The sequence below is a fragment of the Natator depressus genome, chromosome 26, assembly GCF_965152275.1.
Source record: "Natator depressus isolate rNatDep1 chromosome 26, rNatDep2.hap1, whole genome shotgun sequence".
NCBI lineage: Eukaryota > Metazoa > Chordata > Testudines > Cheloniidae > Natator > Natator depressus.
Genome location: NC_134259.1, coordinates 16,055,620 through 16,125,879, shown reverse-complemented (window position 1 = coordinate 16,125,879; position 70,260 = coordinate 16,055,620). Strand labels below are relative to the sequence as shown.

Genomic DNA, 70,260 nt, shown 5'->3' with positions numbered 1-70,260 from the left:
GGATGGTAATGCCAACCATAAAACAACTAGGAGATAGTGTCTGACATTCAGAGCACCCCTCAGCTAGTTTTGTGAACATTGAGCACCTCTACACATCTGGCCCATGATCCATGCTCGGGCTCACTCAGTAGCACAGGCTTCCTATGAACCATGCAAGTGTCCATGGGACTACCCTTCCTTCCTTCATCACATTCAGGTACTTCACCCCCCAGGTCATTTTTAACCCACAGAGTCATCCAGGCCAAGTATCTCTACGTGTCCCTCACCAAGCAGGCAGCTCTTCGTGGAGGCCTTGCATGGAAATGTCTGCTGGCACTGGTGCTACCAGTGGGCAGGGAGCAGCGATCAAGGGAGAAAACCCCCAGTGAGAGTGAAATAGGAATTAACTGAGGAAAAGAAAATCTAAAGGGGAGAGAGAGTGTGGAGCAAAGGCCATGGGAGCCAAGTCAAGAGACTGTGGGTGCTGTTGTTCAGCTGTGACGCCTTCGCCTCCCCCAAGTTTGGTGAAAAAGAAACATGTAGAACCTGCTCGCCCAGTCCTGTCTGTGCCCTAAGCTGCTCTCCCGGCTGAGGTCCCATCGCAGCCACCCTGAGATGTGCTGGGCTCCCGTTGCTTGGAGTAAAGCACTAGCCTGGCAGCTGTCAGTAGGCCACCATGGACTGGAGCACAGGGAGCCCTTGGCTGAATGCCGAAAGTGACACTTTCTGTCTCCAGTCCCTCCCTCTTCCATAAGGGCGTTGCAAGTTCCAGTGGTGGGGCCTGTGCCAATAGGGTGGTGCCCTGCCTCCCGGGGTCGCTGGCTGCAGCAAGTGCATTTGTTGCAGTTTGGTGGCTGGCTGCTGGGTTTGCTCTCCATGAACCTGGGCTCCTGAGGTCCAGCTTTGCCTGCTAGGAGTTAGTGCTGGCTCGCTACTGGGCCCACAGGGAGCAGAAGGGACCCGCGACTAGAACCTTTCTCCAAGAGTTCAGATGGTGGAGGCCTGGGGTTTTTTGGAGCAGAGTGACAATGGTTCTAGCCCAAGTCCCTCTGCCTGGGGGTGGCCTCTATAATAAATGTGCATGGCCAGCAGTTTAGCCCTAATGAGCAACACTGCAATAATATACCATTGGTGGCCGGCTTGCCCAAGGGTCCAGTGCCCACCAAGAACCACAGAGAATCCTACCCCCACTTAGAGACCAACTGGGTGCTGGACCTCTTGGGAATTCTGGCCCGGAATGCGCTGAGCCCTTGTGAGTGCCCCACAGTAACACACCAAGGAAGGAAGTCGGTGGTGGTGTAGGGGTGACTGAAGACAGACATGGGTCCAGTCTGTCTCCACAGTGGGGAGAAGAATGATCTGGCCTGGAAACTGATTTCGACTTCCAACTTGCAAGGGACAACCCATGAATAACAACAGCAGGTGAAAATGAGGCAAAGATTTCAAACACAGGTGTCTAATGACAGCACCCTAGACCCATGGGCTGAGGACCTTCAGCACCACTCTAACCCCATGTACAGCACTTCTATGGACTCCATTTCCAGAGCATCTGAGAGCCTCCATTGCACAGAGGGGAAACTGAGGCATGAGGCGTGACATAATTTACCTGAGAAGTCTACACCTGGAATTGAATCCTGTCTGCCAAGGCCCAGGCTAGTGTGTTATGCAGCTGGAGGTGCGTAAAGCATAGGCCTGGTCTGAGGCCACGAGCCAGTCCAACAGCACTACGACTGGGTTTGCAAAGGAAGGGGACAGTAGCAGCCTGACCTCTTCATGTTTCTGTTGCCAAGTGAGCCCAGAGAAGAAATCAGCAGCTCCTTAAATGCTGGTGGCCAGATTCTGCCCATATGAGCCCGTGGCAACCCCACTTAAATTGCATGACTATAACTGAGGGCAGCTGGGAGTCTGGTGGCCAAAGTCATTGTTGAGCAGACCCTCCTGATACACCTAAGCAGCTGGGACTAGCTGGGCCAAATACAGAGGTGATGAGCCCAGTAATCTACACCTTCTTCCCACAAGGTGCTAGAGTCATGCTCCCTTAGTTTTACACTCTTTTCCCCTTACCCACGTCATGTGAATTTGGTCCCCTGGGGGCCTCATTCTGGTCTCGTACCTGTAGAATTCAGCAGTAACTCCACTGAAGTCGGGTAAAATCCATGTAAGGTTGGAATCAGGCCCTTTGTGTCTAAGGCAGTCTTAAACTGATATAACTAACACACTGAGGGGCTGAAAGTGAACCCAGCTTGAAGTATCAGGCTGAGAACCCATGGGATAAGGCATGAAGCATGTGGATGGGGGCTTGGAGGTAGGAATAAAGGAGATTTTTGAATGGAGTGGGCCATGGAGTGGGCCATGGCCTCTTGAATACGTCCCCATGACCCAGGATGTTGGAACACCACTGGCGTGTTTAGATGCATTGAAATTTCTGTCTCTCCAGCTCTGGGGTGGGGTGAACCAATAGGCACAGTTGTATCTTCCAGAACAAACCTGGGATTTTTCCTTAAGCTCTTGAGGTTTGGGTTTTTTTTTTCACCTCTGGAATCTGAGTCAGACCTTGCATTTGGGGAAGGAGCAGGGGGAAGAGAAACCTGCCCACACACTGTTGTGTCTAATTTAAGCAGCAAGCTGGTTGGGGAAAGGGACCTGCGGTTGCTGATTTATCTTTGAAGCTCCATGCTTGACAGTTTAATCACAGTGTATTATTAGCAATAATTAATCATCCCCATCCAGAGAGGAGCGCAGGGGATGATTTTCCTGCAAACACCTGTATTAATAAGGACACAGGGAGCGGGCACTCAGCAGACATGCTGTGGAAAGGGAACCCTCCTGCCCCAATACAACACAGAGATGCCCAGAGGTTTCTGGACGCTCCCCTAAGGATTTCTGCATCTTGATGAAAAATGAACACTGAGATGTCACATTCCCTCCCAGAATGCTTTACTCCTCTGAGCAGCATCACAGAGTGACTCAGTGATGGCCTGATTTTGGGAGCTGCCGGCCCCCTCCACTCTCACTGGTTGCAATAAATGTGTGCTCAGACCTGGAGCTCTGGGCTCTGAAGTCTAGGCAGGGGGTGGGCTTCAGAGCCAGAGCTCCAGTCAGAGCTGCAACGTCCAAGCGCTGTCTACGCTGCTATTTTTAGAGCACTGCTCTGAGCCCCACTAGCCCAAGTCTGTCAACCCCAGCTGGGAGGCTCGCTCATACCCCCAGGGCATTGGACAGCTGCAGTACACCCCACTGAAGTGGAAAGACGATGCAAACTGCTAGGCAGCTTCACTCAGGAGGAATCATACGAGGGTGTCTTTTGGGAAAAACACACCTTCTTTCCAAGAAATGGGCTGCTTTGTGCTAGACCTGACCATGGGTTACAGACCTGCGGGATATAAAGCTACTGCATATGATTCAGAACTGTTAGGAGATGAATTTGGAGACAATTTGGTGTCTAGATCCACCCGATTACAGCTCAGATTCACACTTTAGCTCTCTTGCGCAGGTCTGCAGTGTCATGGCTGGTGGGCTCGGAAGGCAGTTCATTTGCGGGTGAGCTGACAGCACAGAGCAAACCTATTGCTAGATCTGGCAGAGAGCAGTGCATTTTGTTTGGCAAAGGGCGAGGGAAACTGAGCTCCCCCAAGCATGCCTGTTAGCAAGCCGCGAAAGGACAGGAATGCTTCTCGTTCCAAAGGCTTGCCAAGGTCTGGAGATGGGAGGGGGAAGCAGTGGGAGTCACGCCCTCAATAAAACAACCTCCAAAGATCCTCCCAACCCCCTTGGTATTAATTGACCTAAATCATTTAATGCCTTCTCCAAGCTTTGCCCACACAAGAGCCTGTGGCCTCCGTCTCCTTTACACATATTAATTTAATTACATGCTAACTGCCACCTAATTGGCATCCTTGGTGTCTATAAGACCCAGCCTGCAATGTGCCATCGCTGGGCCAGGTGGCATGTCTGTATGCCTTGGGGTGTGCGGTGGCTGTGCTGGCCGTGAGCTGTGTGGCAGGGGTCCGTGCATGCCCTTTGGCTGCTGCCCTACGATCCTGCTGCTACTGCTTCCCTCCTACCGAAACCGGAGCGATATGAAGACAGAACGAACATGGCTGGGAGCAGGTGCCATGCTGGGGCCTAAGGTTACATTACCTGCAGTCAGATTGGATGCCATAGCATTGACTCATTGGGAGAATCTGGGGGGTGAGCACTCAGAGAGCTGCACATGGGCAGGGAGCATCTCTGGATCACTGTAGCTAATGAGTAGCAGCAGTGGGCATGGAATGCGCTAAAGGCCTTTCCTGTCCTCGCTGGGGCTGAGGCTGCTGGACAGCAGCATCCTGGATGCGGCATCACCAGAAAACTGGAGGCAGGATCACAGCGGGAACCACCTCCTCGTGGCTCATGGGGTCCATCCTGCCCCAAGAGACAGGCATGGCTCCGTGGGTGCCATTTAATCTGTGCCCCCTCTCCTCATCCCATCCCAGTTGGACACCTAGTGACATCCCGCCCACTTGGGAGACAGCAGAAGGAGTGGGTCAGAGATCCCAGGGAGGTCAGCCTGTAGCAGCTGGTACCTACACTGGCTCTCCTCTGGTGCAGGGCAGCCCACAACACATGGCCTCAATATCAGAGGGGGAGCCTAGGGAGGTCCCATAGACTCCAGCAGTTTGCATAGGGGGCACTAGGAGCAGAGTCTGGCCCCATCTCTAGGTGGGACGTACACAGTGCTGGGGAAGGTGGGTTATGGGAGGGGGAGCTTAAGGAAGGAGCTTGGCTGTGTGTTTCCAGGTGAGTGCGTGTCTGGTGTTTGCATTTAATCTGATCTAGAAGCCAGGCTTTGGCCCGAGCTGCCCTTTACGCCACTGCATGAGGCTGTTGCACCAGCCCCTCTCAGGAGGCAGATTGAATCATAGAATCATAGAAAATTAGGGTTGGAAGAGACCTCAGGAGGTCATCTAGTCCAACCCCCTGCTCAAAGCAGGACCAACTCCAGCTAAATCATCTCAGCCAGGGCTTTGTACAACCGGGCCTTAAAAACCTCTAAGGATGGAGATTCCACCACCTCCCTAAGGTATTCCAGTGCTTCATCACCTTTCTAGTGAAACAGTTTTTTCTAATATCCAACCTAGACCTCCCCCACTGCAACTTGAGACCATTGCTCCTTGTTCTGTCGTCTCCACCACTGAGAACAGCCTTGCTCCATCCTCTTTGGAACCCTCCTTCAGGTAGTTGAAGGCTGCTATCAAATCTCACTCTTCTCTTCTGCAGACTAGATAAGCCCTGTTTACCTCAGGCAGGCGCAACGGTGAGAAGCCAGCTAATCTGATCCCACGGACTGGGGAGACCATCCATGCCTCATTACAATCAGACCGTGGGGGCAGCCGAGTCAGAGGCTGGTGTTAGAGCCTGTGGCTGGAAGCTGGGGCTCCTGGCTTCTCTTCCATAACTCTGGAAAATCTGTCCCAGTTCAGCCCTGGGATAACTAGGGACAACCTAGGAGCATTAGCACCATCCCACCTCACCTGGTCAGAGAAGGGGTACGAACGGCATAAGTGCGTGAGGGAAAGCTGGATCTGAGCTGTTCAGCTGTGTCAGAGGCCCTGTACTGCTAACACCTAATGGGAGATTCTCCTTGTGCTTTTGGAGCAGAAGGGAGCAGGCTGGCTTCTGCTGCTGCCACGACCTTCTCAGTGGCTGGTGCAAGGCTCAATGAGAAACACACAGGCCTAGGTGGTCATACTGGATTTGTCACCACCTTATAATATTAATCCTTCGCCCTCCCCTAGTCCCTTCCGCATCAGGATCTCAAAGCTCTTTACAAACACCACTGCATTTGTTATCCCTGCCTCAAAGAGCTCACATTTTAAGCAGCCTGGCAACACCTCCGGGACAAAAGGAAGCAGTGTAGCCCCATTTTACAGGCTGGGAAACTGAGTCACAGGGAGAGTCTTTTCAGGAAGCCTGTAGCAGAGCTGGGATCAGGGCCATGGTGTCTTTGCTGAGCCTATTCCAGTGCCCTTGAGGGATATTCCCTTAGCCCCAGGGCCAATGACCACTGGGAAGGCAGAAAGCCACCTTGGAGAACAAGGTGCCAGGACAAGGGGGCCTGCACACTAGGCATGAGTGGGGTGGAGCTTTGGGAAATGGTACAGTCCACAGCGAGCAGGGGAATCACCAGTAAATTCCCATTGCTGTGGTCTCCGGCAGGCTCGGTGCCATGGGACAGAGTTCATGGAGAGCTAGCCCTGCTCTCACATACTGGCCAGGAGCAGAGTTATGCCCCCTCTGTTTATTTAGATTTAAAATGCTACAGGCTCTGGTCGCCCTGACAAAGGTAGGTTTCAGAGTAGCAGCCGTGTTAGTCTGTATTCGCAAAAAGAAAAGGAGGACTTGTGGCACCTTAGAGACTAACCAATTTATTTGAGCATAAGCTTTCGTGAGCTACAGCTCACTTCATCGGCACCTTAGAGACTAACCAATTTATTTGAGCATAAGCTTTCGTGAGCTACAGCTCACTTCATCGGCACCTTAGAGACTAACAAATTTATTTGAGCATAAGCTTTCGTGAGCTACAAAGGTAGTTATACAATCAGTACAGTTCAACTAACTCCGATCTCAGCAGATTTCAAACCATCAATGTCACAGGACCCTGACCCCCTTCACCACCTCAGCAGCGTGCCCCCGCCCTCCCGAAAGATCCTTGCCAGCAGGCGTCTTTTGGAGTGAAAGTTGCCAAATTCGACCTATTTTGGAGTGGGGGGGGAGAGCAAGTTCCAGGCTCCAAGAGAGTCTTTCTAATGAGGGGCGGTCCAACTCTCTGACCACCCCTGCAGCAAGATACTCCCTGGAAAGAGCACTTCCTCCCACTCTGGTGACACAAAGAAGCCGTGGAAAGGGAGGGAGGGAGAAGCAGATTTTTAAAGATATTGTTTTAAGTGTTGTCATTCACCCTGAGCTCTGCCAGTGCCCCTCAATCCTGACCCACAGCTACTCCTGCTATTACAAGCACAGGCTTCCTCTCACAGATGCTCCCTGTTCCCGACCCACAGCCCCTCCTCTGAGTATTTCCATTCTATGTTCCACCCCGCTCCTGACAACCACCCCACAGTTCCACGCCTGGGCACCCTCTGAATCCATAGTTCTGGCAACAGGCCTCCCCATGGCTTATGAACTGCAGGCCCACTGTACGCGGTAGGTGGAGCATAATGGGTGTGTGGAGGGTCTGTGGCTGTTTTGGGGATATGCCCGAGGTGGCCCCTGTCAGGCCAGTGGTGGGGTGGGACTGGTCACTGGTGGAAGTGGGTTACCTCAGGTTGGGTGTCCTTCCGAGGGCTATTCCTGTCTCTGCCATAGAGACAGGATCACAGCAAGGCCCTGAAAGCAAATAGTCCGATTATTCATTAGCCTGAAGGAAGGACTCAGCTTTCTGCCCTACCAGGAGCTACAAGCTAAGCAGGGCTGGGGAAGGCTGTTAGTGAGTGACAAGGGGCAGGAGCACTACTCTTGGCGTTCAGGAGAGAGCGTGGATGGCAGGGGGCACTGAGATATTGGTGGGGCATTCAGCTGAGAGGATTCTGATGTAATGAATCCAAAAGGGATTTTCTAATGAGGATGCTGGGGTTCCTCTGGCTTTCCAACTCTCAGCAGGACTACAGCCTTTGCTACATCACACTGTCCACTGCCACCCTGTCTCCTGTAACATGAAATGTCTCCACACTAGTAAAACTAACCCAGATCTTTGCTCAGAGAGTGATTTAAAGAAGTGCTGCAACTGCATCTAACATTCCAGACATTTGCACACAGACTGACTCCCTGGTGGTGCCTCCCCAAAACTCTTCTCTCCTGCAACCTTCACTCCTCGCTCTAGGTTCCACACAGGTTGCTCCAATCCACACAGAGGATTTACACTGGTTTAATTTTAAATCAGTTTAAAAAACAATGCAATTAAATCAGTGCAAACCCCTGCGTGGGCACTCTTTCTCTGCTTCAACTTGGTTTGTATTAGCTTCATTTGCCCCTGTAAGAGATCTGCTGATCCACGCAAGGTTTAAACAGATATTAGAGCCTCCACCCTCAAAGCTCTGCTAGTTGAACTAAACTGGCTTCAAATCACCCCTTTCATTAAATTGGCATAGGTTTGTGAGTGGATCCAGCCTGAGCCACATGACATCACCCACGTGACTTCCACTCCTCCCTGTGGCACCTTAGAGACTAACAAATTTATTAGAGCATAAGCTTTTGTGGGCTACAGCCCACTTCATCGGATGCATAGAATGGAACATATAGTAAGAAGATAAATATATATACATACAGAGAACGAGGAAGTTGCCATACAAACTGTAAGAGGCTAATTAAGATGAGCTTTTATCAGCAGGAGAAAAAAAAACTTTTGTAGTGATGGCCCAATCAAGATGGCCCATTTAGACAATTGACAAGAAGGTGTGAGGATACTTAACATGGGGAAATAGATTCAATATGTGTAATGACCCAGCCACTCCCAGTCTCTATTCAAACCCAAGTTAATGGTATCTAGTTTGCCTATTAATTCAAGCTTGGCAGTTTCTCATTGGAGTCTGTTTTTGAAGCTTTTCTGTTGCAAAATTGCCACCTGTAAGACTGTTACTGGGTGACCAGAGAGGTTGAAATGTTCTCCTACCGGTTTTTGAATGTTATGATTCCTGATGTCAGATTTGTGTCCATTTATTCTTTTGCGTAAAGACTGTCCGGTTTGGCCAATGTACATGGCAGAGGGGCATGGCTGGCACATGATGGCATATATCACATTGGTAGATGTGCAGGTGAATGAGCCCCTGATGGCGTGGCTAATGTGATTAGGTCCTATGATGGTGTCACTTGAATAAATATGTGGACAGAGTTGGCATCAGGCTTTGTTGCAAGGATAGGTTCCTGGTTTAGTGTTTTTGTTGTGTGGTGTGTGGTTGCTGGAGAGGATTTGCTTCGGGTTGGGGGGCTGTCTGTAAGCGAGGACTGGTCTGTCTCCCAAGATCTGTGAGAGTGAGGGATCATTTTTCAGGATAGGTTGTAGATCTTTGATGATGCGCTGGAGAGGTTTTAGTTGGGGGCTGAAGGTGAGAGCTAGTGGCGTTCTCTTATTTTCTTTGTTGGGCCTGTCCTGTAGTAGGTGTCTTCTGGGTACTCTTCTGGCTCTGTCAATCTGTTTTTTCACTTCAGCAGGTGGGTATTGTAGTTTTAAGAATGCTTGATAGAGATCTTGTAGGTGTTTGTCTCTGTCTGAGGGGTTGGAGCAAATGCAATTGTATCTTAGAGCTTGGCTGTAGACAATGGATCGTGTGGTGTGTCCTGGTTGGAAGCTGGAGGCATGTAGGTAAGTATAACGGTCAGTAGGTTTCCGGTATAGGGTGGTGTTTATGTGACCATCGCTTATTAGCACAGTAGTGTCCAGGAAATGGACCGCTTGTGTGGATTGGTCTAGGCTGTGGTTGATGGTGGGATGGAAATTGTTGAAATCACGGTGGAATTCCTCAAGGGCTTCTTTTCCATGGGTCCAGATGATGAAGATGTCATCAATGTAGTGGGAGTAGGGGCATTAGGGGACGAGAGCTAAGGAAGCGTTGTTCTAAGTCAGCCATAAAAATGTTGGCATAGTGTGGGGCCATGTGGGTACCCATAGCAGTGCCACTGACTTGAAGGTATACATTGTCCCCAAATGTGAAATAGTTGTGTGTGTTCCATTCTATGCATCTGATGAAGTGAGCTGTAGCCCACGAAAGCTTATGCTCAAATAAATTTTGTTAGTCTCTAAGGTGCCACAATTACTCCTGTTCTTTTTGCAGATACAGACTAAGGGTATGTCTACACTACGGAATAAGGTCGAATTTATAGAAGTCGGTTTTTTAGAAATCGGCTTTATATATTCGAGTGTGTGTGTCCCCACAGAAAATGCTCTAAGTGCATTAAGTGCATTAACTCGGTGGAGTGCTTCCACAGTACCGAGGCTAGTGTCGACTTCCGGAGCGTTGCACTGGGGTGGCTATCCCACAGTTCCCGCAGTCTCGCCCATTGGAATTCTGGGTTGAGATCCCAATGCCTGATGGAGCTAAAACATTGTCGCGGGTGGTTCTGGGTACATATCGTCAGGCCCCCCCTTCCCTCCCTCCCTCCGTGAAGGCAAGGGCAGACAATCGTTTCGCGCCTTTTTTCCTGAGTTACCTGTGCAGACGCCATACCACGGCAAGCATGGAGCCCGCTCAGGTAACCGTCACAGTATGTCTCCTGGGTGCTGGCAGACGCGGTACTGCATTGCTACACAGTAGCAGCAACCCATTGCCTTCTGGCAGCAGACGGTGCAGTATGACTGGTAGCCGTCATCGTCATGTCCGAGGTGCTCCTGGCCGCGTCGGCTGGGAGCGCCTGGGCAGACATGGGCGCAGGGACTAAATTTGGAGTGACTTTACCAGGTCATTCTCTTTAGTCCTGCAGTCAGTCCTATTGAACCGCCTTATGGTGAGCAGGCAGGCGATATGGATTGCTAGCAGTCGTACTGTACCATCTTCTGCCGGGCAGGCAAGAGATGACGATGGCTAGCAGTCGTACTGTACCACCTTCTGCCGAGCAGCCATGAGATGTGGATGGCATGCAGTCCTTCTGCACCTTCTGCTGCCAGCCAAAGATGTAAAAGATAGATGGAGTGGATCAAAACAAGAAATAGACCCTGGGAAATGTGCAGGTCATAGTGGATGGCTTTGCTGCAATGGGATTCCCTAACTGTGGTGGGGCCATAGACGGAACCCATATCCCTATCTTGGCACCGGAGCACCAAGCCGCCGAGTACATAAACCGCAAGGGGTACTTTTCAATAGTGCTGCAAGCACTGGTGGATCACAACGGACGTTTCACCAACATCAACGTGGGATGGCCGGGAAAGGTACATGACGCTCGCATCTTCAGGAACTCTGGTCTGTTTCAAAAGCTGCAAGAAGGGACTTTATTCCCAGACCAGAAAATAACCGTTGGGGATGTTGAAATGCCTATAGTTATCCTTGGGGACCCAGCCTACCTCTTAACGCCATGGCTCATGAAGCCATACACAGGCAGCCTAGACAGTAGTCAGGAGCTGTTCAACTACAGGCTGAGCAAGTGCAGAATGGTGGTAGAATGTGCATTTGGACGTTTAAAGGCGCGCTGGCACAGTTTACTGACTCGCTTAGACCTCAGCGAAACCAATATTCCCACTGTTATTACTGCTTGCTGTGTGCTCCACAATATCTCTGAGAGTAAGGGGGAGACGTTTATGGTGGGGTGGGAGGTTGAGGCAAATCGCCTGGCTGCTGGTTACACGCAGCCAGACACCAGGGCGGTTAGAAGAGCACAGGAGGGCGCGGTGCGCATCAGAGAGGCTTTGAAAACCAGTTTCATGACTGGCCAGGCTACGGTGTGAAAGTTCTGTTTGTTTCTCCTTGATGAAACCCCCCGCCCCTTGGTTCACTCTACTTCCCTGTAAGCTAACCACCCTCCCCTCCTCCCTTCGATCACGCTTGCAGAGGCAATAAAGTCATTGTTGCTTCACATTCATGCATTCTTTATTCATTCATCACACAAATAGGGGGATGACTACCAAGGTAGCCCAGGAGGGGTGGTGGAGGAGGGAAGGAAAATGCCACACAGCACTTTAAAAGTTTACAACTTTAAAATTTATTGAATGACAGCCTTCTTTTTTTTGGGCAATCCTCTGTGGCGGAGTGGCTGGTTGGCCGGTGGCCCCCACCACCGCGTTCTTGGGCATCTGGGTGAGGAGGCTATGGAACTTGGGGAGGAGGGCGGTTGGTTACACAGGGGCTGTAGCAGCGGTCTGTGCTCCAGCTGCCTTTGCTGCAGCTCAACCATACACTGGAGCATACTGGTTTGATCCTCCAGCAGCCTCAGCATTGAATCCTGCCTCCTCTCATCACACTGCCGCCACCTTTCAGCTTCAGCCCTCTCTTCAGCCCGCCACTTACTCTCTTCAGCCCGCCACCTCTCCTCCCGGTCATTTTGTGCTTTCCTGCACTCTGACATTGTCTGCCTCCACGCATTCGTCTGTGCTCTGTCAGTGTGGGAGGACAGCATGAGCTCGGAGAACATTTCATCTCGAGTGTGTTTTTTTTTCTTTCTAATCTTCACTAGCCTCTGGGAAGGAGAAGATCCTGTGATCATTGAAACACATGTAGCTGGTGGAGAAAAAAAAAGGGACAGCGGTATTTAAAAAGACACATTTTATAAAACACTGGCTACACTCTTTCAGGGTAAACCTTGCTGTTAACATTACATACATAGCACATGTGCTTTTGTTACAAGGTCGCATTTTGCCTCCCCCCACCGCGTGGCTACCCCCTCAACCCTCCCCCCTCCCTCTGGCTAACAGCGGGGAACATTTCTGTTCAGCCGCAGGCAAACAGCCCAGCAGGAACGGGCACCTCTGAGTGTCCCCTGAAGAAAAGCACCCTATTTCAACCAGGTGACCATGGATTATATCTCACTCTCCTGAGGATAATACAGAGAGATAAAGAACGGATGTTGTTTGAACGCCAGCAAACATACACTGCAATGCTTTGTTGTACAATGATTCCCGAGTACGTGTTACTGGCCTGGAGTGGTAAAGTGTCCTACCATGAAGGACGCAATAAGTCTGCCCTCCCCAGAAACCTTTTGCAAAGGCTTTGGGAGTATATCCAGGAGAGCCGCGAATGCCAGGGCAAAGTAATCCTTTCACATGCTTGCTTTTAAACCATGTATAGTATTTTAAAAGGTACACTCACTGGAGGTCCCTTCTCCGCCTGCTGGGTCCAGGAGGCAGCCTTGGGTGGGTTCAGGGGGTACTGGCTCCAGGTCCAGGGTGAGAAACCGTTCCTGGCTGTCGGGAAAACCGGTTTCTCCGCTTGCTTGCTGTGAGCTATCTACAGCCTCATCATCATCATCATCTTCTTCGTCCCCAAAACCTGCTTCCGTCTTGCCTCTATCTCCATTGAAGGAGTCAAACAACACGGCTGGGGTAGTGGTGGCTGAACCCCCTAAAATGGCATGCAGCTCATCATAGAAGCAGCATGTTTGGGGCTCTGACCCGGAGCAGCCGTTCACCTCTCTGGTTTTCTGGCAGGCTTACCTCAGCTCCTTCAGTTTCACGCGGCACTGCTTCGGGTCCCTGTTATGGCCTCTGTCCTTCATGCCCTGGGAGATTTTGACAAACGTTTTGGCATTTCGAAAACTGGAACGGAGTTCTGATAGCACGGATTCCTCTCCCCATACAGCGATCAGATCCCGTACCTCCCGTTCGGTCCATGCTGGAGCTCTTTTGCGATTCTGGGACTCCATCATGGTCACCTCTGCTGATGAGCTCTGCATGGTCACCTGCAGCTCGCCACGCTGGCCAAACAGGAAATGAGATTCAAAAGTTCGCGGTTCTTTTCCTGTCTACCTGGCCAGTGCATCTGAGTTGAGAGTGCTGTCCAGAGCGGTCAAAATGGAGCACTCTGGGATAGCTCCCGGAGGCCAATACCATCGAATTGTGTCCACAGTACCCCAAATTCGACCCGGCAAGTCCGATTTAAGCGCTAATCCACTTGTCAGGGGTGGAGTAAGGAAATCGATTTTAAGAGCCCTTTAAGTCGAAATAAAGGGCTTCATCGTGTGGACGGGTGCAGGTTTACATCGATTTAATGCTGCTAAATTTGACCTAAAGTCCTAGTGTAGACCAGGGCTAACATGGCTGCTACTCTGAAACTCCTCCCTAGGTAAATGCTACATGGGTGGAAACCTAGATCTGAGTGAGATAACTCAGGCTGGAGGGAGAGTCGGGTTTCAGGGCAGCCCTGTCCAGTGTCATGACCCTCATGTGACACTCACACACTTGGTAGGTGTGTCACACAGGGCTACATAACAGAGCATTTCCCTTCCCCAGTACCCGGAAGCCCTGGGGAAAGTGCACTGAGCTCCAAAGCTTCTAACCAGTCCAACTTCAGCCCCGCTCAGTTCCCCTCTCCTAGCAGTTTTCTGGAGGGGGGACTATGTGAGATGAGTTTGGTGGGTCTCTCCTCCACATTTTGCACTAATGGAGCAGGCTCAGTGGAGAGGCTGAGAACCACAAGGAACATGGGTAGAAATGCCCCTGTGGCCCCTGCCCAAATCAGGGCTGGGGCCAGCTGGCAAGGCCATGCCTGGGGAAGCTGGCCCTGCGCGGGCCCTGTACATATGCCGAAGGCTTCGCACACTAGGGCTGCACCAGTGCTAAATCCACAGTTGACTGTTACCTGCAAATTTTCCTATGAAACACTTGACATCAGTGTAACACAGAGAACAGCTCAGAGTCTGGCGTTGGCCCGGAGGGCAGCACACGCTGCCCCTGTGACTTATGCTTTTGGTTTGCTCAGTGTAGCTGGTACATTTCTTCCCCCACTCCACAGCCTAGACTGGACCAGGAAGGGGTTGAAAAAATCTCTGCTCCATCTGCTCCCCCCTTGCAGGTGTGTGTGGGAACAACCAGGTGAGTGAGGTGGACTGTTCTATTCTCCCTGCGGCAGAGGGAAGGGGCGGGGAAGCATATGGGATTTTCCAAACCACCTGGACCCATTTCAAGGGTTGCAGCCCAGTAACTGTAGGGATCAATGCGGAGGGGGAAGCTGCCAGCAATGAGCCACGCCCTGGCAATCACTAAGCAGGGCACGGAGGTGGGGGGGAGAATAGACTAGAATGGGTTAAGTCCCAGAGTCCCTGTGTGATGGTGGGAAAATCACTTAGCAGCCTTGTGCCTCAGTTTCCTCATCAATACAATGGGGTACAGGTCCCGCCATGGAGGGGTGTGTGAGGATAAATACATTGAAGACCGAGAGGCCGAGCTACTGCAGCACTGAACACCCAATAGACACACCCAGGTGCTGGCAGTGAGGATTTTGCCTTGGCCGCCTGTACCGAGTATGTCGCAGACTGCAGGGGTTTTGCCTCAGTTTCCCACAAAGATAGTCATCAAAGCAGGAGAGTGTGCTTGGATTTGTCGTGCCAAAGCACAAGCAGTAACTTGAAAAACAAATTGGGAAAGTATGTCTAGAGCCAGGCTTCCTCTCCCCAGCGGGTTGGGTAAGCGGCTCATCACCCTGCCCTGGGGAGAAAGGGCTCTGCAAAGTGCACAGATCTCTGCAAGCTTGAGCAGAAAGGAAGAAATAGGGCAAGGCTTGAAGATGCTGCTTCGGGGGAGATGGCGGAGCACCCTGCAAAAGGCACCTGCCCAGGGTTTGTGAAGGGATGGGCTGGTTCCCCGGCTCCTGCAGGAGAAAGTGCAGAGGATCTGTGTTGGGTTGTTAGAGGCATGGCTAGTGGGTAGGAGGATTCTGCTGCATGGCAGGGAAGATGCAGAGAGCCATGGATTCCAACTGTGAAGTGGTCAGAGTGCACTCAACTAGCCCTTCTAGTGCACTGCACCTCAATGAAGCTTCACGTGCCCCCTCTGCATAGACACAGAGGCTTGTCCAGGGCCAGGGGTGGGAGTGCTGGAGGCCAGGCCTGTGCTCGGACCACTACACTCTACTGCCAGATATTTTGTCCCTTTACAATGTTATTTATATGGCTCGGGGGGGGGGGGTGAGTCCTGGGGGGCCTGGCAGAGAAGGGGGTGGGGAATACCTGGCACAAAGGGGGACCTTTGGAGGTGGGTCCCCAACAGGGGGGGTCCAGCAGGGAGGGAGAGCCCTGGGAAGGGGAATCTCCTATGGGTGTCTGGTCGTGGGGGAGACCTGGGAGGGAGGTCCCTGGTGCTGGGGCCTCCCCCTTGAGGCAGCCTCTCCCCGGACTAGGGGCGGGGAGGGGGCTGGGTTACTGGATAGAAGGGGCAGGGAAAGCCCGCCGGGGGGGTCTGGGTGGAGAGGGGTGGGGAAAGCCCGGCGGAGGAAGGGGCGGGGGCTGGGTTACTGGAGAGAAGGGGCAGGGAAAGCCCGCCGGCGGGGGGGCGCTGGGGAGAAGCGGGCACGAGGGACGCACAGGGAGGGGGAGAGTCTAGCTGGGGGAGTGGGGCTCCCTGCCAGTGGGGTGTGTGCCCGCCCACACGGAGCTGCTCCTCCTGCCGTGCAGGACCCGGAGGCTGTGGGTGTAACAGCCTGAGCCCTGCCCCGCCCCAGCTAGCTCTGTAGCACCCCCATCGCGCTGGGGAGGGGGTTTATACCTGCAGAGAGGGTCAGTACAGTAGCTACCGAGGGCCCTCGCGGCTGCTCTCTGCAGGATGCACCCCAAGCGTCTTTGCCAGCCACTCCCTGGCGATGGCTGGATCTGCACGTGCATTTTACGCTGGGTGGCAGCAAGCCTGCCCGCAGGGGGGCCGGACCCCTGAAATCCTCCAGGGCGAAGGACTGGCTGGAGGCCTCACCCAGGAGAGGGGAACACTTGCTGCTCCTACTAGCTGGCAGAACTGGCAGGATCTGGCACACTGTGGCCTATGTGACAGTGCCCCTCATGCCTGACCCACAGCCCCCCACTATACCAGTCCTGCCCCCCACGAGCTCTGTGCCCCTCAACGCTGACCCACAACCCCCCGCGCTATACCAGTCCTTCCCCCCACCAGCTCTGTGTCCCTCGTGCCTGACCCACAACCCCCCACCAGCTCTGTGCCCTTCATGCTTAGTGCACGGTCCCCTGCTATCCTAGTCCTGCCCCTCACAAGCTCTGTGCCCCTCACTCCTGACCCACAGCCCCCTGGTAAACCTGTCCTGCCCCCCACCAGCTCTGTGCCCCTCACTCCTGACCCACAGTCTCCTCCTATACCAGTTCTACCCACCAGCTCTGTGCCCCTCATGCCTGACTCAGTCCCCCACTATACCAGTTCTACCCCCCACCATCTCTGTGCCCCTCATCCCTGACCCACAGCCCCCTGGTAAACCTGTCCTGCCCCCCACCAGCTCTGTGTCCCTCACTTCTGATCCACAGCCCCCTGCTCCTAAGTCTAAGTGGAAGTCAAATCCTAGAGAGGTAAATGGAAAGGAGCATAAACACTGCCAAATTAAATGTAAAAATGTAATAAGAAAAGCAAAAAAGGAGTTTGAAGAACAGCTAGCCCAAAACTCAAAAGGTAATAACAAAATGTTTTTTAAGTACATCAGAAGCAGGAAGCCTGCTAACCAACCAATGGTGGCCCTGGACGATCGAGATACAAAAGGAGCACTTAAAGATGATAAAGTCATTGCGGAGAAACTAAATGAATTCTTTGCTTCAGTCTTCACGGCTGAGGATGTTAGGGAGATTCCCAAACCTGAGCCATCTTTTGTAGGTGACAAATCTGAGGAATTGTCACAGATTGAAGTGTCATTAGAGGAGGTTTTGGAACTAACTAACAGTAACAAGTCACCGGGACCAGATGGCATTCACCCAAGAGTTCTGAAAGAACTCAGATGTGAAATTGCAGAACTATTAACTGTGGTTTGTAACCTGTCCTTTAAATCAGCTTCTGTACCCAGTGACTGGAAGATAGCTAATATAACACCAATATTTAAGAAGGGCTCTAGAGGTGATCCTGGCAATTACAGACCGGTAAGTCTAATGTCAGTACTGGGCAAATTAGTTGAAACAATAGTAAAGAATAAAATTGTCAGACACATAGAAGAACATAAATTGTTGTGCAAAAGTCAACATGGTTTCTGTAAAGGGAAATCACGTCTTACTAATCTATTAGAGTTCTTTGAAGGGATCAACAAACGTGGACAAGGGGGATCCAGTGGACATAGTGTACTTAGATTTCCAGAGAGCCTTTGACAAGTTCCCTCACCAAAGGCTCTTATGTAAATTAAGTTGTCATGGGATAAGAGGGAAGATCCTTTCATGGATTGAGAACTGGTTAAAAGACAGGGAACAAAGGGTAGGAATAAATGGTAAATTTCAGAATGGAGAGGGGTAACTAGTGGTGTTCCCCAGGGGTCAGTCCTAGGACCAATCCTATTCAACTTCTTTATAAATGATCTGGAGAAAGGGGTAAACAATGAAGCAGCAAAGTTTGCAGATGATACTAAACTGCTCAAGATAGTTAAGACCAAAGCAGATTGTGAAGAACTTCAAAAAGATCTCACAAAACTAAGTGATTGGGCAACAAAATGGCAAATGCAATTTAATGTGGATAAATGTAAAGTAATGAACATTGAAAAAATAACCCCAATTATACATACAATATGATGGCGGCTAATTTAGCTACAACTAATCAGGAGAAAGATCTTGGAGTCACTGTGGATAGTTCTCTGAAGATGTCCACGCAGTGTGCAGCGGCAGTCAAAAAAGCAAACGGGATGTTAGGAATAATTAAAAAAGGGATAGAGAATAAGACTGAGAATATCTTATTGCCCTTATATAAATCCATGGTATGCCCACATCTTGAATACTGCTGACAGATGTGGCCTCCTCATCTCAAAAAAGATATACTGGCATTAGAAAAGGTTCAGAGAAGGGCAACTAAAATGATTAGGGGTTTGGAACAGGTCCCATATGAGGAGAGATTAAAGAGGCTAGGACTTTTCAGCTTGGAAAAGAGGAGATTAAGGGGGGATATGATAGAGGTCTATAAAATCATGAGTGGTGTGGAGAAAGTGAATAAGGAAAAGTTATTTACTTGTTCCCATAATATAAGAACTAGGGGCCACCAAATGAAATTAATGGGCAGCAGGTTTAAAACAAATAAGAGGAAGTTCTTCTTCACTCAGCGCACAGTCAACCTGCGGAACTCCTTGCCTGAGGAGGTTGTGAAGGCTAGGACTATAACAGGGTTTAACAGAGAACTGGATAAATTCATGGAGGTTAAGTCCATTAACAGCTATTAGCCAGGATGGATAAGGAATGGCGTCCCTAGCCTCTGTCAGAGGGTGGAGGTGGATGGCAGGAGAGAGATCACTTGATCATACCTGTTAGGTTCACTCACTCTGGGGCACCTGGCATTGACCACTGTCGGCAAACAGGATACTGGGCTGGATGGACCTTTGGTCTGACCCAGTATGGCCATTCTTATGTTCTCTTCCATGAATTTAGCAAGCCGCAGAGCAGGATTGGATGTTTATCTGAAGAACAAGCATCTCCAGTTACAACAGTAAATCCTTACCCTTCTTCTTGAGGGTTTAAACCAGTCTCTAGCTGGGGTTAAGAGAACACTCCAGTGTGGGGTGTATTATCCATCATCTGCTAGTGCATAGGTTCTCCCACCTTCCTCTCAAGCAGCTGCTGGGAGTGGGAGCTGGGATACTGGGCTAGCTGGCCCAGCCTGGCAATCCCTCTGCTTGTATGTCTCCCCAGCTGCCCCAGCATGTCAAACTGGGAGTGTGCTCCTTCCCTGCTCCCTCTTCTCTTTGTAAAGGCTGGAACCATGTTTGCTTTGCTTCAGCTCTTGGACCCCTTCCAGCACTGTTCGTCAGCAGGACAATTTGCTAATCCCTTTAATCCCCCCAGCGTTGTGTTGCACTGGCCCAGGGTAAACTGTGGGTACATTGACCACGCTGGAGCAGAGGCTCCTCCGTAGTGCCTGAGCTCAAAGGGATTGCTTTTCTCGCTGAGGATGGCTTCTCTCAAGAGCTCTATTTGCAGCCATTTCAGTCCCGGTTCATCCCCCCTTATTCAGAGACCCATGTCCCCCCCTCCCCCTGCCTTTCTTGCTGGTAGATTTAGGATTCTGAGCTCCTTATTCCCATTAAACCCTTTGGCAGCATTAACTCTTGCGGCCCCACGGGTGCCCTCACCTCTGACCTGCAGGCTTTCTTCTGGTGACCTCCCCTTTATCTTCTTTTGCCCACCTTGGATCTCGAGCAGCTCCTGGGGCAGCTGCATTGGCTGCCTCTTGCTCAACACGTCCTGCTTTCTTCAATGAGGCTCCCAAACTGCTGCCTTTCAGCTTTCCCCAGCCTTCTACCCCACTGTCGGATTTTCATACGCCCTCTTGCACTTACTGGGTTCCTTCATTCCAACCCACTGTCTTACCGTCCTGGTATGGCTGCTGGCAGAGACCACATCCCTTGCTCTGCTGAAATCAGGGGCTTCGTGCTTTCTTTTCCTTCTGTCAGATCTTCTTCTGGAAAAACGCAGAGTGGGATAGCTCCCCCATCAACTGGTCTCTTTGCTCTTTGGATTCTAAGTAACTTTTGGTGTAGCTTAGATGAGACTTATTTGGTATCCAGCAAATACCAGGGCAGTTAAAACCCCCCACAAACAGTTTTGGGTTGGTTTGAGGGTGGAAGATTCAGAGGTCTCATGAGCAGAAGGGACCATTATGATAATTTAAACTAGTTCCTGCAAGATACAGACCCAAGAACCTCACCCAAGGATTCCTGCATCCAGTCCATGCCTCTGAGTTTGAGCATATCTTTTAGAAAGACACACCTTGTTAAGACTACAAGCGACGGGGAATCCACCACATCCCTAAGAAACTGGTTAATTACTCCCCACTGTTAAAAACTGGCATCTTAATTATAGTCTAAAAGCTTCAGCTTCCAGCCCCTGGCTCTCTTTCTGCCTTGGAGAGCTCTCTGCGCTCCAAAATCTCCCCAGGTAGGCCCCAGCCTGTCAGTACCAAGTCACCTTCCCCAGATTTTCCATTCCCACTCCCCTCCCAGGTGGGGAGCTGACCTGTCACTTCGTTGCCTTTCATTTCTTCTAGCCCAGGGGGAGTCACTAGGCGGCCCACGGGCCAAAGCTAGACTGCCAGATGCTTCTGAACAAACCCCAAAATCTTTTTATTTACTTATCGTTATTATTTTTGTATTATTTTCTCTGGAGTCTGGACCTTGGCATGCCTGACTAACCTAATTGCCTTCTATGACAAGATAACTGGCTCTGTGGATGAGGGGAAAGCAGTGGGCATGTTATTCCTTGACTTTAGCAAAGCTTTTGATATGGACTCCCACAGTATTCTTGCCAGCAAGTTAAAGAAGTATGGGCTGGATGAATGGACTATAAGGTGGATAGAAAGCTGGCTAGATCGTCGGGCTCAACAGGTAGTGATCAATGGCTCCATGTCTAGTTGGCAGCCAGTATCAAGCGGAGTGTCCCAAGGGTCAATCCTGGGGCCGGTTTTGTTCAATATCTTCATTAACGATCTGGAGGATGGCGTGGATTGCACCCTCAGCAAATTTGCAGATGACACTAAACTGGGAGGAGAGGTAGATATGCTGGAGGGTAGGGATAGGATACAGAGGGACCTAGACAAATTAGAGGATTGGGCCAAAAGAAATCTGTTGAGGTTCAACAAGGACGAGTGCAGAGGCCTGCACTTAGGACGGAAGAATCCCATGCATCGCTACAGACTAGGGACTGATTGGCTAGGCAGCAGTTCTGCAGAAAAGGACCTAGGGGTTACGGTGGACAAGAAGCTGGATATGAATCAACAGTGGGCCCCTGTTGCCAAGAAGGCTAATGGCATTTTGGGCTGTATAAGTAGGAGTATTGCCAGCAGATCAAGGGATGTGATCGTTCCCCTCTATTCGGCATTGGTGAGGCCTCATCTGGAGTACTGTGTCCAGTTTTGGGCCCCACACTACAAGAAGGATGTGGAAAAATTGGAAAGAGTCCAGCAGAAGGCAACAAAAATGATTAGGGAGCTGGAGCACATGATTTATGAGAAGAGGCTGAGGGAACTGGGATTATTTAGTCTGCAGAAGAAAAGAATGAGGGGGGATTTGATAGCTTCTTTCAACTACCTGAAAGGGGGTTCCAAAGAGGATGGCTCTAGGCTGTTCTCAGTAGTAGCAGATGACAGAACAAGGAGTAATGGTCTCAAGTTGCTGTGGGGGAGGTTTAGGTTGGATATTAAGAAAAACTTTTTCACTGGAATAGGTTACCTAGGGAGGTGGTGGAATCTCCTTTCTTAGAGGTTTTTAAGGTCAGGCTTGACAAAGCCCTGGCTGGGATGATTTAGTTGGGGATTGGTCCTGCTTTGAGCAGGAGGTTGGACTAGATGACCTCCTGAGGTCCCTTCCAACCCTGATATTCTATGATTCTAATACCTGGACCAAGAAATTAGGATATTGGCAAAAAATATTCAAGGAATTTCCCCGGTAAACCCTTCAGGGTCAGGTTGTCCTTCATTGGCATTGCAGATACCACTGCTGTGTAACACCCCAGCCACCATCTCCTCCTCATCCAGTTCTCCTGGCTGGACTGGTCCCACTGCACTGACTTCCCATCCCACCAGATTTTGGTTTGACCAGTCAATCAGGGTCACTGCAACTTGGGATGCCGTTCCACTTAGCATCTCCCGTGGCTGCTTCAGCAGTAAATTAGCCCACATTTCTGGCATCTGCTAGCAGGTCTATGTGTAAACTGGACTCTGCATCTTCTTAGCAGGGGGCCAGGATGAGAGGAGAGATTTGGAACCTGCCCCCCTCTACACCTATTTTTTTCTCTCTCTGGTGTTCCATGTTGAAGCCACTTCCTGATCAGAGATGTCTGGAGCCCTCTCATCCGTTGACCTGCTCCCACCCTGATCTCGTAACACATGCTCACATTTCAGACCAACAGCACCTAGGTGATTCAGTGAGCCCCACCAAAAAGAAATGCTTTAATATATAGCGATAATGAAACAGGATACACAAAACTAAACAGTCATCAGCACTCAGACACAGGACTCCATCCTAAGAAATCCGGCCGGGGATAATGGTTTGGTTTTCCCCAGTCAGGCCGCCTCTGGGACCCCCTCTCCGCTACACTGAATTCAGCCTTGGTTGGAAAGAGGTGCTAACTGAGGGTGGAGAGGTGGAGTGGCAGGTTCCAAAACCACAGTGTTTTGGACTGACTCTTCGCTTTGATTTCCAGGGCTGGCTGGGCGTGTTCCCATCCTCAGCAGCCAGACCCTGCTTGCGTGGGACAGACATTTCGAACATGAGGGAAGGGGTCCCGCTCTGGCTGAAGCAGCGGGTCTCTGGTGGCAGGGGTGGTCCCACATGGAATGGTCTATATTACAAACTAGGGAGCATATGCACATTTATACAGAGGACTCTTGCCCCGGGGCTGGGGGACCCCAGAACTAGACACCAGAGCGACACACGTGCCTTTATATATATTGGGTTTCTTTCCTGTAGTGTTTTTGAACTATGTACATCGTTGTGCTTGTAGATGACCCATCACCAGATGGAGTCAGTCTGTCAGGGTGTGTTTGGGGAACTGGCTGGTCTTTCCAATGGAGCCAGGTTCCTTTGCAGCTTCTGCTGCAGTCCCGGGGAAGGAATGGAAGAGGCTTTTCAGACTCCCCCTTTCTTCCACTGCAATTCGTCATTGGCCCAACCCCGCAGAGCAGGGAGCGGAGGCGGATCTCCAGGCGTGCTCCTGTGAAGTACTGACACATCCAGGATGCTGGCTCCCAGAGATGGTAGGGAGCCAGAGCACATGAGCACTGGGGGGGGCCTGAAGCCAACTGCGTGCTGTGCCCATCTAGGAGCTGGGATGGGTGGAGACAGCTTCTGGAGGTCTTCAAGGGCAATGCTGTGTCTGCTTCGCCAGGCCCTGGGAGTGAGCCTCATACTGGGCTCCATGGCTCGCTGCCTTTCTTCAGCACATGTCCCCAATGGCCTTAGGTTGTGCGGCAATGTACACACAGGTGCCAGTCTTCATCTTGAACCTCCACGTGTCCAGGCAGAGCTGAGCATCCTAGAGCCAGCAGAGGAAGCCGGGGGAGGCTGGGTGCTACCAGCCCCATTCCAAGAAGTTGCTCCGCCTTGTTCTTCTCCAGCTGTGGTTTGTAGGACACCTCCAGGGCTGATCAGTGGGGCCAGCACACCCGGCATGTTGGTGACCTGGCACATTAGCATAGCCCGAGTGCGTCTATGTCACGGAGGCTCCAGGAACCGTCTGAGAAGGCCATCTCCACTGCGTGGGAAGGATTTCCAGAGCCAGCTGCTCCAGGGTCCCTTTTGTGGGGCAGGTTCTGAGAGTTCAGACAAAGGAGTTCTTGCCCGGTGCAGAGGAGAGGCACATGTCTAGAAAGCTGTGGGATGGGTGAGTGTGGAGGTGCCTCAGGGTGGAGGCAAGGATGGGGGTGTGGAGGGCCTCTGGGCCTGGTGGCTGCATTCCACTGGGTACGGCTTCAGTTGTTCTCAAACAGGGAGAGCAGGTCGTCATTGCTGTTGTTGGGGAGATCTGGTGGGCCCAGGTAGGAGAGCAGCTCGTCAGGGTTCGTCAGCTCGGGAAGAAGCTGAGGGCAACAAACAGAATGAAATTACTAGGGCACCCTGTGCCCAGAAAGTGCCATGTAGGTGGCCCACGGCCAGCAACAACCCGCCCAGCCCCCTGGAAAAAAGCCGGAGCTGAGGGCGCTGCTCTGGACAAGGGGAGAAAGTAAATGGCACAGCCACAAAAGAACCCACGAACCCTGACTTCAGCCCCTGTCCCAACCCCCCAGTGCACGGCCTTCTCCCTGCTGCGAGCAGCACCCAGGAGCCCTGACTCCAGCTCCGGCTCTAGAACAGATCACTAATTGCAGGTGACCTATCCTCTCCATAAAGCCAAGCTCCGGCCTATCCCCTCTCCACCCTTGCATTCCCACATGGAGAGACCAGCTTCTGATCAGGCACAGCACTAGGCTCCACAATTTGGGAGCTGCCCCCCAGCCCTCTGTTGGGGCCATGCCATGACCTCCTCCCCAGGCTATGAAACACTACCCATCTCGGTCCCATCTCACCCAGCCAGGCCTGTCAGGCCACAGCCGGTGCGAGGGCCTGAGGATGCCCAGAGAGCTGAGGTGAGCCAGTGTTGCCCAGTTTGCTCCGGGCGTGGCCGTTCAGTGTGTTTTTTTGACCTGGTTTTGAAAACCCAGCAGGAGTAACTGCTAGCTGAGCACCCATGGAGCAGAGGGGGATGGGCTGGGAAGAGGGGCTGCAGCCTCCAAGTCCCTGCCCCACACAGGCCATGTGGAAGGGTTACTTTTTTATCTGTCAGCCCCCAAAATAGCCAGCAGCTGCAAACTCTCCTGCAGGGAGATCTGTAGCCAGAGGGTGGGGGCAGCATATTCCCCCAGTGCTGGGACCTTCCCCACTAACACCACGATCCCCATGTCCAGTCACAGCCCCCTGGGAAGACAATGTCAGCTCCCAGCAAAGAGGGAGAAGGGGCAACTCGATCCTCAGCTAGATCCAGCAGCTGATGTGCTTGGCAGTTCCTCCCCGGCAAGGGGCAAGGGAGACTCCCAAGCCCCGGGGGCTCCTAGTTCAGAGTGAGGATGTTTCACACCCACCGTGCACCAGTGTGAACAGCGGCACGTGGTGCTGCAGGGCTGGGGAGAACCAAGTCCCTGCTGGGGCACAGATCTCTGGAGTGATGACGTGTCTGGGGCAGGCAGAAGCCAAGAGCCGAGCCCCACAGTGCTGCTGAGAGTGTGCAAATGAGACACCTTCTGTGGCGGGGGAAGGCAACAGGAAATTCCAGCCGAGGCAGATAGTTCTGGGTTCAGCTGGCTGGGCAAAGTGGGATTAGCCCTGGCTGGAGGCCTGAGACAGCACAGCGCCCATGGGGTGGCAGCCTCACCAATGCCCAGGGGGTCTCTGAGCAGACATAGGAAGGGGATGCACAAAGGAAACAGCATGAGGACAGCGCTGGCTAAAGGCACGCCTCCTCTTCCCCCACGCCTCTAATGCAGGGCAACAGCTGAGCGGAGCTCAAACCCCTGACCTACTGCCCAGAAGAGTCCGACGGGGAATGTCCCAGAAGAACGGGATGGGGGGATGGAATGAGGATCAAGCCCCATTCCCGACCCAAGACCATCTGCACCCCAGGCAAGAGGGTGGTGGGGATTACGCCTGCTCAGCCTGAGGCCATAAGCCCTGCAGCCAGGAAGCCTCTGGGGAAGCTGGTGGGAGCCAGAGCACATGGGGAACGAACCATACCCTCCGCAGGGGCTGTGTGGTGAAGGCACGCGACTGCACTCCCAGAGGGCGTGGCTCGGAGTCTCACACCTCCAGCTCGCCCCGCTGCAAGGTGGGGGCTGATCCATCGAGCTAGGGCACTCCAAGGGAGTCGGCCATGAGGCTGGCTGCATCGTCGTCTCACGTACTGTTGGCGCTGAAACTGACTTGCCTTAGCTGGCGCGAGGGAACTTTGAAGAGCACCTGTCCCTGCAGCCCTCCTGCCCTGGGGCAAAGGCCCTGAGCATGTGGGGATTTCCCCTCTGACAGCAAGGGGTACTGAGCTGGGCTCCTTGGCATACAAGTTTCTCAGACCCCATCCGCAGAGTGCGTGGGAGCTGGGAGCCAGTGGGCTCAGCCAGCAACGGGCCCAGGCACTGTTGGCTAATCACAGACCTGAGCCTCAGTTTGGAAGGTCCCTGCAACTAGTGCAGACCGATCCCTCAGGGCTTCCCCTGCCCTGCTTAGAGACAAAAGACTCAGTGTGTGTGTATGTGTGTTTGTGGGGGGGAATGCAGCCCCCCAGCCCCACAAACAACCTCCTGGAGCTGGACAGGGCACGGTCAGGAAGGGTCAGGTTACTTACATCGAGGGAAGGCTCCGGCCCTTCCCCAGCTCCCGGCATGACTGGTTGCCCCACCATCCCAGGCCCAGGGTTAAAGGCAAGATCCCCTGCATGCGCCGGACCCCCAGATCCCGCCTGCCCAATGGGCTGCCGGGACTGCGGGGGGGGAGGGTTCCGATGATGGAGCTGCTGTCCTGACTGGCTGCTGAGGTTGGGGTTATGAAGCCCCTGCTGTACAGGGTTGTGGGATGGGTCTATCCTGCCAGATGGAGGCATCTGAGAGAGAGGAAGAAAATCCGGTGATGAGAAACCATTCTCTGAGCTGTGGAGTGGCCAGGCCTGAAGCAGGACCCCAGCGTCACACCCAGGGCCATACAGACACCCAGCATACACACATGCCCCCTTAACACCCCCACGAACATGCCACTGACACGCACCCTGCCCCACACTCCCCTCACAACCACCCGTGGCCCTTTTGGAGCCTGGTATTTTACAGTTGATGTGAGCAGACAGAATGGTGCCCCTGCATTCCCACCTTCCTGAAGAGCCTGCCACACTGCCCCCTGTGGGGTACGGGCCTCGGTGAAGCGAGGTGCAGTGCTGCATGCTCCCCACCGGGAGGTGCTCTCTCACTCACGAACTTCTGGGGATTGGGCCTTGGTTCTGGCTCTCCTGCACCAGATGGCAAATAACCATGCCTGGTTCAGAAACCCACTGATCAAAGGACAGAATGCTATTGGCCAAGGCAACATGCCACCAAGCAGCCCCGGGCATACCCAGCGAACCAGCCGTGAGTTGTCACAAACACTAGTGAGGAAGCACAGCGTCCTGACAGCTGCACTGCTCAAGGGCCTGGGAGGACCAGCTGCCACAGACAGAAGTGGGGTCACCTAAGGCACAGGGAGAGCACCCCTCTCCCCCACACACAACCCTTACCCCCTCCAGGAAGCCCATCTGACCTGTCCGGTGATGGAGGGAGCTGGTGGCTTTTCGGGGGTCAGGAGGCTGCTGGGAATGTCCGATTGGTAGGAGATGGGGGGAGGCCCCGGCGTGAATTCATTTAACGTCGGGGTGCTGGGGTTTGTGGGAGGGAACGAGTCCGGGAAACTGCCAGGGCCAGAGAAGCTGGAACCTGCAAAAGGAAACCCGGTCAGAGCAGAGCCAGGTGTGCCAGAGCGGGGCAGGGTATGCGGGGAGGACACCCATGGGCAGTTCCTTGGGAATCCCGTCACTTGTGTGAGTGGGCACACTCAGCTCCAGGCACCTCCCTGCACTTCATCAGCAGCAGGGTCCTCTGGGACACCTGCCCTACCCACTCCCCCAGGGAAGCCAGTGGAGACCCTTCTTTGTCCCCTCCCTCTGGTCAGAGGCCCCCGTTCCTGATGCCTAGTCCACTCCTTGATCAAAGGCCCCATTCCCTGCCCCCTTGCCTGCCCCCCCACCTGAAGGCCCTATTCCCTGTCCCTTTGCCCGCCTCCACCTGAGACCCCCTTCCCTTCCCCCCAGCTCAGAGGCCCAGCCCCCCTCCCGCCCCTGGTCACGCACTCTGGCTGCTGTAGTCACTGGCACTGCCGCTGGTGGGCGGGGGCTGCAGGGGCGTGAACGGTGAGGAGCCGGGGCCCAGGGCGGCGATCATCTCCATGACATTGGGCATCACCATGTGAGTGGGGCTCATGGTCCGGCAGCGCTTCAGCACAGGGCCGTCCTGCTCCTCCTTGATGTGGATGTCGGGCTTGATGGGCACTGGCTTCCAGCTGCACGTGGGGTCGATGGTGATCTCCTCATAGTCGGAGCTGGGTGGGCACAGAGGGGCAGGTCAGGGTGAGCAGAGCTCTCACACCTGCTGGCACCGCCAGGGCCCCTGACATCAGTCAGCCTGGGGCAACTGGGCTACTGCCGCAGCAGCCCTGGGCTTGGCAGCTTTTCAAGAGGGGTGCGTGAGGGAGGAGCATGGGGGGGGTGCATCGTGGCAAAGCCCTCCAGGGACCCGTCGCCTGTGCTGGGAGCTGCACTAGCCCTTGATCTGGAGCCGCCCTCTCTCTTCCTGGGGGTGGGCTGGACCTGTTCCCTGAAGTCCCTGGGTTTAGCTGGGCAGAGGAGTCAGCAGAGCAGGGCTGGCATGGCAAGGGCTGTGGGGAGATGGGGTGTTGGAGCAGGGCTGTACAAGGGGTGGCTGCAGGCAGGGCCCAGCCCTACCAGCCTCTAGTGCAGGGCTGTCCTGTTAGTCGTGGGGAGGGGCTGGCTCAAGAGCTGCAGAGACTGCAGCCCTCTGGTAAGGTGCAACCTTCCCCCCACTCCTGCCTCAGGCTGTGCTGGAGTGACCCCTCTGGGGGTGGAAGGGGAGGGGTGTCCAGCCCTCTCTGCTGAGGCTGCTAAGATGGGACTTTTAGCTGGACACACCCAGCTGCGGCCTGGACCCTGCACTGGGCCCTGGGGACAGGCACAGCCCGGCACTCAGCTCAGTCTTGTTCTGGGATCCCCTGGGGAAAACATATTGTTGCCCCCTCCCACTAAGCAGGGGTCTCTAGAGAGCACTGCAAGGTGCTCTGTCCCCCAGGGCACAGCTCTCCCATCCCCTGTGCTCCCACCCACAGCTGTCCATTCCCCAGGAGCCCCCACTGACCCCACCCAAGTCATGTGCTGCCCTGACGTCCCCCCAACTGCACACGGGGATTCTGCCTTCAGCACCTCCGCCATCTGCCCTCTCCTGGGGGTGGGGTGGGAAGGGAGGAGAGGGCAGGTCAGGGCTCTACAGGGCAAATCCCCTAATCAGCCTGGCTTTTTGGGGGCAGGTTATGCCCCCAGAGAGACACTAACTTCACCAACTCTCTCTCTCTGGCACACATCTGCCCTCTGATGGCGAAAAGGAAACACAACAGTGCAGCACAGTGCGGGAACTCAAGCAGGGCACTTACTTCTGAATGTAGATCAGGATCCCCAGCATGTACTGATCCACCTCTAGTCCTTCCAGCAGGGCCGTTTTACTGAGGACAAGACAAGGGAGGGGTCTGAGAAGGGGATCCAGTCACACCGTTCAGCTCCTCGTAGGAGCTGGGGACTCAAATCCAAAACAGCATCCGCGGCCAGAGGAACCCAGTGCTGCTCCCCTCCCCACACAAACCCCCTGAACCCTGAGAGTGGATCATAAAGCACTGCACAAAGGTGGGTCGGTATCTTTATCCCCGTTATACAGAGGGGGAAACTGAAGCACAGAGAGGGCAAGTCCCAGGTCACCCAGCAGCAGAGCTGCGGGTAGAACCCAGTTCTCCAGCTCCTCAGCCCCCTGCTGAGCACTAGACTCTGCTACACTGGTGCTGCTCTCCCTAGCCCCGTGACAGCAGTTCAGCTGGTGTGTGAGGAGGTGGAGAGTGGGTGGGGGGGTCAGTCTGGGCTGCCCACTCCACAGAGCACGACCACTCACTTGCAAACAGGACACCGCCACGTTCCCCTCTCGCAGTTCAGTTGCAGGTAGGACTCCAAGTCAAAGCACTGAGCAGGGAGAGAAAGTGAGACAAGCAGTCACCCTGGGGGTGGAGGGGAGAAGGCAGCAAAGTGATGCCTCCAGGTGGCAGGGAGAGAGACAGCCAGGCACTGGGCCAGCAGCCTAGCCTTATAATGTCCCCAGTGAGGGGTCTCCCACCCCTTCCCTGGAAAGACCCTTCTGCCGCCTGAGAGGTCTCACTGCCATTCTGTCCCTTTGCCACTGGTCAGAGCCCTTTATTTCTGGTCCTCACAGCATGTGCCTGAGCCCAGACACCTGGCAGGGAGCTCAGCCAGTGTGGAGGGAGTCTCACCTGTATGTGCCTGCAGTCATGGCCCCGGGCAGGGAGCTGGATTCTCCGGAAGGTGATGGGACACTTCAGCGACACCTTGATAGCTGTCTGCTCCACACCGTCCTCCCCATTGGGACCCGGAGTCCCTGGGATCGTCCCGCTGCTGAAGTTTCGCTTTACTAGGTATTGAGAGTGAAAGGCCATTGAGAATAGCACCATCACTTCCTGGGGAGCTGGGCTCAGGCAGAGGGAGGCTCCAGGCCTGGGGAGCCAGCCTGCCAGGAAGCTGCACAGCCCCTTACTCCAACCGCTTAGGGAGACCTGCTTCACATGGCAGGGCTGGGAGGGGAGACCAGCAGGGGCTTGTTAGAGTGGGGAGGCTTGTGCAGTTAACGGGCAGCGCTGGGACCAGGCCTCGCCGCCCTTATGGGTCAGCTGGTGGCAACTCGTGTGGGGGGGGGAGTGCTAGTCACCACTAGGGTGCCCCCTGGTGCTCAAAGGCATGCACGTCACCCCTGGCACAGTGAATTGGGATGTCAAGGGTTAGATGCCCAGATGTGTATGAACTGCACTAGCCCATTGCGATGAGCCCCTGAGCCAGCAGGAGGGGAGAGCCCTTAGGAACAGACCAGCTGGGCTTGGATGGGGGAGCATTGACTGGTGCCCTAATTACTAACCCCTTGCCCTCCTCTTTGCCTTTCACCTGAGGCTCTCCAAGCTCCTTAGTCACTAACTGACTGTGTGGAAGCTCAGTATCATTATCTCCATTTAACAGGTGGGGAAACTGAGGCACAGAGGAAGGCAGGGGCATGCCCAAGGTGAGAACCCAGGAGTCTTGACTCCCAGTCCCTTTCTCTAAATGTAAGCCCACAAGGCATGGCCAGAAAGACAGAGCCCAGGGCTGCTTGGAGTTCCTCCTTCCAGCTCCCACCCACAGCAGCTCCACCAGGAGCACTGCCCACAGGGCTGAGGCCTCCAAGCTCATGGCACATCGAAGGAGCCACCTTGCAGCCCAACGGGGGCACTCACTTTTGGTGATGCAGTGCTCGGCTGGCAGCAGGCGCTTCTTTATTAACCCTTGCAGCACTGACCGAACGGAGGGCCGGTGCACCAGCTGCAGGACAAAGAGGTGAGACTGCAAAGAGGGGAGAGAGATTAGCTGGGCCGCGTGTGCACAAATCAGACCAGCATTGCCATGCCTCTCCCCCAGCGCACCCAGGCTTCCATATCCACATCCATCTATTGCACCAGTAGATCCCCAGGGCTCTGCACAAGAATCCCAGCCAACAGGCTCTGCTGAACTGTCTCGTTGAGCCTTCTAGTGTGTCTGGAGTCCCTGGCCCTTTTAAATGGCCACCCGCACTCCTAATGCCATGGCTACAGACTGTATCCAGTATACATGGTCAGGGCACCCTGCATCTCATCCCCAAAGGCTGAGCAGAGCTTTCCCAGCTACCCGGAGGCTGAACGCAAAGCCCCTTCCAGGGGGACATTATGGGTGGCGGTGGTAGTGCCATCTAGAATTAAGGCAGCTCGACACTTCCCATTCTAAGACCCTGTTTTTAGCTGTTTATAACTTTGCCAAATGTTAACTGCTGAGGCTGAACTTTTCCACACTGAGAGTCTGCTTCAGGCTGCATTTTCTGGACAAGTTTCCGTGAAAAGGGCTCAACTGTTTCCAAGACCAAGACTAGAGAATAACACCTTGTTTTGCCCATGGTCAAAAAACTTTTGCAAGCATTTTGCTGAGAAGCTCTAGCACCCCCACACTTTGGGGCAGGGGTTAAAACGTGACAAGGGGTTGCCCTCTGGTGTAAGCAAAGTGCACAGGCAACCTACATTGAGGAATTTCCTAGCTTTTGAGTACTTGACTTTGCAACCTTAACATTCTTTTCACACGGGGTGTGGGGTTTTTTGGCATTGGGGTTTTTTTGTTTTGTGTTTTTTACTGTAATATGCCATTGGAACATCTGACCAAGGGCTGGGATGAATTCTCTGTCACTGGCAAGGTTTCAATCACGATTGGATGTTCTGCTAAAAGATCTGCTCTAGTTCAAACAGGAATTAATTCAGGGCAGTCCTCTGGCTTGTGTTATGTGAGAGGTCAGCCTAAATGATCCGAGTAGTCCCTTTTGGTTCAATAAGCTGTGAACTTAGGTTCTCTCTCATAGTCTGCTTCAGGGAGCACAGAAACCCAATTCTGGTTCTTCCTCTCCCTCCCAAAGTCCAGGCTGTGACTTCAGGAACATCTGCCCCAGAGGTCAATCCACCTACCCCATGATGTGCTGTATCGTGCTTTCACCTCTCCAACGGATGGGGCTGCCATGCTGCTGGTCTAGTTAACTTGGTTAGTAAGGGTTTGATTTTCTGTTGGGGGATGTGCATGCTGGGAGTCAGGAACAATCCCAACAATTAATAATCTTTTGTCTTTCTCTGGTGCCTTTAAATGGTGGATCTCAACATGCTTTAACTAAGCAAGCCTGGAAGGTAAGTTTAGTGTGCACATTGCTTAGGCCACACTCCTTCCCAAATCTAGGAACAGAACTAAGGAGTGAGTTCCCACCCCCTCTCTACCCGTTACTCCACCCTCCCTGCTAACACCTGGGCTCCAGCTCAGGGCTCCGGGATCTCACTGCTCTGCTCTAACCAGTAGACCACACTGTCTCCAATAGGCGAGGGGCAGGTGCCTCTCTGGGATGCTGCTGGATGGAGCATGCAGATGCTGTGAGATACAGGTGCCTTTGGGAGGCCATGCCCACATCTCCTGGCCTGGCAGAGATGGTGTGTGGTGTCTGGTCTCTGACTGGCCGGGGACAGGAAATGGGTTTTTATTCCCACGAAAAATCTTGGATTTTCGTCAAAAAACGGAAAACTAAAATATTTCCATTTGGTAATGCTGCTGTGGTGCCTCATAGGAGTTGTAGTGCAGGTGCCTCATGCTCTCATTCTCTATGGGCTGGACTACATCTCCCATGATGCAGCAGTTTCTCCTCCTGATGAAGGCAGGTGATGGTATCATGGGAGTCCCTGGATGTGGTGCATCATGGGAAAGTGAGTGTGGCTGGGGAGCCTGGCCCTTAAAGTAGAATGTGGATAAGAGGAAAATGAACTACAACTCCCATGAGGTGTGGCAGCAGCATTGCTGAATGGAAATATTCAGCATTTGTTTCTTTGATAAAAAATCAAAAATAGAACCAGGCAATAGACCAGAGCAGATCTTTTAGCAAAACATCCAACCTTAATTTAAAAAATGTCAGTGATGGAGAATCCACCACGAGCCTTGGGAAATTGTTCCATTGATTAATTACTCTCACTGGTAAAAAGTTACACCTTATTTCCAGTCTGAATTTGTCTAGCTTCAACTTCCAGCCATTGGATCACGTTAGACCTTCCTCTGCTGGACTGAGGAGCCCAGTATTAAATATTTGTTCCCCACGTAGGTACTGACAGACTGGGATGAAGTCACCCGTTAGCCTTTTTTTGTTGTTGAGCTAAACAGACTGAGCTCCGTGAGTCTTTCACTCTCAGGCAGGTTTTCTAATCCTTGAATCATTCTCGTGGTTCTTCTCTGCCCCCTCTAATTTATCAACACCCCTCCTGCATTGTGGGCACCAGAACTGGACACAGGATTCCAGCAGTGGTCGCACCAGTGCCAAATGAGCAGGACTGGGCCCACGGTGTGATGTAACTTTACAGCGAGCACGTGTGCACACATATACATACACACACACTTGTGTGCATCTGGCAGTGTCTGTGAGCTTGTCAGTTCGTGCATGTACTGGGATCTGGGCAGGCAGGGGAGTGCAGGTCACTTACACAGCAGCAGGCAGTGACGGTTATCTGGATGGTGTTCCTCCCAGGCTGGCACACCTGCTTCAGGTAGAGGGGCTTGTGGGAAGTCTTGTTGTCTCCCCGCTCGATGGTCAGGGGCGTAGCATTGACGCTGACCTGGACTGAGGCCGGCCAGTTAGTGTTCATCTGTCGGTCCTCATGGTGGTAGCATTTGAACTGGAGCTCCAGGTCAGGCCTTGGGCAGGAGGAAAGCTGGCTGAGTGACCCTGGAGAGTTCTTTGGACAGCCGAGGGGGGTGTAGAGGGAGATAGGCTAGGAGCCCGTGGAACAGGGATTCAGGGTAGCTCCAGGGCCAGGGGCAGGGCATCGGCCAGGTTCTCTCCATTGGTAGAGAGAAGGCAGATGGGATGGGGCTGTGACTCAGCGCCGGGGATCCCAGCTACGAAGGGGCCAGAGGGCAGTGCCTTGGGGTGGAGGGACCAGAGGGTGACGGCTGGACTGGAGGGTGGGCAAAGGAGCAGACCCAGCTGTGGGGAGGCTTGGAATCTCTGCCCCTATGGGGAGGCCAAAGCTGCTCCACAGCCAGGAGGGCCGGGTGTGAGAGCGGCCAGGCCAGTGCAACGAGGACCCCAGCAGGATTGGGGGGACTGCCATCGCTAGCGGTGAGGGGAGCTGCGAGTGGAGCCCGGGGGGGAGGCCTCACCTCAGCATCAGCGTCTTGTAGACAGAATCGCGGAGCTGGAAAACGTGGTTGCTGACAGCCAGGTTGTGCTGGAGGCGGAAGGGCTCCAGGACCACCCCGTCCCGCACGGGGAAGGTCAGGCGCAGCTCCTCGCACGGGTTGCCTGTGGTGGGGGAAGGAGGGCTCAGGCTGGGGATGGGCCAGGGGTGCAGGGCCATAGGCACCGGCAGGCACTGCACCTGCAGCACCACGGGCACCAGCCGCAGAGGGCGCCAGGCCATGGGGCTGGCCTGGACCCCCCTGCCCCTTCCTCCTCTCCCAAACATGGTCGGGGGCAGTGCCCTGTCCTCCCCTCTTTGGGTGGCGTCCCAGACACCCCTCCCCCGACCCGATTCCACCTCCCCAACTGCCATGGAACCCCCAGCCCCCCAACGTTCCATCCCCCCCTACAGGGGCCATGCCCCCCAAATTCCATCCTGGCTCAGAGAGACAGACCTTGCCCCTTGCCCTGTGGACCGGGGGCCGCTGTGCCCACATTTAGCGAGGCTGCATGGAGCTGCTGGGTTTCCTCCTGCCCTGAATTCATCCCCCCACGCTCCCTGTAGCCCATGGATGATGGGCCCGGGTGGACCAGCTGCTGGGGAAGGCACTCATCTGCTTCAGACGCCCGGGCCGGATCCCAAAGACCTGCAGGTGAGACTCACCTGAAGGGGACGGGTGAAGGGAGCTGACGCTGGGCTTGATGTCCGTCAGGAAGGGCGACTTGACATCCTGCCCCGGGGACATGTATGGTGGGATGGTGCTTCCGGGCGTCATGGGAGGCGTGGGGTTCCCGGGCAGCGGGGAGCTGGGGTAGCCAGGCACAGACCGGCCAGGCTGCAGGGAGACAAACACATCGTGACTGTCCCCAGCCTTTGGGGGAACCCGACCTTTAGCACAGGGGGTGCATCCCCTTAGGGACTAGGAGGGAAACAGGAGATATGGGGCAAGCGGGAGGGGAGTAGGGGCCTGCTCCTCTGGGCAAAGATGCCAAGGAAAGGGGGAGGCTGAGAGACCCCTGGAGCGCAGGGAGAGCTACCAGTGCCTCTGGAAGTTACTTGGCATGCCCATGAGCAGCCCACTAGATGTGCCAGGGGGCTCGGGGTTGGAAAAAACATGCCCCCTGGGGCAGCAAATCCTCCTCACTCGGGGCAGTATTGGGTGGTAGCACCTGGGGGGCAGAGCGCGCGTAGTTCCAGGGGGACAGGACTGGTGTGCTACTGGCAGGCAGAGCGGGTGTACCAGGAGAAGCAGAGCGGACACAGTACTGGGAGGGCAATGCTGGGGGACAGAGGGTAGTACCCAGGGGGCAAAGCGGGCATAGTACTGGGAAGCAGTACTGGGGTTGGGGGTGCAGAGCAGGGGCAGTAACAGGGGGCAGTGCCAGGGGACGCAGAGCAAACAGAGTATTGGGTGCAGAGCAGGCCTGGCTGCCCCTCAGTTCCCAGAGCAGGGAGATGCCAGGGATGGCCCTCGGTGCAGTGACTCACCCCATTCATGGAGGCCTGGCTGTAGCTGTTGAAGCTGGCATTCTGCCCATTGAACTGGTCAGTCGGCTAGAAAGAAGATGACCCCAAGGCACAGCGTTAGAGGAGCATCCCAGTCCTCAGACTTCAGCCCACTCCAGACCCGCTAGACTGCCCATCATGGACTGGCCCCCTCACCCCATCCCGGGGGGGCCCTCGTCTCAGGGTGTAGGCAGCAAGATGGGTCAGGGGTACAGGCAGGAGCCATGGGATGTAGGGGAGGATGGTCTTCGGGCTAAAGCTTGAGCCTGGGAACCAGGACTCCTGGGTTCTTTTCCCAGTTCTGCCTTGCTGGGTGACCCCAGAAAAGCCCATTGGGCCCTCTCTACAATGGGGTTCAGCTGCGGGAGACAGAGGGTTAACTCCTCAGGAGCTAACTCCTGGAGGAGGGGGCACTGGAGCAATTTGGGGGGCGCAGTGTTAATAAAGGTTAAAGGTGTGTGGAGGAGGGTCCAAAGTAACTCCCCCCAAGCAATCTACAAAGACAATGTGCTTCCCCTAGTGGAGGCTGCCTGGACCCCACCTCGTACAATGCTCCCCAACACCATCCCCCTATACAGTCTCTGCAGCGTTACCCTGGCAGTTAGGTACCTTGTAGTATGGTCCGGCGGAGGCAGAGGCGGAGAGGTACTGGCCCATTCCTTGCTGCATGGGCATCCTGTGGCCAGGGTATGAGGGGGACGGTGCAGATGGCTGGGGTGCGCTAGGAGCATACTGGGCAGCTTGGGTGGGGTACTGGGCCCCCTGGATGTACTGCTGCCCGGGGTAACCCTGAGAGGGAGAGACAAGATGGCATCACAGCCCTGAAACCAGGAAGAGCGGAACCCCCCATGCAGCCACCTCTGGGGTGGAGGCCAGCACAGAGTTGATGCATCACTTGCTGCCCAGCAGTGCTGAGCAAGACTCCAGAAAAGCCACGCCCAGTTATCTCCGTTCGCCTGGCTGAGTCCCCCAGGTCAGGCTTGAAGCTGAGAGCTAGGAGCCTTGCTGAAAACACTGCTTCCCTCAGCAGCATTGTGTGCCTCCACCCTGGGTGCCAGAGTTTGTGGGGCCCACAGTAGCTCCCCCTCCTTTAGCCCTGGGCAACTCTCGACTTATCACTTTTGGCAGGCTCAGGCTTAAAGCTGGGCATCAGGTCTCTCCTGAGGGGACAGATGAGGTTCCAGAGCTGCAGGGCTCCCAGCCTCCCCAGGCAGGAGCCAGGCCCAGGACCCCCTCCTTGGGCAGCGGCAAGCTGGGTCCCAACATGTGGGTCGCTCTGGGCTGTTTAATTGCAATGGGACCCAAATCCCCTGCCCGCTGGTCATGCCGGCCTCATCCCTGCTTCTTACTCACGTCACTGGAATACGCCCTCTTGACCCCCTGCCGGGGGATCTGCTGGCTCTGTGGGGGCCCAGGGTACCCATGCTGGGGCAGCCTCTGTCCTCCATACAAGGGGGTCATGCCAGGGGCCCTGGCGGGGTTCATGCTCATGGGAGACATTCCTGAAGGGCCCATCACGCCCCCCATGCTGGCAGGGTTCATCCCGGCTGGCACAGCGGGTCCGCGGGGGCCCGAGTGAGGCAGGAACTGGCTGTTAAATGGCTGCCCGGCCCCCATCTGGAGAAATAAGTAGAGAGATCAGAGCCACTTGGAAAGGAAACAAAGCACACGGGGTACTGCAACAATTCCTGGTTCACACCCCAGCACTCAGCACTGCTGAGGTGTCCAGCACCAAACCCCATCACTGATGCCCCCACACCCAGCACCCATCACTGAAACACCCCACGCACCCATCACGGACCGCACCACACCCAACCCCATCACTGACCCCCCCCATGCACCCATCAATGAACCCCCCACCCCAACCCCATCACTGACACCCCACATACACACATCACTTACCCCCTACGTATACCCATCACTGACTCCCTCCACACTCAGCACCTATCATTGAACCCCCATACCCCCAACCTATAACTATCATTGAACCCCCACACCGCCAATGCCATCACTGGCCCCACCACGCACCCACCACTGACCCCCACACACACCCACCCCATCACTGACCCCCCACGCATCCCATCACAGAACCCCCCCACCCCAAACCCATCACTGATGCCCCCCACATATAACCCCACCACTTACCCCCCCATGCACCCACCACTGACCCCCTACATCCACCTAGAACCCATTACTGATCCCCCCACCCAACAACCATCACCGACCCCCCCATGCACACCCATCACTGACCCCCCACATCACTTGTCACTGACCCCCCCACGCACTCATCACTGACCCCCCCCACACTCCAACCCCATCTCTAACCCCCCACGCACCCATCACTGACCCCTCCACACCCAACCCCATCACTGAATCACTGACCCCTCCATCACCCCCACCCAACACCCGTCACTGACCCCCGCATGCACCCATCACTGAACCCCCCCACACAACCCCATCACTGACCCACCACGTACATGCGTCATTGACCCCCACACACACCCAACCCCACACTGACCTCCCACATACACCCATCACTGACCCTCTCCACAGCCAGCACCCATCACTGAACCCCCCCATGCACTAGTCATTGACCCTCCAACCAACCCGATCACTGAACCCCCACATAGACTCAGCACCCATCACTGACCCCCTCCCCACATCCACCCAGCACCCAACTTCCATCACTGACCCCCCACCCCACGAACATCACCTACCCCGCCCCACACATACCTACCACTGCCATACCTACCTATCTCCCCTCCCGCACATCTGTTAGTGCTGGGGCTCCTGCCAACCCCAACACCCTGCTTCTCCCCTGGAGCACCCAGCAAAACCTAGCGCCGCCGGGCCTCCAGAACGCCAGCACTGCTCCCGGCGATGCTGAGGACCTGTGCACCATCCCCAACCCATACCCACCATCAGGGCTGCTGGGCCCCAGAGTTAGGCCGACACCCCATCTAACACTGCAGCCCAGCGCCTCCGGCCTGCCAGCAGCTGCCTGGCCGAGGGAGCACACTCTTACCGCTCCGTACTGGCTCAGCTCCTGACTCTGCTTCTCCTGCAGGGCAGCCACCGTGGCTGTGGCCGTGGCTGTGGCCGTGGCAGCTGCTGCGGCCACAGCGGCTGCAGCAGCCGCCTGGGTGAAGTCGGCCGGGGGCCGGCCCGTGTGTGAAGGGAGGCCCATGCCGCCGGGGCCATTGGGGCTGCCTGCGTAACTAGAGAAAGGGGAGGAAGTCACAGAGCCATTCCTGCAAAGGGCTGTAGGACTCCCCCCTTGAAGGCCATAATGGCGCCCCACCATCTCCCGCAAGGAGCCTCCACCCCATCCCAAGGCTGGGCTCCCCAGTGCCATCAACAATGATGGGAGCATGGGGATGGCTCCTTATCTGGCCAGCACAGCAGTGTGTGTGGGCATGGGGTGTTTGAGGGCTTATTAGAGAGAACAGCTCCATTCTCCCATCACACCCAGGGCTGCCCATGACCCTGAGAAGCCACCACGCCCAGGAGAGCACTCCCACCACACAGAGACTGGGCATGAGGCCAGCCGAGCCACGCCAAGGCCCCCTCCTTACCTGGTGGTGAAGCCCGGCCCCCCAGGGTATGTGCTACGGCCGTACATCCCCTGCTGCACGTAGCCCTTGCTGGCGGCCCCCTCCGGGAAAGGCTGCTGTCCCATAAACTGAGGCGAGTTCATTCCAGAGCCACTGCCAGCCATGCCGGGCATCATGGGGTTTCCAGAGGTGTTTCCCCCAGGGCCCATGGGGTTTCCAAAAACCTGCACAGGACAGATCCCGAGAGAGGTGGTGTAAGGGGGTGAGAGAGGCAGCATGAGATGCCAGACCACCCACCCCCGGGAACCCCTCATCACACCCCCTTCGCCAAGGGGCTGCAGCCCAAGCACCAGCAGCATGCCTGGAAGTGGGGGAAGGAAAGAGGGGGATGGAGGGGTGAGGGGGGCTGGTGGAGGAACACGTGTAGGCACAGAGTTGGCAAAGGGCAGTGTTTGTGGGGAGCTGATGGAGTGGGGGTGGTATGTGGGGGGAGATGAGTTGACAGAGGCAGAACATGGGGGGCTGGGGCTGAAGGGAGGAAGGGGGCTGGGATGGGACATATGTGGGAGGCTGGCATAGCAGGGACAAACGGTGGGGAGAAGGGATTGGCAGAGGGGCAGGAAGGGGGTACAGGTCCCAGGACAGGTCTCAGGGACGCTTTCCCCTTTGCAATGTTTTAGGGGCTCCCAAAAGCACCCCAGCTCTGGGCAGCGCCCTAGACCTTGCCCTTGCCACTCCCGCACCTAGGGGCCTCCAGCTGTGTCCCCGTGACTCGGGGAGGTTGCCCCAGGTACCTGGCTCTGGGACGTGTTGTTGCTGACGCCCCACACAGTGGTTACCACGGAGAGAGATCCTGCAGGCTGATTGGTGCTCTGTTGCCAAGGAACTGACTCATATGCAAATGAACCATCACTAGAAAGGAAAACAAGGCCATTAAAAAGCCCTTTGGGGGGTTAGTGGGGGTGGTGGTGCAACTGGACAGACACACATGGCCAGGGCTGGAGGCATCCACAGCTGGGGAGGGGCTCTGGCAGATCTGAGGGAGGGTGGGAGAGGAGTTATTTAAGGTACGCACCAATGTGGACACAAGAAGCAATGAACATAAACTGGCCAGAAACAAGTTTAGGCTTGAAATTAGGTGAAGGTTTCTGTGAAGTTCTGGAACAGCCTTCAAAGGGGAGCAGTAAGGGCAAAAAAAAGAACTAGTTTCAAGACTGAGCTTGACAAATTTATGCAGGGGGTGGTGTGATGGGACTGCCTACAATAGCATGGAGCTGATCTGTGACTGCTAGCAGCAAATATCCCCAACGGCCGGTGATGGGACACTAGATGGGGAGGGCTCTGACTTACTACAGACAATTCTTTCCCAAGTGTCTGGCTGGCGGGTCTTTCCCACATGCTCAGGGTCAAACCGATCGCCAGAGTTGGGATCAGGAAGGAATTTTCCGCTGGGTCATATTGGCAGAGACTTTGGGGGGGTTTTGCCTTCCTCTGCAGCGTGGGGCCCGGGTCACTTGCAGGTTTAAACTAGTGTAAATGGTGGAGTCTCTGTAACTTGGGGCCTTTAAATCACGATTTGGGACTTCAGTCACTCAGCCAGAGGTGAGGGGTCTGTTACAGGAGGGGATGGGTGAGGTTCTGTAGTCTTCAATGTGCAGGAGGGCAGACTAGATGATAATGATGGTCTATGAGTCTACCTATGAGTGTTGGAAAGAGCTGGGGTGGTATCTGTGGCCAAGCAGGAGGTGCTAAGTTGGGGGGATCCATGATGGGGGAGGAGGCGCTGAGTCTATGTTGGGGAGCAGGGACAGGGCAGGAGGCAACACAAGGTGGTTATCAGCGAGGTTTGTGTAGAGATGATACAAGACACATCACCCCGTCCTCTGGTGCCACTTTGTGGGTAACACTGGAGCTGTGCGTGGAGAGCTCTATTGCTCCCCCCAATCCTGGCCAGCAGGAGAGGTGAGGGAGGACCCTAGTTCCCCATACATCTCCCTGGAAAGCCCACCCCAAAATCCTAAGGTGTGCCAGGGACAGACAGACGGACTGACGGGCAGATGAAAAGAAACACTCACCCATGCGGCGTGGGTGGGAGGGATGGTTTCATTGGGTTCATGGAGTTCATTGGCTGCAGGCAGGCGAGCAGGGCACGTGCTGGGTCTTCAGGAACAGCGAAGGCAGCTGGGTGGCTGTGGCTGGGCTGGGGAGGGATGTACAGAGCGCCAAGGCATTAACACTACAAGGAGGCAGCAGCCACACGGAGTGTTAGCTCTCCAGGCAGGCTCTCCTGGCATGGGGCACTGCAGGGGGAGCTCCAGCTACTCCAGCCCCGGCATCTCCCAGCAGGGGGCGCTATGGGAAGCGGGGCAGCAGCACCAGCTGTGGGGAGCGTGGCAGAAGTGCTGTGGGGTGAGACCTCTTCCAGCAGGGGGCACTGTAGGGAATGGGGCAGCAGTTCCGGCTGCGGGGGAGCTCCCCGCTAGACCTGCACTGGGAATGGTTTTCCCTGTGAAAATTATTCCCGTTCCACATCAGAACACAAGGGAGACCTTTCAACATTTTCAGGAGAAAACAGAGAGAAAGTGAGAGACCATCCCCTTCTCTTCCCCAGCAGGCCAGGATTAGAGCATTGGTGGTGGTGATGGGGGTGGGGGGGGGACTCACATTCAAATCCCACCTCCAAACTCAGCAGGGGAAGGAAGGGAACAGCAATGCCTGAACCACCCAGCAACAGATGTCATCGCTCTAACCACTAACCACTTGGGTGCTTGGCTCTCCTGGGGGCTCTCTCTGTCTCCTTCCTCCCCCCCACGCTCCAAGAAAGGCCATCCTAAACCTGAGGATCCTCCCATGCCAGCCCCCCAATCCCCGGGGCAAGTGTCGGTGACACTAATCCATTCCCACCAACACAAAAACATTTAATCGAAAAACGGCCGCCCAGCTGGTATCCCTGCACAGGCTGAGGGGTGCCTAGAGCAGGCAGTGGGTTCAGAAAGCAGCAGTTGCTTGGAACCAAGGGCAAGACTTAGCAAACCCCCATGCTCCCAGAGGGAACAAGGCCCTGCCAGAGCACCCAGGCCTGGCTCCAGGAGGGCACTCATGCCAGCGCTCGGGGTGGGCATGGAGGCAAGCAAAGGGGTCAAGGGGTCATTTCCAATTCAGCGACATGCATGCTCTTAATCCACCATTCCTCCATATCTCCCTCCCCACCCCTCTGCACAGACAACCCCCCACATAAAAGCACTCCCCATCCCACACTCCCACGCATGTACCCTGCCCACAAATAAATGCCCTCTGCGCATGTGGCCTACTCAGATGCAATCCCACAGACACAACCCCCATGGACACAGCAAATACACCCACTGCCACACAATCTGCCCGCTGCCACAACCACTGTCCCTCCACGACTGCTCACACAGCCCCCAACCCCTCCATGCCCCCACACTCCCTGACACACAGTGATGCTCCTCTGCCCAGCAGCTGAGGTGCCAGGGCTTTGCCTGTCTTGGCCTGAGTAACCCTTGTCCCAAGGTACTAATGCTCTGCCACCTCCTTGGGGGTCCATGGGGTGGCCCCACGCTGCCCCTAGGAGACCCACAGGTCAGTGCTGGACACTGGGCCATGGTAGCAGGGGCTGTGATTCAGACAAGGCTGCAGAGAGAGCCGGGCACGTCTAGGCACAGAGCCGATGCACTTGCCCATCTTCTCTGCTCCCTGAGGCCCCCTCCCACTGGCCATGTCTCTTCACCCCACTGCACCCCCTCTCCACATCAATGGAGGCTCCCACACAGCCCATTGGCATCCCATGAGCATGATCAGGCAAGGACGGTGTCTTTATCCCTGGGTGGCAGAGGGGTGTGGGGAGGGAGCCGTCACCCAGGGAGGCCGGAGCTCAGTTGAGAATGGCACCCTGGAGTCCTGAGTCCCAGGCTGCACCCGCCCTCCTCCCAGCCCATCCCTGGCACCCCACGGCCTCCCCCGCTTCCCAAGGCCAGGCGGGGGCGGATCCTGGAGCCTCACACGGTGTTTGTGTCCAGCCCTTTGATCGGGTCAGATAAGGTGAATCCTTCAACTCACTTCAACCCCCTTAGGCCAACCCCCTGGTCTCACCCACCACCTCGCACTGGGCCCCCGGGACTCCTCTCTTGCCCCCCCAATGAAGCGCCCCCCGCTCTCTTGAGGGGAAGTGGTCACATTGGCTCAGCAGCGCCAACTACGTCAGCTTCACAGCACGGCCAGCAGGAACTTGGCGTCCTGCCCAGATCTGGCAAAACAAGGTCCTGGCATGCGCGGGCTGAAGGGCTGGCCTAGTTCCGCTGGGTTAACTCTCCCCAGCCCACAGTTTGTGGCTAATGGCACGAGGCAACCAGAGCAAACCACGGCACCTGCCACCTGGCTCGGGGGCCACTATGCCCCGGGCACGGCAGGGAGGGGGAGAGGGTCTCTTCAGGAAATGCCCTCTTCCAGCAGGGGGGGCGCTGTGGGGAGCAGGGCAGTAGCACTGACTGTGGGGGGAGCTCCCGGCTACCTCAGCCCCGGCCTCTCCCACCAGGGGGCGCTGTGGGGAGGGGGTCAGGGCACTGGCTGTGGGGGGAGCTCCCAGCTACTCAAGCCCCGGCCTCTCCCAGCAGGGGGCGCCGTGGGGAGCGGGTCAGGGCACTGGCTGTGTGGGGAGCTCCCAGCTACTCAAGCCCCAGCCTCTCCCAGCAGCGGGCGCTGTGGGGAGTGGGGCAGGAGTACTGGCAGGGGGCGCCCTGACCCATCCCATGCCCAGCATCCCTGAAGGCAGCAACGTGCCATCCCATGCACAGTGAGGAAGGAAAGCATCTCTGGCTTGAACAGCCCCGACCAGCTCCTGGATCCTGTTTACAAACATGCGGCGGAGCCAAGGCATCCTAGTGGGAAGCCGGCAGTGCAGGAATCTGGCCCGGCCCTCCGGAGCAGAGGGGTACGAAGGCGGGGCAAAGGCTGCCCTCCCCCTTTGTGCCTGATGCTGGGGGGGGGGGGGGGGAGGGAAGCAGGCCTGGGGCTGGGACAATAACTGAACCCCCCCCTTCTGCCTGGCAGCCTCCACCTCTCAGCCATGAAGCACCAGAGCAGGAGAAACAGTAAACCCTGGCTCCCTGCCACCGCCCGCTCCCCTTGTGTGCTGGAGACAGGACTGTGGCTGGAGCACCCCACGCCCCAGTCAGGGGGCTCCCAATCCTGCTGTCTGCCTGCTGCCCCCCCACCCGCTAGGGGCAGGGGCATCCATTCCCCGTTTGGGTGGTGCCTGGCTGGGCCCGTCTGGAGCGAGGGGGAAGGGGGCTGATGGCTGGGCCCTGAATGGAGGGCTGCTTGGCTGATGCTCCCCATGGGGGAGGGGAGCGCATGAGCTCAGCAGCAGGAACAGGGGCAGGATGCACAGGGGCTGCGGGGAAGGGAGCCTGGTGCATGGCGGGGAGGAGCTGCACATCCCCCCCATGAGCTGCAGGGCTTGGGGGAGGCCTGAGAGGGGAGGTGGGGGAGGGGTGTTCACCGGAGCTCTGCTTGCGACAGGAAAACATACAGCAAGGATTGTTACATCTCCAGCACTGAGCCCCCATCCCTCCGCCTTCCCGGCCCACCCGCTTCCCCTGACCGGCTGGTCCTTAACTAATGACCCAGCTCCTGTGAACGGTGCTGAACCCCATCCCTAGCTGACAGGATGTCCCCAATCTCCAACTCCGAGCGCCCACCAGGCTCCCAGACACCCTCCTGAGCTCTGCCTACACCCACCAGGCACCTTAACAAAGACTTCACTTTTATTAAGTTCAACCCACCGTCCCCCTGCTGCAACATGCTGGCCACCCAGCTAAAACCCCAGCTCTTTGGCTCAGGGACTTGTTGTTCCAGCTTTGTCCAGCACCTGGCACTCTGGGGTCCTCGTCTGTGACTGGCACTCCTAGGCACTACTGCAGTGCAATTAATAGACTAAGACAGAAAATACTCAAGTTTAAGGTCCCACTAGCAGCATCAGCTCAGCAACTATGTTATGCTGCACATTTGATCCCAAAGAGAAGAACAGAGAATTCAGGTGTGTGCCCTGGTGCTGAGGTGGCAGTGCCATGGGAGTCTTAGGTTCTGAACTTAAGGACAGCCAGACTGGGTCAGACCAAAGGTCCATCTAGCCCAGTATCCCTGTCTTCCAACAGTGGTCAGTGCCAGGTGCTTCAGAGGGAATGAACAGAACAGGCAATCATCAATTCTGCATGTATTTTTGTGCTCTGATCTCTGCGAATTTAGTGCTGCACTTACAAAATTCTCTGGATTGAATTTCCTAGGTTTTTAAAGAGGAAAAAAATCCATTGCTTTCAGACGTCCCTTCAACCAACAATAATGTTAATACCCCTACCCTGCACTCCTCATTGCTTTGCAAAGGATGGGAGAAACTGAGGCACACTTTTCCTTCACACAGTTACTTCCCTCCCTGGGTGCAGTCCCAGGAGAGGAATCCAAACTTAGGGAAGTGGCTTCACCAAGCATCTTGCAGGCTACTGGGAGAACTGGCCACAGAACCCAGTCTCCTGAGTCCCTATCCAGTGCTCTATCCACTAGGCCACACAGCCTCTCCACGGCAATCTTCGCTAGCTGTGCATGGATCCTGCAAACAGACCCAGACAAGCAGGGTCAGAGCCTCACCGGGGCTTCATTTGCACAGATCTGCTTGCAGGATCTCAGCCCTTGAGATTTAACTGCACAAGCTCAGCATGTGATTTTCAACCAGTCGTACCTCAGTCACTAAATCAAAAAGATTTGGTCTCCAACCCAAGCCAAGGCCACAGTCCCCAGGAAGGTGTTCATCCAGGTAAGCTGGCTTTGCCCTGAATACTGCTGGATATTTTCTCCACTCTCCAATGACTCAAAGGGTTTTTGCTCAAATTTTCCAAAATAAAAAAAACAAATAATTTCCTTCAGGCAGACCCCCCCAAGCCTGGAAAATTCCTGCCCCGGACAGCACATGTTTTGGAAAACTGTGAACATCTGAAAAGCGGCAGCGGGAAGAAGCGTCGCCGCTGAAATGCCACCGAGAAACAACAACACTTCTCGGTGGCATTGCGGCGGCGGGGTGTCCTGCGGGCACACAAAAATGCCCTGGCGGGCGCCATGGCACCTGCAGGCACCACGTTGGGGACCCCTGGGTTAAGGGATCTCTGCAGAATGGCAAGCCCACCCAGGCCAGACCCCTGCCTCCGGCGTGACCCCCTACAGCTGGGCTCTGCACCCTCTTCCCCCAGGCTGGCAGGCCAGGGCCGGCTGTCTAGCATGAGGGCGCAGCAAGACCCAACCCTAGGTCTGGCTGCAGCGGCTGGACTCAGCCAGGGGGCTCTCCCTGCAACTCCCTCCCTGGGGTCTGTCCTGTGACGGAGACAAGCTGGAGCAGCAGCGACACCTGCCCGCCCCCTCTCAGCCACAGCCCCTCCGGAACAGCACGTCCTTCTCCATGCAGGAGCCAGCACGGAGAGAGATTGCAGAGGGGAGGATACAAACAAGGGATTTCACTGCAGGAAAACTCCTGCCACCTCCATCCCATGGTAGTCTTGAGGAGGATGGGCGGCCGGAGCCCCAGGCAGCCACCTGGGTGGGGCAAACCCCACAACATCTCTACCCAACTCTAGTGCTTCCTAAGGAGCTCCAAGCAAACATTAACCAATAGAGCCCCTGACCCCCGGGTCAGGCTCATTATCCCTGTTAGAGGTGGGGGAAACTGAGGCATGGAGAGGTGAAGGGACTTGGCTGAGGTTACTGGCACAGAACCCAGGAATCCTGGCCCCCAGCCCCCCTGCTCTAACTGCTAGCTCTCCCTCCCTCCCGCCAGTCCCTTGTTAACACACTAACACCACACAACAGGATTTTGCCCTTGAGGGAGAAGGGCTAGGCAGCATTGCAGCTGGTATCCAGTCTCACCTGATCACTCAGGCTGAGAAGCAGTTTTCAGACACCCCGCCCACCCCCCATTTTCACTGGCTCCTCACACAAGATCACCTGAAGTTGGATTTTTTTTTTTTAAAGTGATCAAAATTCTCAACAGTTTTTCAGCAAAACTGAAAAACCAAAACAAATCCACTTCCCTGCACCAGGGCATGTTCTATCTAAACTGCTATTGAGGGGGGTGTCTACAGACCCCCAAACTCTGCTCTCTCCCCCCTCTCTATCTGCTGGGCTTCACAAGACCAGTCCCTTGGCAAAAAGCCCGAGTTACAATTCCCTAAGGTACTAATATTTAGGCGCCTGTCTTTGGGGATCTGGGCCTTGGAGACTCGGTGAATACAGACGCTTTTCACGCAGGTTGTAAGTACACTTGCTGTGTTGACACCCACTTTGCTGACTTCAAGCCTTTCAAACTAATTCAAGACGAGCATGGGAAAGGGGCTACAGACCTTTGATTTGCATAGCTCACAAAGAATGCTTTTAGAAACGACTGTGCAGGTGGCATTTTAATCCAGTTAAGATCCAGGGGCATTTTTTGCCACCGTGTATTTTTGCCATGAGGAAAGTGCTCTGTTGGAAGGGCTGCAGGGAAAAAGGAACATACTTGCACAGGAATTAAAAGGTTTTTGGCAGGAAATTATTACAGAGATTCATCTTATAACAAAATGCTAGCTTCCCAGAGACCCCTTGACCTGCTTACTTAATGTTCCCACAAAGGATCTACCTTTTAAACAGAACGACAAATTAATTTCTTTTATATTGTTAGCAGCAAGACTTTGTATGACTTTGTATTGGAAAAATGTGACTTCTCTTCCTATGGAATTGCGGTATAGTAAAATATGGACTGGCCTTGTCACGGAAAAGCTTTCACACACAAGAGAAGCACTGAAAAGAGGATAGTTATTTAGAACATTGGTCATCTTTTTGGGGCGAATCAAAGGAGGAGGGCTCCCCAGCCAGTGAGCCAGGTTCTTTAGCCAGGGTCTTTGACTATTAATCTCATCCTGAATAAGTAAAAAGTAATGTATGGTGTAGTATAGCAATGTTTTATTGTAACTTTTCTTTAATAAAAAGTTTAGAAGACAAAGAAAAGAACTAATTCCAATAGTTTCCTTCAGATTTGGCTTGTTTGGCAGATCTCAGCAAGATCTAAAAATGAAGCCAAGTTTGAAAAAAACAGAGGCGTGGTTTTAAAAGTTAAGAATGTTTAGGGATCACTGCTGACATGAGATTTTCCTTTTCCCCCACTTATTTATCTTTAAACAACTAGGAAATTAAATGCAAAACTATATTCCACTGTTACACGCATTCAAGTCAAGAACAACAAAAGTTCATGCTGACCACATATCCTTAACTCTGCCTCCTTGGGTCATTTGCATTATGATACTGTCATGCCCACATTCTCTTGGATACAAGTGTAGCTGCAGAAATTAAAGACAGTGTTATCCTGGGTTATGAGACCCTGCAGCTGAAGGTTGTGTCAAAATGCAAGCACCTAAGGGTGCAGAGTTGACAGAGAACACAGACGGGGAACTTGGTTAAACTGTTCATTCTGATTTGGGCATGTCCTGACCATTGATCGATTTGTTGTGGAATGTGTAAGCTACATGATTAGCCTCGTTAATGGATGAATGAGGGTGGCAGTATTAGCACGGATCCAGCAGCCCCTCTCCAAACCGGACACAGACTTCCCAGTCTTCCTGGGAACACCAGAGATTCGCTAACCCACAGAGCATTTCTATGCCCCTGTGCTGCCCCCTGCCCTGGCACGGCCTCTGCAGCAGGGCAGAGATAAGGACCATGTAACTGTGTGTTAGAGACCCGCTCTCTGAGCCGTCGGAGAGGCACTTGATGACCTCCCAGGGGTGCAAAGACCCCTGCCGGGCACCTCACCCCATGCTGCACAAAGACCATCCTATCCCTCGGGGTGAAGGCCAGCTTGCCACTCCCACCCTTCTCCCATTGCCTCCCCTGAGCACTATAAACTCATGGCACTCATGAAAATGGCTGGTGGATGAAGAAGTCCCAACGGAAGATCGGGGGATCCTTTGGGCAGGACTGTGGGGTAGAGGTAGGCCGTGTGTCCAGAGGGATCCCCCCCATCTGCAGCCTGGCAGAGTGAGCGGGTCGGGCACCAGCAGAGCAGATGCCAGCCCCAGCTGCCCCATGCTGAGTGGCATTCAGCCATATTGCAGAGGTGGGTGTGTGTGTGAGAGAGAGAGAGAGAGATCACCAGTGCCTCTGTGATGGCTCAGATACAAAAGCCCCCTCCAATGCCCCTCTCTGACCCCCATAACACAGTCCCTTCTCTCTGCCCTACTCGCCCTCCAGGGACCAGCCAGCCAGCTGAGTGCTCCAGCCCTGCGCCCCTTGGCAAAACTCAGGGCGGGGGTGGGAAGCGCTCTAATTAGATTTCTCCATAACCTCACTGTGCGGGGAGCAGCGCAAAGGGGTGACACGGCCCCACCATGGGGAAATGCAGAGATGGGGCCGCCTCGCCACAGCCAGCCCAGGGTTCATCACCCGCCACCCGTCCCAGAGCAGGGCGGGTGGCTCTGCGAGAGCAGCGGGGCACAGAGCCGGGGCGGGGCTATGCAGAGAGAGGGACAGCGGGAGAGCTGGCTGAGCTGCGGGGCCACCAAGACAAAGCCCGGGGGGGGGGGGCTGCTCCCAGCACAGGGTGTTGCGGAGGAGAAGGCTCTCGTGGTGCCAGTGCCAAAGACAAGGCAGGAGCTGAGTGGAGAAGCAAATGACTCAGGGCCCAATCCTGCCCCTTTTGGAGTCATGACAGGCAGGCAAGGACTCCATTCTCACTTGTAAATGACCTTGCAAGGCAATGGAAGGTCTGCCCTGGACTCCCCAACAAGCTGACAGGTATGGAGACCTAGGAGGGCAGGCGTGAGATGGATCCTGCCACAAATGGGGAGACAGGGGCTGCTGGGGCCCCCTGCTGCAGACAGCAGCAGCAGCCTCCGGGAGTGGACCCTGCCAAGGGCGGGTGGAGGAGGCTGCATTTAAAGGGGAGGGGGAGGAGAAACAATACACAAGGTCAAGGAACATGACAGGAACGACCACGCTCTGCCCCACCCAGCAGCTCCCCAGGTCACCCTGCCGCTCCAGCACACACCCAGCTGCCAGGCTCCAGGGCAAGGCCACGAGGTTCTGCACCAAGTGGCCACCCTGTTGATCCAGCCTGTGCTGCTGTCAGTGCCCTGGAAGGAGCTGCCAGCTGCGTGTTTATTCTGTGGGAGGTAAAACGGGGAGGGGAGTTGCTCTTGGAGTTGACAAAGGGGTTCTCTGCCTGCTGCCTCAGAGCTGCTGATGCCCCTCAATACTGACTCGCATCCCCCTGCAACCCTAGCCCTGGGTTTTCCCCATCACAGCTCTGCCAGTGCCCCTCAATCTCAGCCTGCAGTCCCTGCTAGCCCAGCTGTGGACCTCTCTTCTGCAGAAACTCCAAACAGAACCAGTCTGTGTGATATAAACACCGGAATCGCACTCCTCGGCCGGTGCCCAGAGCAGAATTGGGCACACCAGAGCACGGGGCAGAAGGGAGCAGGACAGAACAAAGGACCTTGGTACAAACGGGCAGCCAAGGGGCAACATGACACAAATAAGCATCCAGCCTGGAGCTGCTCCATCTCCAGCTGGGATCGCGGGGGCAAGAAATCCCCTGGTGGGCCATTCTGGAATAAGCTGTCCAGAGGGGACATCCCTTCCTGACCCTGATCAGCAGCTGGCTCATACCCCTAGCAGGAGGATGTGTACCAGTGCCAGGGGAGTGTATGGTGCCCCTCTGGGTCACAAGGAGCACACAGAAAAGGGTTACGGGGCTGGGAGGTCATCCATCCCCTGCCCGGTCACATTATCCAGATACATGGTCAACGCTCCTGTCAATCATTACTCTTGCCCGCCTGTCAATCATTACAGAGCTATCCGGTGGCAGTGAGTCCCACAGGCTAATTATGTCCTGGGTTGATCTAAGGTCAAGCAAAGCTCTTTGGAGCAGGTGGAACAAGTTAAACAGCACTAGAGCTGGCAAGCGCTTAGAGTGCCTCCCAAGCGGTAGCACAGGTGACTCCATGCGGGGCACTCTCCTCTCTGAGTTGGGGTGGCTCTGCAGCCAGGAGGAGTGGTAACACTGAGGGTCCTGCCCCCTGTGCGTATGGGTAGGACTCACTGGCACTTTTTGCAAGAGGGTGGGCACTAAACCTGCTGTCTGGCCCAAACCTCCTTGCTGGGGGGGTTTCCTGCCTGGCGTCATGTTGCTGTGCATGGCACCACCCCAGAGGTGGCCGCAATGTGCCAGAGTGTAAGCTGCAGAGAGCTGGGGGAAACTTACTCACAAGGGGTCCAATTTGCTGGGGAGCAGGTCAGGTAATGGGGGTCAGCACCAAGCTTGCCCAGAGAGCCCTGCAAGGTGGCTTGAGCACTGGAGGGGTGATCAGAGCCACTCTGGCTAGCACGGCTAAGCCTGGGAGGGGCTTGGACACAATAGCAGGGGTGAGGGAGGGTGCAGGGTGTGCCTCATGGTGGTGGGGGGGTAGTCTGCTTGGCTCCCCCAGCTCCTCTCTCTGCCTGGGCATCAGAGAGCGTTTGCCAGGCAGGGTTCCCCTGCCCAGCTGGGCCTTTGGACTGGGATGGGGGGGGCTAAGTGCAGGGTGGGGTCAGGCTGCTCCCCTGGTGCTGCAGGGGCATGGCAGCCCCAGCCCCACACATATCAGGCTACAATGTAGAGGGGGTGCTGCAACCATCTGTCTCTAGGTCCTGGGGCTCCCAGCCTGCTTGCAGCCAAGCCCATGCCTCCCTGCTCAGCTTGGGGGGAGGTGGGAAGGAGCAGCTGGCAGCTCCAGGAGGGGCAGTGACTAACCCTTCCATGGGGCCCTGAGTCACTGGCACAGCCCCATGACCTGCGACCGGCTCCACGGGGGGAGGCCGCAGCGCAGTGCCCAAAGCCTGGGGCCTTGGCATGGAGCCCTGGGGTGCTCTCTGCCTCCCTGTCCACATGCCAAGGTGGCATTCTGCCCCCCTCACCCTGCTATTGCTGTTCCTGCCCCATCTGGGCCTGCAACTGTGCAAAGCGGTGGCAAGGGGTGGAAGCCCCGCCATGGCTCCCTGACACACAGGGGCACCAGAGCTTGCTGGTAGAGCTGGGGACACTGTAGCTACCAGACTCTGGCTGCCCTGATGGGAGCAGGAGGGAGCCCAGGCATTGGGCATGCAGAGCCCCATCCAGGTGCTGATGTGCCTCAGTACCCTGTTTCAGACCCAGGGCCACCCATCAGCAGCTGGCCCCTCCTGCACTCTGGGGCACGGCCCAGTGTCTCCCCCTCCCATTGTTCCCACAGCCTGGCCCGCGCCAGGGCAGAGCTCTCCGGGTACGGCCACGCCGATTGCCTTGGCCCTACTCCTGCTGGGCTGCTGGCACCTGGAGCAGGGCCATGGCACATCCTGCCGCTTTGACCCTGGCCCGGGCACGACGTTCCCATGGGGTTGGGAGGAGGGAAGGGCAGGGGAAAATGTGCTGTCCTCCAGGAGCTGCTCCCAGTTCAAACCAATGTCCAGCAGTGGACAAGTTTAAACCAGCTTCTCCCCAGCATGGGTAGCAGCTGGTGCTCTCTTAAACTCCAACTCCATGCCAACGCTTGGCAAGAAAGGGATGTCCTCAGTGCTGGCCCAGGGAGGAGTCTGGAGAGCAAAGAGTCAAGAGGAGAATGCCACCCTGCCCAGCAACATCTGGGGAGGGGCCTGGGTAGAGGGGACAGTTCTGTACGTACATGCTCACCCCAGGTGCTCATTAGGGAAAATGAGGCACAGGGCGAGGTCCTTGCACCTGAGTCCCCTGCTAGTTGCTGGGCAGGGATGCCAGTTTGTCATGAGCCCCGTGTATTAGCCTTTCACAAAATAGCAGAGAGAATCCAATCCCCCCCACCCCATCCCCATCCCAGGGATGAAGGCCTAAGTGGGATGGCTGTGGGCCCCTGTGCCAGGGGGTACCCTGGGGGCTGGGGGAGATGAGGCTTCTTCCCCAGCCCTCACCTGGAGGAAGGGACCACTCTCCCCTCTTCTCCATGGCACAATTCTCTGGTTTCTTCATGCTGTTCCTCCTGGGGAGCTGGGCTTGGGCTGCCCTAAGCCTGCCAGGGCCCCTGCGGGAAGGTGGTTTCTTAACTGTCCTGGAGGGCTGGGCAGCTCGGACCCTGCCGGTGCAGTGTGGAATGTCGGGAGGGGAAACGACACGACCACAGTGCTGGGCCCCTGTAGCTGGCTGGAGGGGAGGAAGGGTGAGCTGTGCTGCAGGCCCCTCCAGGCGGGCCTGCCCCTCGCTCCCTGGTGCTGACCAGCTGCCCGTGCACGGCTCCCCTGCAGTGCACATCTGAACTCTCTGTGCTTCTTGCAGAACGTATTCCTGGAACAAGGAAACAGCCTGTTCCTTCCCAGGGATTATAGCCCAGGAGGCACCGCAGGAGAGGGAAGGGGGGGCTGACCTGTGAATCAGCGGCAGGGCACCGAGGCCTCCTCCCTGCGCCCAGGGGCACAGGCGAGCTTTGCTGCCTTAACCCCTTCCTTCTGCAACAGGCCTGAGGCCCTCTCTGCTCCTGGGGGAGGCCAGCCTTGAGAACTGGCAAAGCTGCTGGAGGCCAAAGCACACGGAACCATCCCAATGCAGTCCTCTGTGGATCTGTCAGCAACTCCACCCGGGGGTGGGATGCATGGGGAAAAGTGGGGTAGGTGTCCTGGCACCCCCAGAGGCACTGGAACCTTGCCCACAGACGAGGCCACTGAAGCAGCAGGACAGAGACTGCAGGTCCTGATGTGCACAGGCCACTAGGTTCGAGGGAAGCAGCACTGGCCTGGAGCTAGGGGCCTCACGCTGCGGGTGTCCGGCTCAGCTGCTCCACGCTAGCAGATTTGGAGGAAACTCCCTCTGTCATGTCGCCCCTGCGTGGGCTCTAATCCTGCAGCCGCCCTCCCCACCCTGCTGAAGCAGGGATCCCCAGGATCTGCACACACAGGCCTCTGTGCATGTGAGGCTGTGGCCAAGCTCATGGGGTTTAATTATTTCTGACTGGGACTACTAACTTATTTCCAGCTCCTGGGAGAGTCCAGGAGCTCCTCCCACAGCCAGTGCTTCTGCCCCAGTCCCCACAGCGCCCCTGCTGGGAGAGGCTGGGGTTGGGGTAGCTGAGAGCTCCCCCCCACAGCCAGCGCTCTGCCCCTGCTGAAAGAGGCCAGGGCTGGAGTAGCCAGGAGCTCCTTGCACTCCCACGCTCTTTCCAGCAGATCCCCTCTGTAGCTGGTATGGGGCGGGGGGGACCTCTCTGGGGAGGTTCCAGGGCCTGGGATGCTGCATGCTCCGTGGCATGGGCGGGGGGGGGGGGGGGGGAAGAGGTGCCTTCCCCTCCCACACCAGGGGCAGATTCTAGGGCTCGGAGCATGAGCCGAATGGGCACAGCTCTCCCAGCCCCTCAGGGCCAGGCTGTCCCGGGTGGGAGAGATCAGCACGGGGGGCCCAGGCACCTGGAAATGCAGTTGCCAGTTGCTGAGGCAGTGGGGGAGGGGAAGGAGGGGGTCACAACCGGATGTGCCTTGGCGGCTGCAGTTCCTGTGCAGGCCCCGGAGGTCTCCACACCCCCGCGCAGGGCAGAGCGCTGCAGTCTCCACACACAGCTGCTTGGGGTAGGGTGGGGGGAGGGATGGGGTGTTGCCCAGCAAACTGTGCCGGGCACAGTCCCATGGCCCCTTCTGCTACGGAATCCCCCCAGGCACGCCAGGAGAGAGCTCACTCTGGAGCGTGGCGTCCCACTGGCAAGGGAGAGGTGCCTGCAGCCCACAGGAGGGTCAGACCACCCGCACAGCTAGTCAATGGCTGATCTCCACTGGGCCAGCGCCTGGCCAAAGGAGGGGGGGATGAGGATGGTAAGTGGAGGCACAAGGGGGGGATTAGTAAGAATGGGGGTGACATTAAGGCTGAATAGTGGAACTGCTGGCTCCAGCAGGCTGCAGGGTTGTCTCCTGGGATGCTGGAGCATGGGGATTTTGAGCTGCGAGCACTGGGGCAAGAGCTGAGCCTTGCGTGTTGGGGAGCCCCCCCATGTTAGGGATGCAGCATCCCCATCTGGTGCCTGGGGGATGGGATTTGCCACCTCTCCGCTCCCCGCCCTTGGTCCTCTCCAGCAATTCTCTCTGCTGGGCAGCCTGGTGCCAAGGGACGGATCCATGCAAGTCACTCTGTGCACTGAGCTCTCAGCCAAGAAGCAGCCATGACGCCTTTGTGTGCAGCCAGCCAGGGCAGGTAACCTGATCCTGGGAAGCGGAGAGGCGCCCCAGCCCTGCCCAGCAGAGCCCAGCTGGCAGCCTGCCAGGAACCCAAGGGCTGCGGCTCTTTGGCATGAAGCACAGATGGCAGCTGCCCTTGTGTTTAACATGGAGGTGCAGGCCCTGGCAACAACAGTGCCATTGGGAGAGCCCCACTGCTTGGGAGGAGAAGGGCAGCATGCTGGGGCAGGGGGCAGACACTTGTGCAAGCAGGACCCATGCTGTGGGGGGGATAGCACCAACAGCAAAGCAGGGGGTCTGGGTTCCTGCCCCATAACAGCAGTGATGGGCACAGGTCCAGCATCGAGAGACATGGCAGCGGTGCCTGGGCTCCCTTGGTTTAATCACAGGTAGAGTGTGGCTCTGCTGAGGATAGTGACCCCACAAGTGCCATGTGCCCAGCCATTCCAGCACCATGCCATCACCTTACCACCTGCCAACTCCCCCAGGGCCTGGCACCAAAGCCCCTTGGCTAGGGTCCCATGCACAGGGCACTTCATGAGGGGCAGAGTGCGTGCAATGCACTGCGGGTATTGTCTGCCTCCCTGCAGAACAGAGTTCGGGTGGCCCTGAGAGGCCGGGCATTAATCCAACTCCTGGGCCAAATGCTGGGCCTGACTAGCAGAGACCGCCGCCTCCCCAGTCCTCCACCAAAGATCCTGCAGGCTAAGTCCTAACTTTGGCGATACCTGCAAAGCCCCCCCACACCTTGCAATGCCAGCCCTGATCCTGGACCTCATTAACTACGTCTACTGATGAGGCGGGAGCCCAGCTAGGCTCCAGCTGGCTCTCCCAGAGCACACGCTGTGCAAGGGCTCACAGGAGCCAGAGGTGACTAAAGGTAGCAGATCCAACTCCGATATGCTGCGGGGGCACCGAGCAGGGATCTGCTATGGGGAAGCAGCTCCAGGGCTGAGGACTCGGCAGAACCCGGGTTGGCACTGGATGGGCCCAGAGTGCAGGCTGGGTGGGTGGGCCTCTCCCCTCCAGGGACTGCCAAGGTAGCACATCCCCTCCAACACTCTGCGGGAGCAGGGGGCACACGCAGGCCAAATGGGGATGGCTAGAGAGTCGCGTGGCTGGATTGAGTGCTGGTCGCAGGAGCTGGCTGGAGAGCCCTGGATGCTGGGCAGATACAGGCAGAGTAGCCTGCTTCCACCGCCATGTCCCCCCTCCCCTCGAGGAGCCAGCCAGTCTCTGGGGCTGGGGGGTCCTGGAACCCTGCAGAAGCTGCCAGTAAATGGCAGCTGACAGGGCAGTACCATGTGCACTGAGAACGTGAGGGGTTAAGTGACCCCCACTGCTGTACCCAGCTCTCTAGGTCCTTCTCTGGCCCAGGATGTCGGAGCTTTGGAACACACTGATCCGGTTGGCACCTGCAACCTGTTGTCACGCTGCAGCGGGATTCTCACAAATGGGGGGCTCCTATCACCCCACTGGGGCCCGATCCCATAGGCGAACTCTGAGCAGGCTGGAGACCTGCCAGTCCCACAGCAGGAGGGCTGGACGCAGGTGGGGCAGAGCATCCTGGTGCTGCACAGAGAACGAGCGCGGGGGTAGGCATAAGAGAGGCACTGAGCCGGAGGAGGGATAGACACAGGCTGGGCTGCCAGGGCACGGCCCAGCTAGGACGGCTGGCCTGGCTGATGTGCGTGACCCCAACAGACGATTCAGGGATCCCAAGTGGAGGGAGGCATCAACCTCCAGCCGCTCAGCTGCTTAGGTCCCATGCCTGGGGCAGGTCTTTGCTCATTATCCACCTGGGTGGGACCTGGACTGAAATGGGTTGGGAAAGGCCCCCACACCAATTCCCTGGGTTCTGACAGGGCTGGAGTTCAGAATAAAACTGGCCATTTTCATCCTAGAAACGATCACACATGGCTTGCACACGCTGTCTCTGACACGCACACGCTGTCTCACGCTCTCCCAGTGACACACAAACACCCCAGTGTTTCTCCCCTTTATCCTGTAAATAACAAAGCTGATCTATTTGAACTAGAGTTGGAGGGGGGGTGGCAGCAGCAGGAGCCTGAGCATCTCTGGGAGCCCCTGGTGCTGGTGGGCTGGGACATGGCGGAGTCACTCACACACACACCAGCTCCCCAGGAGCCTGTGCTGCCCCCGCAGCGGGTGATGACACACACCAAGGGGATCATGCTAATCAGTACCGAGAATGCCAGGAATGAGCGTACCAGCCACCCACCCACCACTCCCTGCCTGGCCAGATCCCCAACCCATCCCCCTGCAGGGCACTCACACACCCCTAGGCAGTGGAGGGGGAAATCACAGGGACTTTCCACACTGACCCCCCCTTCCCGGGGTCTGACAGGGACTTTCCACACTGACCCCCCCACTCTCCAGGACCATGGGACTCTCCCCACCCCCCACACAGATGTGTACACCCAACGCTGGACAGGCTCCATCCTCATGGGACAAGACACCCTGCTGGGGGTCCCTGCGAGGGCTGGAGGAGAGTGGGAAACACAGAACACAAGCCTAGGGGCTCAGGCTGGGTTGGGGCCCTGGTGCCAGCTGGCCAAGGGGCTGAGAACAAGGCTGGGGAAGGTGGGGTCTGCTCTCTCTGTGCTCCCTGCTCCTCTGGCACTGGCCCCAGTTGTGCCTCCTTGGCAGCACCCGGAAGCTCTCTACGGCTCTGCTAACAGTTGGATGCAGGAGCAGGATGGGGCAGGGGAGGGGCAACAGGCTGAGCCGGGAAAGGAGCAAGGCCAGAGGGCAGCCTCCTTCCGCAGGGTAGCGAGAGGAGCTGCACCTAGATGCCTCCGTTTCTTGCCCCTCAGGTACTAGCCTTACCGGGGATCCTACTCCCATAACTCGCTGCGGGGTTCCTGGTCATCCTCACACACAGGGGCAGGGCACGGAGCACTGGTGATGTCGGGGCCCCACAGAGAGCTGTTGAGAAGAGTCTCTCCCTCCCCCAGGCCCGCCCCAGGAGCCTGGGGTAATTCCAGGCTGATGCCTGGGTTTCTGCTGTGGGCCAGATGCAGACACTTTCAGTTCCCTCTGGTCTCTGCTCCTGGTGGGAGGTGCTGAGCCCCAGGGCAACTGTGACACCCAGAGTGGCTGAGCCAGAGCTCGGCTCCCCCTCCCACAGAGTGGGGCATCAGATCTGCTCTGACCCAGATTCCCAGGGGCCTGAGGCACTGCAATCAATCAGGGAACGAAACGCGGGGCCGGCTCCGCGTGTGGCCCCCGGCCGTTCTCCCCGCCAGAGCCTCCTCCTCTGCAGGGCCCACCTGCCATTTCCGATCAACCCCCAGCAGCGACGACACCCCTTCGCCCCCCCGCCCTTCAGGGTCTTCAGTGACAGGGCAAGATCTGAGGTGCCGGTCACATCGCAGCCAGTTCCCCTTGAGCTGTGTTGTGGTGTGCGGGGGTGGGTGGGTGGAAAGAGATACGTGCACTTGCTGCCCCAGCCCCCTCGACACGAAGGTCCCTTCCAGAGGGACCCTCCCCATCCCTCCCCAGATGGTGGCCTGGAAAGCGATGGGGTCAAAGTTCAGGGTCAGAGATTCCCCGCTGGGTGTTTAAGGCACTATCTTAGGTGACACAGCCCCACCCTCCTCCCTGGGGATGCCTTCCACCCCAAGGGATGGAGGCCAGTGTCGTCCTGGATGCAGCTCAGAATTTACTCAAAATTCCCTTCCCAGGTCCACCCCCATTGTAGGAACAAACTGGGAAGGGGCAGACTCCGATTCCCCCACCCCACCCACAGGAGCAGCAAGGAGAGATAGGCCCAATCCCCCCAGGGCCTACCAGGCAGAGCCCCTCATGCAATGGGAGCGGTTAGCCTGACCCCACCCCCATAGGGAGGGGGCATCTCCCACTCAAAGAGACTGTCTCTGCCATCAGAGGCTCCTTTGTCATGGAAAAGAATCTGTGTGCTGGCCCCAGCACCTTTCACCTCCATCACCCCCTGGTAGTGCCCCAGTGGGCCCAGGTCTTGTAACACACATGGGCAGGCGCGCGCACACACACAACTCCTCCTCCTTGGCACATGCACGTGCCCCCCCCCCCCCCCCCGACACACACCAGGACACATGCAAACACATGCTCTACTCCTATTGCTCCCAGTCCTGGAAGGGACCTTTCAGGGCCAGGCAAGGCCATAGCCATGAGAGGTTCTGGCCAAGCAGTCCCTGAGAGGTTTCTCTCCCCAGCTGCCCGAGGCCCTGTGACTCTGCTGGCGCTAGTTAAGCCACCCTCCTGCAGGCTGGCTTGGCCATGCTGGAAACTTTTCTGGGATCACAGCCTCTCCGACTGGGGGACTCCGGCCACCCACTCCCTAAGGGATCTCTCCCCACCGGGGCATGAGGCACTGAGCGGCCTGGCACCAAGCTCCAGGCTCGGGAGCTGATCTCCAGTCGTTCTGACACTGGCTTGGGTAGCAGCTATATATCCAGAGCCACGACAGCACATAAATCCCCATTTATCCTCCTGGCCTGGAGCGGGCGTGTAGAAACGGCAGTTTGGTTATGAGTTCTAGAGAGGCTGCTGGTTTCGGGAGCCTGATGTGAGACTCCGGGGAGCAAATTTTCTGCAGTGCTGGGACCTCGCAGCTCCCAGTCAGGGAAAACGTCCCCTGGATGGATATCTGAGGGCCAACCGGCCCAGCAAAATGGACTGTGCTGGGACGCTGACAGACTGGGATCCAGTCCCCCCTTAACCTTCTGCATTGAGCTAAATAGATGGAGCTCCTGGAGTCTCTCACTAGAAGGCAGGTTTTCTAATCTTTGAATCATTCTTGTGGCTCTTCTCCACCCCCTTCTCCAATTTATCAACATCCTCCTTGAATTGTAGGCACCAGACCCAGACAAAGGATTCCAGCAGTGGTTGCACCAGTGCCAGTTACAGAGGGAAAAGAACTGCTTGGCTCTGACTCCATATTCTGCTGCATCTGTGTCCCAGGATCGCATTAGCCCTTTTGGCCACAGCGACGCACTGGGAGCTCAGGTTCAGCCGACTATGGAGGTACAGCACCTGGCACAAAGGGCAAAGACTAGCTAAGCCATTACACCATTACAGGAAGATTGGAGCAAGGGCTTCCCCATGCCCATAGTACCTAATGCCAGGCACCCACAGCACCCTGAGCCCAGGAGGGCAGAAAGCAGTGCTACAGCCCTGAACACACAGACTGTTCTGGAGCCAGTGGTCTAACTCAGGAGACTTCCCCATGAGACAGCTTTCACCCAAGGATCTCCAAGCCCTTTACAGACAATAAAGTATAACCACCCCTGTGTTAGCGATGCAGATGCTGAAAAACAGAGAGGTGATGTGGCTAGTCCAAGAAGATAGTGGACTGTACAATCCAAGCCTTCAAATCCCCCCCAGTGTAACCACTGCAAAACACTCTCCTAGAGCTGGGAATGGAATCCAGGCATCTGGGCTCCCATGCTCACACTCAGAGACACCAGAGGATTCAGGGAGGCTTCCATTCCAAACCTGCCTTCTCAGTTGCTTGTAACTTTTCAGTTCAAACTCAGTTGTTGACCTTTTTTGGGGACCCGGGGGGGAGAGGGGGGAAGAGGGTCATTCAGATATTTTTCACTCCCTTTGCTAATGGAAGGGATACGCTCCCCAGAGCCCACACATTCCCTCTGCTTTATGATTCCCAAGAGCTTGACACTTTCCCCAACACAGCTCAGTAGCCTGGCTCTGTAGCTCACTCTTTCTTTGGCTTTGCAGCCAGCCACTTGCGCACTGCCTGATGGCACAGGAATGCTCTGGCAAAGGTCTACAAAACAAGCCACGGTAGAGCAGGTACACCACCACCCTGGGCTGACAGATCATAGGAGTCTCTGCAACAGTGACTGGAAGCATGAAGGCGGTGGTTTGATTGCCTTGGAGTTTAACTGCTAAGCAGCTCTGTGCCTGGCTAGCATTCAGAGGGGAGACCACTGGGGCATGAGACTGCTCTAAGATATGGTTCAGCAAAGGTTGGGGACCCCATGGGTTCCTGGCCTCCCCCAAGAGGAAGCAGATTGCCCTTTGGTCCATGGATGCCCTGTCCTGTGCTTGCTTTCTCGGGGCCCCCATGGGTCAAGATCAGACTCATCACGTGGCTGCAGGCATCTCTGCCTGAGCAGCACATCCATACAGTCCCGGCCGTTGAGCGGGGCCAGGTGCCGATCCCACTGATCGCAGGTGAGGGGCCGTCACACAGATGCTGACTGCTTGTTTTCTTGGAGCTATTGGCAGCCGGTTCCATTGCTTGACACAGCCGGGCCAATTCACTAGGGAGCAAGATTAATGACAGATGGGCTCCACCGCCCACTTACCTATGGCTGGCCTGTGTGCATCACATCACTTCACATTCCTTTACTCCCCTCACCACCCCTCAGGCTCAATCCAGCCTCTGCTGTCCCCCGACCTCCTGCCAACCAGGCAGCCGGGGATGCAGCACGCCCTGACCTTCCAAGACACTCACTCGGGGCCCGCCCACCATTATATAAGTGGGTGGGTGGATGAGCTTCGGCTTAACCTAGTTACCTAGTGAACTACTGCCAACACGCAAGCTGTGAACCTGCCAGGACAGCGGGCACCGCACCCAGTGGGGGAGGCGGATAGGGAGTCTGCTGCTGTTCTAGCAACAGTGAAGGGCAGAGCAGGGGACCGAGGAGAGTTTCATCCGGTTATTACAGCTGAGGGCTCTGTCCCCTGGGATGGCTGCTGGTGGTCCAGGCTAGGGGGCCTGGAGTTAGACCTTCTCCCCACAGCTAACCCAGCCTTCTGGCCCTCCTCTCACAGCTCTGCCCCCCTGCAGCCCCACATGATATGACCAGCATATCTGGCCTCCTGCTGGGCAGGAGCCCAGGGCTCCAGCAGCAGTCACATTGTGAAGGGGGCAGTCATGAAGGAGCCATGCATCCAGGGAATTTCTGGCAGTGCCGAAGCAGACAGCAGAGCAGCCTGCACTGCCAAGCTCAGGATGGAGTTCAAGATCCCCAGATGTGGAGCTGAAAGTCTAGGTGGAGATGTCACTGGGAAGAGGTCTCCCTCTTTCCCAAATCCCTCCTGCTGGTGGAAATCTGCTGCCCAGGACAGGAGGGAAGTCACAGGAGTCTCTCAAAAGTGGTTTCAGAGTAACAGCCGTGTTAGTCTGTATTCGTAAAAAGAAAAAAGAAAAGGAGTACTTGTGGCACCTTAGAGACTAACCAGTTTATTTGAGCATGAGCTTTCGTGAGCTACAGCGATGTACAGCTGTAGCTCACGAAAGCTCATGCTCAAATAAACTGGTTAGTCTCTAAGGTGCCACAAGTACTCCTTTTCTTTTTTCTCAAAAGTGGGGAAGGGGAGGATATTCTCTGTGAGTCTTGGCCATAACAATCACCACACGTGGGCACCACTCAAAAAGAGGCCTGGTGTTGGAAGGTGCCAAGCCCCCAACCCTACAGCCACCTCTGGCTTCGCCATGGATTCCAGTGCCTCATTTTTGACCCCTCCCATGTGTGGGCGGGACGGTGAGGGGCCAACACATTGCGATTACCCTCGAGAGCTAGTCTACTGGGACACTACCTATGCAGAGTCACCAGAACTTGAGCCCATTCATAGCAGTGGGACACGAACTTGCCTTGACCACAGCTCTGGACCATCTCTCATCTGTGGGACCAAAGCTAGCAGCTCTTAGGAAACCAGGGAACAAAGTCACACCACAGCAGTAGGCTCCACATCCCAGCGCATCCCACAGTGCAAAACCAACCAACCCTTTCCAGGAGGTCAAGCTACAGCGCCCAAAGGGGTGGTGCCAAAGTGACAAAAGATGGGCATGCCAGGCCAGGGCTGAAGCTAGCGGACTCTACAGAAGACACTTAAGCAGAGGCCAGGCCTGCAGGAGGGTGGGGGTGGGTGGGATTTAGGAGCCCGGAGGTCAGGAGACATTCCCCGTGTTACGCTGCCGGCAAGGCTAGGGCTGGTCCCAACAAGCTGGGCTGGTGGATCTGCAGCACTGCTGGCAGCCAAAGCACCGGGCTAGCCAGGTTGCCTGACTAGGCTGCAGTCCTTGGTGTCCCAATGGTGGGAAGAGCGTGACCCTGCTCAGCCAAGCGCTACCCCATGGTCAGGTGTCCACAGAGATGCAAACAGACTGCCCAGGGGGGCCAGATACCATACTTCAGCCCCCCAAACACTCATCACAGTAAATATCCCTAGCCACACCGCCCCACAATGAGCTCCCCCTCCAACCTCCTGCCACTTGTCCCAACCTGGCCTGGATCTCCGCCGAAAAAACCCAATGCATCGGTATAAAGCTGTCCCAACACTGGGGTAAAATGGACCAGCGTAGAGACCAAACCAAAAAAAGACATGTGCAGCAGCCGCCCTGTCCTGTCTGCAGCCTCTCAGTGCACCCAGCTGTGACAAACTGGGGGTTCTGCCCGCACCCCTTCTGAATCATGGCTGATTTTATTCAATTGGATCATGAAATCCCTGGTAGGAAAAAAGCCTCTGGGTATGTGGATCGCCCATCAGTGAGCAGGGCTGGGCCCCCACAGTGACCAATCAGCACCCACCGATCCTCTGTCCAAAGTAAAACATCCCCAGCAGCCAAAAGCTGCTGCTGGGTGGGCGGCTTGTCCCCAAGGCCCCAGCAAAGCAAGCAGCCTCTTTGGAGGGTCACATCCATGCCCATGACTCATGGGTCTGTGTCACAGCAGAGGAGGAAAAGGCAACACTACAATGCCAGATGCGCCCTGCAAAGGCAGGCAGCCCCCACCCACACCACCTGGAGAGACTGTGTGCTCCCAGCCCAGCATCCTCCAAGCTGGGAAATGCGGTGGGTGGGTCAGGCCTAACCAGGAGATGCCAGCTGGACCTGCGATGGCCAGTCTGCAGGAGGAGAGATTCCTCCCCTTGCCAAGGCATGCCAGACAACAGCAAGACGGCAGAAAACCTCTGCTGGCACAGGGGATAGGCCATTGATTGGGCGCTGCTAGGCAGAAACCAGAAGCAGTCTGCAGCTCATTCACCTAAACCAATACGCCACAGATACACTGTCCAGGGCCTGAAAACCGGCTGGAACAGCCCGAGTGTCAATCTAGGACAAGCTCAAGGATTCCGCCCCCCCCTCCGCCGGCCCACGGCCTCTCCCTTCCCAGCTATCTGCACTCAGATGGGCCGGAGTCCTGCCAGGCCTGGAGCCGACAGGGGGGAAGCCCCCAGACCGCAGGCACTGGCTGGAAACCCCCAAGCCCACTCCCACGCAGAGGAGGAAGCCTCGCGTATGAATTCCCAGCAACTCTGGCTCTCTGGCAGCTCTCGCCACCCCGTGAGCCCCCCCAAGACCGCGGCCTCGGCCAGCGCCTGGATCAGTTGCAGACCTGTCCCCGCTCTATGCAGGGCTCTGCAGGCAGCCAGCCCCCGACCCACCCTGGGCACAGCAAAGACGGCCCGTTCTCCCGGCTCCCCAGGCATCCCCCGAAAGGGTCCTGCCCAGTGCCCACCTCGCCTTGCCCAGCTATGCCCGGAGGAGCGTCCCCCGCAGCACCCCCAGAGCCTGCCACACACTGCGCCGGCGGCAGCAGCTGGGCGGCCAGCAGGAGCCCCGGACGGCGACCCCGCTCCTACCCCCCAGCTGGCACCCGACCCACCTCGCCCATGGCATCAGCTCTGTTGCTATGGAAACTCACTTTTCCTGGGCATCCATCAGCCCGAACCCGAATTCAACCGCAACCAGTAGCATTTAAAAAAAAATGGCAGCTCCCCAGGCGGAGGGGGGAGGAGGAGCCGGGGGACCCCCGGCCCCGCCCTGGGGCAGCCTGCTCCAGCGCCCCGGTCAGCAAGCCCCCCCCATGCCTCCTTCCCCGCGGGCAAGCGGGCCGCTTGCAAAGGATTTTCCTTCTAGGCAACAAAGGAGAGGGCGCAAAATATCCTCCCCTCCCCGACGCGCTGGCCTCGGGGGGCGCCTTCCCCAGCCCCCACGGGCACCCCTTTGCCCCAGCCCGGGGACAGCAGCCCGGGGACAGCACTGCTGCCCAGCCCCGATCCCCCCCCGGCCCTGCGCAGCCCCCGCTCCGGCCCAGCCACTTACCTTCCAAGGAGACAAAAATGGCCCTTTGCCTTCCTCGCCCTCTTCCTCCCTGCGCGGCGCGGCGCGGCGCGGCTGGGGCGGGAGGCGGCTCACTGAGCCTGCTGCTGGCCCGGCTCCATGGCTGGGGGCTCGGCGGCGGGGGGGCTCGGCGGCTGCAGCTAACAAAGCCCTGGCCCTGCGGCCCCTCGGTGCTCTGCCTCCGCTCCTGCTGCCGCCGCCGCCGCCTGAGCCACCGCGGGGCGAGTGAGGCGCTGCGCGCAGCTCCCCACCTCCATCCTGCCTCTCTCCCTCCCTCCCCGCTCCGATTGCACAATAGCAGCCCGGCAGCCTCATCAATATTCATAGCCTGCTGGAGGCTGAGCCTCCCTCCCCCACCCAGGCGAGAGCAATGGAGCTCCTATCTGGAGGCAGGGGATGGGGGGGGGGAGTTGGTTGCAGCCCCCCACCCCCACCCCCACTCTGGGTGGGGAAGGCAAACAAAGGGCTTTGCTCTGTGCTGGAGGCCAGGCTGGCTGCACAGGGGCGCTGGGATTTCAGCCCGCACAGAGAAAGGGCAACCGTGTGCCCCCACCGGGGTTGCCACCTCTGTGGGCATCCCTCACTTTTGAGGACAGTGTTCTGGGGGCTCCGCACACCTCGCTGTGGGCTCGGGATCATCCCACGTGACCCGGTTGCATGCCTACCTCCCAGCCGCCCATCCCTGGCATTGTGACCTGCCGGAGAGGAGGGCCTCAGCTACAGCTCCCCATGGGAGTTTGGAGCCTAAATAGCCTAGGGGATCCAGGCCTTGGCCCTTTTGCTCATACCTAGGCTTCGTTCCTTATGACAGCCAAGACAATGCTGCCACCCACCCCTGACGTGTGTGCACCCGACTCTGCTCCCCAACACAGCACCTTATGCAATTCAGGCAAAACACCCCAGCGGCCCCGCATCCAGGCACTCCATCCCTAACAGTCTCCCACGCTCACCAGCCGGGACACAATCCCCAGATGAAAAGCACAGCTATGTATTATTGTTATGAACGTAACACCCCCATCCCCACACACACACCCCTGGTACACCCTGCATTGAATGAGCCAAGCTGAGCTGCCATGCTCGGTACAGTAGAGATTCAGGTGCAGTATATTGTAGAAACGTCTCTGAATGTAAACTCCCCCAAGGCCCTGGTAGCCCCGTGGACCAGCAATGACATAGAACACCCACAGGCATAAGGCCCCCTCTGAGGAATAGCCTGTGGCAGGAGATGTCAGATGAGGGGGGCAAGAGGAGGTTTGGCCAGGGCAGTCCTTTGACCTGATGTTTTCCTGCTGCTGCAGCCACCATGGTGCTATGATGGTGGAACATGCACAGGGCTTGACTCAGGCCCTGAACAGGAGAGGCAGCACTGCAGGGAAGAACCCATCCCCTCCCCCAGGCATCACTGCTCCCTAGAGGCCATTAGGGACAGGAGCTTTCCAAGGAGCCGGGAAACTCCGGTCAGTTTTTATAAAACCCAGCCACATTCCCCTTTGGGCCTACACAGCAGCTTCAGTTCCCCTCTGCTGAGGTGCCTCAGAGCTCATGCGCAGGGGGGAGCCCATTGCAGGGCCCCAGAGGAACAGCTGTCACCCACTCTGACAGGCGAAAGTGGAACATTTTACCTCTTTTTTTTCAAACAGTTCCTGTTCCTTCCTGTCACTTAATTAGTCTGGTTTTCCCCAGGACACAATCTGGGTGTCTCCTGGGAGCAGATATGTTGTTTGCTTGAGTTTGTTTCAATGGCATATTTCATCGCCATTTTATTTTCCAGCAGTGCAGCCAAAGAGTCAGGGAATGTGTCATCCGTCCGTCTGTCCACCCGCCCCCCACACACGCTCCACTGGCTTGGAATACAGTTTGGTGTAGGATTTTGGTGCCCTCCATGTGCCGAAGCATGAGCCCTTCCCTGTGCAGAGGTGTCTGTATTGTAAGCTGTAACACAAAACAAATAGGTGTGAGGGTGCCAGAGTGCCAGCCACAAGCCACCGGGGCTCTCAGAGTAGGCCCCGGCTGATCAGCAGTGGAATAGTGCACAGCACTTCCATGTGGTTTCCCATTAGGGTTCAGAATGAACACTCAAGGCACACAACTCTGTTTCAGCACCATGGATTGTGTTAGTCACCCATGGATGTTGCAGAATAAATGCAGGCATGTGGCTTGGTGGGATGATGATGTTAAAGGCCTCTCCAGTCTCACCTTTATACTTCCTCCACCTGCCTTTTCCTCTTCAGCTCTTCCCTTTTTCACCCCCTTCCTTGACTCCTTGGTATTAGCACCCCTGGAGACAGCAGCCATGCCTATTCCCAGCGGAGGGTGCTGCTGCCCGTTGGTTCAGGAGCATAACACAGGCCAGAGAATTTTAACCAGTCACCTCTTCATGCAGCCCAATGCCTTGTGTTTGGCTACAGCATCCTCCAGAAAGGCAGCCAGTCTTGATCTGAGGACATCAACAGAGGTGGAAGCCACCACTTCCCTGAGGAGACTGTTGCAGTGGTTACTCACCAGCGCTAGTACAAATCTGTGCCTTGTTTCTCATTTTAATTTGTCTGGTGTCAGCCTCTGCCTTTCTCTCTATTAGCACCTGGTGTTTTCTCCCTGGGAAGGGTGTTATGTGTTTGTACAGCACTGGGCACAAAGTGTCCAGGACAAGGGCTCTTAGGTGCTATGAGAATACAAAGATTGAATAATAACAATAATACTCACACTGCAATCACATCACCTCTTGAGCTTCTTTTTGACAAGCTGAACAGATCCAGCCCTTGAATAATGTTTGTGGCACTTCTCTGCACCCTCTCCAAGTTTCCAACAGACCGAGGGTCTATCCAAGTTCTGGCCCAGAGTCCCCAGTCATGGGAAGCACAGCTGATCACACTACAGTATTATTCTCACCTCCCTTTCTCCCCCAAGTCCATCTCTTCCAATCAACAACCTGTTAAACGGATGCAGCACACTGCTTCACACTGGCTGGCTGCAGACTCAGGAATGCAGCCTAGTCTCACACAGAAGCTTTTCTCCTTCCCAGCTAAAAAGGGCTTTGCTTGAATGAAAGCTGAAATCTGGCAGGACATACTGGATATTTCACTCCTGCTCCTCCACAGGAGACCTTCATTCAGAGGAGGGCAGGGGCTCTGAGGCAGTTATTCCCACTGGCCCTGGGTACAGGAGAACATGTTAATTTTTACCCACTGTCCAAAGCTGAGATAATAGGCAACATGTCAGGGCTCTGCTCGCTGCCCGACCCCCCACTGCTGTGGCATGAAGCCAGGAGCTAGTGACGTGGGGATGTCCCCTCCCTGATCTGCCGCGGAAAAACAGACTGAACAACCACTGAAGCCACTGCACGCTGTGGCAGGACTTCTGGGGAATGTGTATGTGGTGAAGACTTGCCCCGGGTGGCTCAGATCCTTGTACCCCACTCCTGAGTCAGCAGCAAGGGCGGGGGACACTTCTGAATGATGGATAACGCAAGTTGGAGAGGGCCCCAGTTGCTTTTCAACACTGTAAATTCAGGTCTGGTCCTGGAAGGCCCTGTAGATGGCTGGAGATCTGGCAGGGTTACGACGCCAACCAAGCTCTGACTGCTTCAGACTCCTCAGAGTTCTCTCAAATGCCTGCCAAACCCTTGGGGGAAAAGCTCTCTGCAATCCAGCACCCCCGTCCCTCCAGAGAAAGGCTGAGAGAGCTCTACAGAGTCCTCCTGCAAGCTCATCTCAGGCCTTTGTTCACTATCAGACAGCAGCCAAGGACTTGAAGAATTGTTATTTCCTTCGCAGGTCACCTTTCTGGAACATCTCCCTCCAAGCTCACTCTCCCTCCAGGTGGCTGTTGAGCAGAGCTGGAATTTGCTGTTGCTGTGACCTTCCTGGAGATCCCTCAGAGAAACGATGTTTCCAAATCTTTCAGCAAATGTTACATGATTTGACTCTCTCTCAATCCCTGCCTGGAGCACAAAGCCAAGTCACAACTGGGCCAACGCAGCAATTTGCAAACGGAGAATAAAGCCAATTGCACATGGGGAAAATGACCAGGAAAAAAATCTTTGTTAACTTCTATGTGTCACCTACCTTAGGGGAAGACACTTGGAGAACGCTGTGCTTCGCTGAGAAAACGCAGAGCCTGTTAACAGATCAAAGATACAGTCTAGTTAGCTGATTTCCCGGTTACTGATGTGATGAATTGGTTCATGATTGTAGAATTG

General features: G+C 56.0%; 1 protein-coding gene across 1 annotated transcript; it reads right to left on the bottom strand.

The window, feature by feature from the left end:
- Nucleotides 1-19,592: 19,592 nt before the first annotated feature.
- ZMIZ2 (zinc finger MIZ-type containing 2) lies at nucleotides 19,593-66,195 on the bottom strand. The gene is made up of 19 exons (XM_074940276.1): nucleotides 66,045-66,195; nucleotides 41,809-41,933; nucleotides 40,528-40,645; nucleotides 39,755-39,957; nucleotides 39,205-39,397; nucleotides 37,533-37,796; nucleotides 36,789-36,968; nucleotides 36,162-36,227; nucleotides 35,337-35,508; nucleotides 34,654-34,795; nucleotides 33,975-34,185; nucleotides 31,188-31,293; nucleotides 30,180-30,337; nucleotides 29,807-29,874; nucleotides 29,301-29,369; nucleotides 27,931-28,178; nucleotides 27,345-27,517; nucleotides 26,407-26,661; nucleotides 19,593-24,115 (listed from the first exon to the last, which is right to left on the bottom strand). Exons 2-19 carry the CDS (start codon nucleotides 41,856-41,858, stop codon nucleotides 24,008-24,010), a joined length of 2,784 nt encoding a protein of 927 aa, XP_074796377.1. The 5' UTR covers nucleotides 41,859-41,933; nucleotides 66,045-66,195; the 3' UTR covers nucleotides 19,593-24,007.
- Between the last annotated feature and the right edge of the window lie 4,065 nt (nucleotides 66,196-70,260).

Coding starts and splice junctions, on each gene's coding strand:
- ZMIZ2 (XM_074940276.1), bottom strand. CDS start 41,858: ATGAACTCCATGAACCCAATGAAACCATCCCTCCCACCCACGCCGCAT. Junction 31,294..33,974: donor CCGTCACTGCCTGCTGCTGT/GTAAGTGACCTG, acceptor CCCTCTTTGCAG/TCTCACCTCTTTGTCCTGCA. Junction 26,662..27,344: donor CTCCCTCCATCACCGGACAG/GTCAGATGGGCT, acceptor CCTCTCTCTCAG/ATGCCTCCATCTGGCAGGAT.